The sequence below is a fragment of the Lepisma saccharinum genome, chromosome 15 (assembly GCF_977018435.1).
Source record: "Lepisma saccharinum chromosome 15, izLepSacc3.1, whole genome shotgun sequence".
In the NCBI taxonomy this organism is placed as follows: Eukaryota; Metazoa; Arthropoda; class Insecta; order Zygentoma; family Lepismatidae; genus Lepisma; species Lepisma saccharinum.
The window spans coordinates 67,662,859-67,734,947 of NC_139243.1; the positions used below are offsets into that span (position 1 = coordinate 67,662,859).

At 35.7% G+C, this 72,089-nt stretch overlaps 1 protein-coding gene across 1 annotated transcript; it reads right to left on the bottom strand.

The window, feature by feature from the left end:
* Nucleotides 1-31,000: 31,000 nt before the first annotated feature.
* LOC145999504 (uncharacterized) lies at nucleotides 31,001-40,538 on the bottom strand. The gene is made up of 5 exons (XM_083136466.1): nucleotides 40,475-40,538; nucleotides 38,164-38,228; nucleotides 33,381-33,540; nucleotides 32,014-32,152; nucleotides 31,001-31,243 (listed from the first exon to the last, which is right to left on the bottom strand). Exons 1-4 carry the CDS (start codon nucleotides 40,515-40,517, stop codon nucleotides 32,094-32,096), a joined length of 327 nt encoding a protein of 108 aa, XP_082992592.1. The 5' UTR covers nucleotides 40,518-40,538; the 3' UTR covers nucleotides 31,001-31,243; nucleotides 32,014-32,093.
* Nucleotides 40,539-72,089: the final 31,551 nt, after the last annotated feature.

Here is a 72,089-nt window from a genome sequence, read left to right on the forward strand (position 1 = left end):
CTCTCAAAAGTGGATATTTGAGCAGTACCAGATATTGGAGTGGTTTATTAAAACAGAAATAAGCTGCATAGATCAACTGAAAATCAAAGTTTTGAGTGATGATTTAGTTTTGCCAGAACTAAATTTCGTATATGCAGTCTGAGAATTTCATGGTATAAAAAAATACTTTTGTTTAAGCCTGCTGGGTTCGAAACACATTCAAACACTTAACTACCATAAAGAGACAGCCGAAAATTTTATGAATGTCGAGAATAGAAAGCAAGAAGATGTTGCATATGTAGACATTTTAGGTGGAAATTGCAGGCTCTACCAGGGCCCAAATCAGGGCTCTACCAACTGAGCCACCTAGCCATCCTTGATTTCAACCGATTTTTCGTTAAAATGTCTACATAGTACATGTCCTGTGTATATGAAATCGTAAGGTGTCGCCTGTATAGTGAACAAGCACAGAAAATATAGGAGAGAGAAGAAAACTGAGGAGCATTCCCACCGGTTGAGGATAATTTTTTCTGTGGTCAACAAGAGCTACTACTTCGAGGTTTCAATGACAGTGGCCTAATAAGGGAGATTTCACACTCTGTCGCCTGAAGATTAGGTTTGTGCGGCCTTTTGTGTCGCTACGGTGTGAAACGTTACTGTTGATTAGCCCATTCCAATCGACATGTATCGCGTGTCCCTTCGGTCTGTAACCTTCCTAAGTCTTGAAAATCCAAGTCACAAGGATGGAAAATTTGGGCCTTGTTAAGGTTAGGTGTGAAGGCAGGCAGACGACAGCACCCTGAAGGATCATATCCAAACCTGCAGTAAGAACGCATCTTACTTCAATCTCTAATACGGAATGATAAAAACTTCTGTCGAGTTGATTTTAAAAATGTGTCCGAGATAAAGAGAGGCGTGTCCAGGATTTTAGGAAGGGAGAGGGGTTACGCATACTATTTTTAGTGGTCAGTCCTGATTTTGCCATTTTTTCCCTGTCTTTGACGTTCCACTTTTTTTCTCTTTTTTAAAAAAAGGAATACTGGGTCAAATGGGGTTATGACCTCACCAACCCTCCCTTGGGCACGTCACTGGAGATAAATGAGTAAGCATTTGATCATACTGGGAAACGAAACATTAGATGTGTTGGGAACGGAAGGGTTATCACTGTGCATTAAGTGTTTCGTGATCCACTTGTATTCGAGAAGACTTCCTTTGTTTCGTGCCGATATATGACAAGACAGCGGAAGCTGTGACAGGCATTTTTGAACACTTGTGAGTGCTAAGGCCTGAATCTGAACAATTTGGTGGGTTTTGGCTTTTATACGAGCTGCAAACATGGGAGGACAAGACAAGTTAGTGGTGTTCAGGCTCGAAGCAGAGAGAAATACTCGAGAACTGTCTGCGTCCAGTTCGCAACCCACAGTTTGAATATCGCGTTGTCGAGTGGATTGTCCATCCCGTGCATGTGTAACAGCTTCGTAAAAACACTCAAAGACACCATAGATGTTTTTATGCCAGATGAGAAGAAATGGACAAACACACATACCGAGATGGTTCCGGCATACAATGTTAATGCATGGAAACAGGAGTCGAGTGGTAAAAAATGTTCAGATTTCACGTTCTGATTAAAATGACAGCCTTACAGTGGCGACGATTTAAGGGATAGTTACTCCCCATTTTTTATTTTCTTGCCTCAACATTATGGCCTCTTAATGATGTTAAGCCTTGTCTGCCAAGAGAAAGTAAACTTTCCTTGTACCGCCCTCCGCACCCCCCCCCCTTTTTGGAACCCAAATGCCACCACTGGTCTTGAACATACAATTGTGAGGTTCTTACTATACCCCTTAAAAAAATAGTGTTGAGCCCCCCCCCCCCCGAAAGGAATTCCTGGATACGTGCCTGCTGCACGTATCTGTTGGTTGCACAGTGTACTGCTTTTCCATGTTTATCCGGCACTTAACACGTTAGGCGGAGCCCCGACCACCACTTACGTTAGACGGGACTTTAAGTGCTAGGTAACGTTAGGCGGACATTGAACAACCGCAAAATGCTGTTAAGTGGGGGATAAGACGTTAAGCGGAGATGGTGCAACCGGCCCTAAGTTGTTAGGTTAGGGAGGCTAGCTATGTATGCACAAGGTAGCAACATTGTTGTGCTACAAGAAAGACCCGTGCTTTACTGTAGAAATTGAAACTTCTCAGTTCCTTGTTTCGTATCGTCTTGTAAGTTTGAGACTGGTGGAAGCTGGAAATGGAAACTAATATCTGAATACACAATGCATGATTTTGATCATGACATGATTTTTTTTCTTTTACGATACGTTTCATTGGTTTGTATAACTGAATGAAGCGCAGATGCTTACTATTGGTAACATTAATTTTGTACTTTGAAAGATAAATTGATCTGGAGAATCTATTATGACACTGCAGTTGTTTTCTGCTATATAAACTGTTCAGGCAGCAGGAAATACTTCACCCTGATTTTTCCAGGACGAGGATTGTAATTCTATAATATTTAGTTTCTTGAAATTTCGATGAACATAAATCCTAACCTACTTCAGTAGTGGCAGAAAAAAGGGGGGGGGGCTATTACCCACAACTTTTGTCCCTGCAGTAGAGGCATAAAACTATTCTAGAGGTGTCCGGGATCCCGAAAAGGCTGGACCGGTATCAGGAAAGAAAATTTCCGTCCCGATCCCGACTTCCGGAAATGACTTCCCGACTTTTCGGGATCCCAAGCAGTCTGGAAATTCCGAATGGTCATTTTAAAACGTCGTCAATTCTAGATGTTCTCTGCATTGTAAATGTCTGGAACTTAGCGGAAATTGTTAGGTTTTGTACCAGAAGTGCAGAAACAAGCACTTAAGATGGAAATTACGTGTAGAATTCGGGATTTCAAGAGCTTTGGGAAATTTCGAACATATCCCGTCCTGAAAATTTTCGGACTTTTTCTGGAAATTGAGAATTTTCCCCGTCCTGAATGTCTGGATTTAAAGAAAGAAGTGTCTGCTGCCACGTTCTTTTTCTGCTGGAACCTCAATAGAGATGCACGTGGCTGCAAACTCGGCCTTTGTTTTATCATGATTTCATCATGCTACGTATGCAATTACGTCTGTAACACTTACTGTGAAGTTGTAGCGATTACTTTCACAAAAATGTTTTAAGATTAGGTCCCTTAGCATTCTTCTAATAATAAACCTACATGCTCTCGTAGTTTGGTTAAGTTCTGTTAGCATTAAAATAATATCGTTAAATGCTTTCTAAAAAAAAATATTCTAAATTACCTGTACATTCATTCCAACTAATCATAAACTTGCATTTATCTCGTCTCAATCTGTTTGTAGCATCCTCTTAGCAGACGAATTACGTGGCAGGAGCAAATTCGAAGCTTATTCTTACTGCTGACACGTGCGTGGCAGCAGACTCGACCTTTAAAGAATATCCCGTCCCGACCCAAAAAAATCTGTCCCATAAACTGTCCTTGTCGCCACTGTACTCATAAAAATGAGTATTTTTTTCTTTAACGACTTTAACTATAATTTACTGGGAAAAGGTTGACTTTGTTTTGTTTAAAACATGTTTTTTTAACTCATGTTTAAAACTATGTTTAAAACAAAAAAAACATGTTTTAAACAAAAAAGTTTGTTTTGTTCTTTTAAAAAAAAAACACAAATTTTGCCAACCCTGCCTCCACATCTCTATTTTAGGAGTGGATATGTTTCCAACAAAATAGAGTAAACCGGTCCAGATCCCACCACTCACCAATGTCTTTCATCTCTTCCGCATCTTCCTGTCGTAAGATCGTAGAAGAGGGTGGAGGAGGCCCACCCTCTGGTCTGTCCCAGGGGGTGCTCGTTCGGCGGCGCAGATCGTATGCGCAGTTGTCCGTGGATGCATGACGTCGTCATCGAAACACTCGGCACGGAAAAGGCTGGTTCCTTATGCAAATATTGAGAAATTTGACAACGAATATCTTCTAAAATATAGTAGCAACTTTTACTGTTACGATTCATCCTTTCTAATCAATTTATCACAAAGTTGATTCAAATGTGTAAAATGGTTTTCAAGAAATCGTGTTACGAAGGAACCCCTGTTTTGTTCTCTCCAGGCTTCCAATGTAAGGGAGTTTTAACTTAAGCGCGTTGGATTTCTTTTTGCTGTGTTTTGAAATGAGATTATTTTGTTCTTGTCAACTGAAATCATGCCTAAATGCTATGGAAAGCTGTGAAAACTATTATCAGAAAACTAACGGAAGAAATCTAAAATATCACAGCTTGATTGATATAAAAAAATGCGACATTGCCCATTTTTGTGAAAAAGGCATTGTGCGAGATCTAAAAGCAGAACTTTATAATATTGTATGTAAATGTAAGGGTGTAATAAACGTGACTGCTTCCCAGGCACGTATCCAAGGGGGGCTTAGGAGGCTCGAGCCCCCCCCCCGAAAGTTTTCGGTTTACACTAGATAAAATGACCTTTTTTTGTTTCTTGTGGTGTCAAATAAAATAATGTGACGTTAATTTAAGGAGAGAAATAATTATCGAGGCAAGACGGAGAATATTCTATAACCCTGTTATTGGTAACAGCTCGTATCCAAGGTGGGAATCAGGGGGCTCAAGGCCCCCTTCAGAAAATTTTCAGTTTTCGCTAGATAAAATTAGGTTTTTGGCTTCTTGAATAATATGGTGATAATTTGAGAGAGATAATTATCTAGGCAAGACGGAGAATGTTCTATAAGCCTGTTATTGTTAATAGCGCGTATCCAAGGTAGGGATCAGGTGGTTCGAGACCCCCCCCCCCTACCGCTCCCCAAGGAAATTTTTCAGTTTACACTGATAAAATTAGATTTTTGACTTCTTGAATAATGTGACGATAATTTAAGGAGAGGAATAATTATCGAGACAAGACGGAGAATGTTCTATAACCCTGTTATTGTTAATAGTGCGTATCAAAGGTGGGCATCAGGTGTCTCGAGCCCCCTCCCCCAGGAAATTTTTCAGTTTACACGAGATAAAATTAGGTTTTTGTCTTCTTCAATAATGTGACGATAATTTAAGGAGATAAATAATTATCGCGGCAAGACGGAGAATGTTCTACGGACCCTGTTATTGTTTATAGCGCGTATCCAATGTGGGGATCGTAACTCGTGGACTCCCCCCACCAGGAAAGTTTTCATTTTACACTAGATAAAATTAGGTTTTTGTCTTCTTGAATAATGTGACTATAATTTTAGGAGAGAATACTTATCAAGGCAAGACGGAGAATGTTCTATAACCCTGTTGTTGATAATATTGCACGTAAACTTTTCTTACGCTTTCGGTGTTGTCGTAGCGAACTTGAACACTATGTAGAAGAGACTTGTCAGCATTTGGAAGCTGCACAACAAAGGTAGCGCCGCAGGTAGGGCGATTCGGATTCATTGTAATTTTTTAATCTCTGGAAAGCACGAGAGGGAACGTTCTTGAAAAAGAGAAGGAGTCAAACTACTGGCAATATTTACGAATCGTTTTATCTGCGAAACGTTCTAGAATATAATGAGGATATTAATACGCGGCTTCAATTTCCCGGTTGATCTGTACAACAGAATAGGTGCAGACTTCAGAGGTAAGTGTGACAATTCATACAGTCGATTAGTGATCAGTCAGTGTCCATTGGTTGCTTTGTAAGATCTAGTGATTCGAAAATGAAATGGACTAAATACCGTAAAGTAAAGAAGTCTACCACTAGTTCCAGTTTGGTCCCAAAGCTAAAGACATTGACGACAGCGGAACTTCGAGTAATGCTACGAGCAGTTCGGGTCGAAAGACGAAGAGATCGAAGGTCTCTCTCTAAAGTGAATATTTCGGCAGTATCGGGCTGGGCATTGGAGCGATTTATTAAAAAAGAAATAAGCTGCACAGATCAACTGAAAATCAAAGTTTTGAGTGATGATTTGGTGGTGCCAGGACCAAATTTTGTGGATGCAGTCCGAGAATTTCATGGCATAAAAAAATACTTTTGTTTAAGGCTACTGGGTTCGACACACACTCAACAGACAATTTTGGACACTTGCGAGTGCATAGGAATGAATATGAATAATTTGGTGGGTTTCGGCTTTTATAAGAGCTGCAAACATGGGAGGACAAGACACATTAGTGGTGTTCAGGCTCGAATGAGAGAGAAATATTCGTGAACTGTCTGATTCCAGTTCCCAGCACACAGTTTGAACCTTGTGTTGTCGAGTGGATTGTGCATTCCGTGCATGTGTAACACCTTCGTAAAAACACTTCTGGTACATAGATGTTTTGATGCCTGATGAGAAGAAATGAACAAACATACATACTGAGATAGTTCCGGCACACAATATTAATACATGGAAACAGAAGAGTTGAGTGGTAGAAAATGTCCCGATTTCACGTTCTGATTAAAATGACAGCCTTAAACAGTGGCGACGATTTAGGAGATAGTTGCTCCCCATCCTTTTGCCTCCACACTATCACACTATGGCCTCTTAATGCTTGTCTCCTTGTCCCCCCCCCATTTTGGAACGCAATTGCCACCACTGCCCTTAAACATACAATTGTGACACCCCTTTAAAAAATGGTGTTCAGCCGCCGCGCCGAAAGGAATTCCTCAATACGTGCCTGCTGCTTCCCGTAAAATATCACTGCACTCTCCACGTTCTGCTTCTTCTGTCTTTTCTTTGGTGCCGTCAATAGCTTCAACACGTTGTTCTTTTATATATATTTGTCACATATTTGTTTTAATTAGTATTCTGTTCGATCCGCCACCTGAACGCAGCAGCTAGGGCTCAAAGGGCAGTGTAGTTACACCGGAAGAAGGCTCGGAAATGGCAGGCTTCAGAAGTTAACTTATCCAAATTAAATTAAACAGGTATGTGCTCTCTCTAAATTTAAATCATAGTTCACAAATAATTTGATTAAATGTTTTAAAAGTATCTGTTTTATTTAATAGCGTGTTCATTGGTGCATTCTTCTCCAGCATAGCCATAGGCAGTGACCACACTACAGGGGGGGGGCAGGAACGCCCCCAATTTTCGTTCGACAATTTCTCTCTCTCTCTTATCTGCCCCCAGTAAAACGACAAAATAAATAAATGAATGAATGCTCTTTTAGCCAAAATATGCATTTTTGTGTCGTATGTAACGGAATAATAAACATGATTGCCCCGGGAAAATATGATTTACCCCTCCATCTTTACTATTGCGCTGTCACTAGCTACAACATATTTTGATTTCTATTGTTCCCACATATTTATTTTAATTTTAGTATTGTGAATCATATTCCACTGTGTTACCTCATGTAGCCACCCCCTCCCCCCACACACAAGTACGACTTCAGTTGTAAGTTTTAGACTAAGCTTATCAAATATCCACTTATATCTTTGTATTCTTGAGCCATTTAAAAAAAATCATTTCGCCCTTCTTCTGGACTATTTCATAGGAATGTTTTCCCACTGGAAGCCCCTTTGCAGATCGAGATCCGGGGCTATAGCCTTTCTAAGCCACCGTCCCCTCCAAATACTCTCTTGGCCTCATGAAAGAAAAATATATGTATTTCTACGAAATATTAATTTGACTTGGCAGTTTCTCTTTTCGAACAGGAATAAGTTTTAAATTTTAATAGCTTATAAATTTACACTAGCAATTTTGAGTAAAGGTTTTGCGTAACCCTAAAAGTACATTTAGAGACTGCAAGGTCAACTCTCGATATTTCAGATATATTAATAATTTTCATCACAATGTCTTGTAATAATTATTTGTTACTTCAATAACCTCCTCGTAAATGTTTCTCACATATTAAAACATAGATGCCAATTTCTGTTTATTTCCTTGTAATGCTGACCTCCGTGGCGAAGTGGTTAGCACAACGCTTTACGATGCCAAGGGCCCCCAGGTTCGAATCCCCGCCCGTCTACTTATCTTTCTTCAATTTCATCATATCATCACGCATCCTCATCTTTGCGATTAGCCATATGTGACAGATAAGCGAAGTAAAAGAAACTAAGTCTATTAATCAATTATTTTTTTAAACTATTTAATTCTTCTTTAGCATGCCACGTTTTTGTTAAAATTATATTACGATTTGTAAAATGACGAAATTCTAAAGGAGAACACATAACTTTCTTTGTAGTGCATCGGTCAGAAAGTTTCAGGAATATGGATTTTCAAAATAAATTTTTTCACGTGTGCTTTGCCCCCTTTTAAAAGTAGCGCGTTTTCAATTATGTTACTAATCATTAAAAGGATGCCTCAATACCATCTTGGAGGATGACAATTATTATTTTTTCCCTCCTAAAAGTAATAATATACTTTCGCTCTCTGAATCTCCCATATAAATGCTAAGGGCCGTCTGCTTCAGCCGAGCTCACTGCTTCTCCGGTGACGTCACGCGTTCGTGCAAGATCGGCAATCTTCGGATGGCTTTACCTAATCTCTATATTCCCTGGGTCTGTCCTTTCTCAGCACCGACGCAAGGTGTCAGCCATTTGTAGTGCCTTATTTTCCAGAGAAATATTTATGACAGGAAATCTTAGAAAATTGGATTCGTAAATAAAGCTAATGTGCCGCCTTTCCTTGTCGGCGAATTTTGTGACAATGTTTCAAGTCGAATGTTAGCAAATCAATTTGTCTTCTGCTGGTGTTCCGTTCGGTCCGCATCTTGCCATTTCGGAAACCGTTCTGTGTCGTTGCCCGTTGCAAAAAAAAGCGTGTAGCTAACATTGTTTGTGTGTATGTGATTTTAATTTTTCATGTGTATTTTTTTAGCTTGAGTTTAAGTGTATCTGTGCTTCTTTTTTTCTGATTCTTTTTATTTGTGTTTGTAAATATATTGGCCAAGTCTGCTGCCATGCACGTGTCAGCAGTAAGAATGGGCATCAAATTTGCTCCTGCCACGTCATTCGTCTGCTAAAAGGATGTTACAAATCTTAAGAACAGATGAAGACGAGAAAAATGCAAGTTTATGATTAGTGGGAATGAATGTACAGGTAATTTAGAACCTTTTTTATTTAGAAAGCATTTAGCGATACTATTTTAATGCTAACGAAACCTTACCTAACTACGAGAGCATGTAGGTTTATTATTAGAAGAATGCCAAGAAACCTAATCTTAAAACATTTATGTGAAAGTAATCGCTACAACTTCACAGTATGTGTTACAGACGTAATTGCATACATAGCATGATGAAATCACGATAAAACAAAGACCGAGTTTGCTGCCACGTGCATCTCTTTTGAGGTTCCAGCAGAAAAACAACGTGGCAGCAGACACTGCCAAATATATTTGGAAGAATTTCTATACATGATTAGGAACACTCTTTGGTACGCATCCCTGTACAAAGTACCACTTGCCTGGAAACGAAACAATTTTGAACCAGTGTGAACAAGTCAATATTTCGTGTACAGTGAGAGTGGCAGTTTTTTTATTTGCTCTGTAATAATAATAATAATAATAATAACACTAATAAATGTTCTAAGTAGTGTAATTTACGGTAGGACTGGGACAAAACTTTTTTTGTATTAAAATTAGGCTAAGATGCCTATAAAAGTTTATTGCTCAAGTGTCCCCCTCTATCAAATTTAAGATTTTTGTACAATATTACTGGGATGAAGAGGGAAGAGGTGTTTTGACTGAATAGAAATACTTAAAACTAAGGCAAAATGTCTATAAAATTTCATTGTTACTGTGTAAAACCTACGATTTTTGAGCTTCTGAGAAAGGATGACCCCCTCAAATTGATGTGGCTAAACTTGAATTTGCTAAAATTGCTGTTTATAAATTTGTTAAAAATATGGCTTTTCTCGATATTGTTTTAACTACACTTAAAACTAATCCAAGATGCTCTTATGAGCCACACCTACCCACACCCACCCACTCACACCCACACCCACCCACTCACACCCACACATATTTACTTCCGGTCCACTTCCAGTTGAAGTTCAGAGAATTAATATGTTGACTTGTAAAATTCTAAATATTTTAATTCAAGACTAGGTACAACTTGTTTATCTAATACTAAGACAATGTAATATGCAGAAGTCTTCTAGAATTGCTCTGTGACTCTCTCATTTCTTACATCATAAACATATGATTTTTCACCTATAAGAATAACACTACATATGGTATCATCAGGAAGTGTTTCATGGAATTCACAGATAATTTTAATATTTGTCCTGTCATTCACCACAACATGTTTTCTTTTTGAGGTGTTGATGACAAACATAGGTCTCTGTGTTTTGAATTCATCTGGTGAGTAATACATGTCAGTATTCCCAATTGTGACTCTTTTGAATGCTGTAAATGCCTCATATAATTTGAGGAAATCATCCTTGGACATGTTTAAATTATAATTTTCTCTGGGGAACACCTCATTTCTGCCATTTTTAAGATATATGTTCTTGATGTTGCAGCTATCAAACTTACTTGAATTTTTTCTTGATTATTGTGTCTTCCAGTCTGAAACAGTACCACCACAAAATCTGGCATGTCATATTGTATACTGGAGAATGAGTTTGTAGCATCAAATTCATAATAGCTACCAGTGGCGGGCTTCTGCACACATTGATATGTATAAAATTGTAAAGGCACCTGTGGATTTTTTAGTATATCTGCTTTGTATTTAAGAGCATAACTGGCCTCATATTCAACAACCGGAATTCTTAGCTCCATAGTCTGAATAAGGCATTTGCCTTCATCAGGTAGGGTATTAGGCAGAGCTTCCCCAGTAGAGTTTAATGAACTATACCTCATCAAAGCATTATTATCATTGGCAGATCTTCTAAATGTAATTCTTAAACCACCCTTCCACATAATTTCTTTGTAATCTGAGAAGAATCCTAGCAACAGGCGCATAGGAAACAATACTGTGTGGTTCTTAGATAATATCTTATCACCAGCCTCAAATCTACCTATTTTGTAGTATGAGGCCTCAGTTTTAGACAATTTTAGTGTGGCCAAAGCAGTAGATGTAATACCAGGATAGTCTACTCTGTTTATAACAACACCATGTTTTCTAATCTCGATTTCAGAGAAAAGATGTGGCACAAAATTGTCTAACAGTCTTATATTTGAGTTTTACAACATCAAATTTGATATATAGGTCTGCTCTGTGAGGGTGTATAAAGCCATCCCCTACATCAAGGTCAATCTCAATCTCTGTGTTGACTTGATTTAAATTTGCAAAGGTCCTCCGGTTTGGGGGGAATGATTGTAGCTCATAACTCTCAATATTTTCCATTTTATTTATTTATTTATTTATTTATTTTATTTTTTTATATTTGTATTTATTTTTATTTAAATATTAATTTCTATGATAGCAGTTGTTGTGGCTCCAGCAAAATCAACTAATTCTTCTTTTTCATTAGTGACCATTAACTCAATATAGTCTATTCTATTATGGCACACAGGAAAATATAATGTTGGTGATGGAGTATAGATGATCGGTTCCATAAATTCAGAGTTAGGTTTGAATGTTGCAATAATGCCAGTTTGTTTGTGAGTGCCTATGCCATTTGATTTGGTGATCATACCCTCGGCCACATTACAGTGAATATTTAGTCTCTATGGCTAGGAATTTAGGTATATTAATAGCAGTGTGTTTAATGGCTGGTTCAAGTTTTGTGTTGTTCTCGAATCCTAATAGCTCTCCTATAGTACCCAGATCTACTATTTCTGTAACTACTCTGTGAGTAATTTTGAGTTAACAATATACCTCTAGGTAACTGAGCATTTAGAGTAGACAAATTATATTGCCCTGGAGTGATGACAATTTTTTGGTCACCAACTGTGATTGTGTTGTTGTGGTGTGTAATATTAGGGATCAAGTACATGCCATAAAATGCTCTGAGAGCTATTGTTTTGGGATAAACTATATCATCATGTAATCTAAGTTTCAATATTGAATTTTGGCTGGTGAGATGGAATACTCCCATGATGTTTTAGATACCACAAAGCTTTTTGAAAATTTTCAATCGATGGTTTATTTATTTGAGACAGATATTTAAGAACAGATAAACATAGATGTCCACAATTAATATCTTTGAAGTTTTGAACACGGGTATTATTGTAATAAAGATTAGTTGATTTTAGATATTTTACTAAATTCTCAGGTGGAACACCTCCAAATGAATCAAACACAAATGCCTCATTGTTTAAATATTTAAGATAACAGATCCAGTGAGTGCCCTGATTTTTGTACTTATCCAAATTAACTATGCCACACTCTTTTTTGAGTGATTGTTCTGGTAAAGAATCGGACATGTATACTCCTCTAAAATATTTGATGCCTAGTGGTTTGATTAAAGCTTCAATATCTTGGTTGGTAAGCGGCTCTTGTTTTTTTTTAACTTATTCATAACTTTCTTAACACCTTTGCCTTGTTTTTCCATAGCCAAATTATGGCGCTTTTGTTCGTCTAATTCTGCCTTATTCTTCTTGGCATCTATTACTGTTTTTGCTATGGCAGCCGATCCCCCAGCCAAGCTCCCCACGGCCCCCAATGCTGCTAAAATAGCTGGGATACTAAATATGAAGCCACCTATATGTGATTTTTTTCTAGATTGCTGTAATTTTTTTAATTGTGGGGTACTAAGTAACAATTTCATACCATGTCCCTTGGCAAGACAAGAACTTTTTTTCTTGCGCTGCTTTTTGGTTAGAAGACTATCAATAGTTTTAAGAGATTTAAGACCTGCATAAGGTATTTGATACATAACACCCTTGGCCTTCATTTTTTTTGGTTTATTATATACATATTCTGGGATTAACTAGTTCAATTAAATTATAGCTAATTTACTTAATTTATTACAACCCCCACCCCAATTTTTGTTTGGTGTTCATAGCTATGGTGGTCCCCAATGCTGCTATTCTCTCACCCAAAGAAGCATCTTTGCTTACAAATCTACCAAAAGCAACTTCTTCTAATTTTTTGTCTGCCACATGTCGCTTGTCAAGGTCGGTATGTGTGTTGTATGCTATGTCATGGTCTCTGCAAGCAGCATCTAGGGGATTAACACCAGGGTCACCTCTGTTTAATCTATGGTCTAGTTTGGTACCTGGACCACAATACTGATAGCCTGGTATGTGTAGTTCAAATGGCAACTTGTTTATGATGTCATTAACTAGCCCCCGACCCTCAGAGATATTCCAAAATTTAGGTGGTAGAGTATTAATAATTTTTATAAGATATCCAATCCCCTTAGTATCATTCACTATAAAATTAGACAATTTGGTGTTTATCATATCCATAATTCCAACTTTTTCATTGTAAAAATTGTGGTTACCGGCATTTTCTTCCCCAGCTATTACTAGTAATCTATCTACAAGTTTCCTGACATCGTCAACCCAGACAAATTCTTTAGGCAGGGTGTTGTATTGTTTGATCCCACTACCTGTCTTGATCTGTGACCATATTGGTTTGATTAAGTTGTTATATTTTGCTCCACTGCTAGACTTGACTCTTTTTTGTGTGGGATCATTGTTTTGGTATAGAGCATCTGATTTTATTAATATTTCTTTGTAATGCTCATAATCTTGATCTGTATAGTTGCCAGGTCTCTTCCTAGTCATTAGTTCCCACTATCCAGGTGTTCCAGAATACTTAACAAAACCACCTCTTTCTCCAAGATGAGATTCTGAATATACAATCAAATCATCTCCCATAAATGTTACTCTAAAATTGCCAATTCTATGTATGATGCTACCATCAAGTTCTGTGTCAGCATATGAACCAAAAACCTCATCTTTGTTGTCTTTAGGTGTGCTTAAATATTTTTGAGCAAGAAGACCCAATTCAATAGGATCCTGAGTAGCTTCAATTCTTCGAGGAGCAACAGGACTAGGTGTATGAATACTAGAAAGTGGGGTGATTGGATAATCTAATATGTTCCGAGCAGCTACAGGCACAAGCTCTGTGATTAAATTTTGATTTTGCTCTGTAACAGTTTTGATATTTTTACCTAGTTCACTAATAGCATCAATAATAGGTTGTTCTGTGCGCTTGTGTTGTTCATAGATACCTCGGTTCTCTGATTTCCATCCCTTAAATCGTTTTACAAGATATTCTCTTAATTTAAGATCATCAATAATTGGTCTTTTCATGGTTATTTATATATGTTTCAATGTCTAGAAAATTGTTAATTTTATTTCTATATTTACCACTATTAGGGTTTCTTGTCATATCAATTGTGACAAACCCATAACTGTCCTGGTTCCAACACCTACTGCAAAACTTAGAAAAATTATTGTAACTCAAGTCGCCACCTACATATTCATCATGTATGTGTTTGAGGTTGGTATGATCTTGATGAAACACACATATAAAATTGCTGTTGTCTCTTATCAATTGTTTTGGTATTTTAGAAAAGGTCTGTGCCAGGTAGAAGCAATCTATGTTTTTGTGTCGCCCCTGTGTAAAAAAATTTCTAACCTTGTTTTGGTTTTCCAGTATAATATCATCACATACAACAACGGAGTTATTGAGACAGTCATCGAGTGGCTTAACATCTGATTCAAAACTGGCTATATCCAGTCCATCATATAGATTCATCGGTTGCTGATATTTTAATTGTTCTAAGCTCTTAGAGAATACATACAAGTGTCTGTTTTTCCAGTCTAACCAGTTGGGTGCCAATAAAAAATTATCAATCATTAGTGTAGTTTTACCACAAGCCGATGTCCCAACAATAAGACATCTAATATTATCAGGTAGCAGTTTACCATTTCTCTTAATTTGCTGTTCAGGATCTGGTAGTCTTTTTATAACATCCCAGGTGTTCATAGTATCACTTTGTCTGCCTCGATCCAGCTGTGTTCTGGGAGACCTAGCCATTTGACCAGTATTTTGTTGCCTTTTTTGCGAATGACTTTTTCTATAAGATATGTGTCCGGCTGTTTAGTTTTGTTAAGTTCTTCTTCATAAAACCTGCCTTTGAGAATTTCACCTTGGTGATCTTTTATTATATATGTATTACGAGTCCCAGGTTTAACTTGAACCACTGTAAATAATTCGGTACTCCAATTTTTTGTAAAACCTCTTTTGAATAAGTGCTTATATTTGCTAATTCTTACTTGATCACTAAATTTGTATTTAGCTTTTTTTGTTGTTGATTGGTATCTAGGATAATAAACAGTACTGATCAATTTTTGCTCATCAGATGAAGTTACCTCAGAGGGTCTCATGTTAATTGTAGTGTGGACCGAGTTGTTATATCGATCTAGAAGTTCTGGTAGGATAGTAAGCCATTTATAATTACCTTGAAGGGTAAATTGCTTATACATATGATTTTTTAGGGTTCTGTTGAATCTTTCTACAATAGATGCCTTGAGATCACTGTAACTCGAGTAATGTTTTATTGACTGGCTTTTAATAAATTGTTGAAACACCAAATAATAGAATTCTTTGCCATTATCTGTTTGTAGATAGCGTGGTGATCTTCCACTCTGATTAATAATTGTCCTGAAAGCTTCTGTAACACATTTTCCAGTTTTAGATTTTAGCGGCAATGCCCAGGCAAATTTTGAAAATGTATCTATGACAGTAAGTATATACTTGTATCCTTTGTTGACCTTGTCTAAGTCTTTCATCTGTCCCCCATGAGGTGCCATCTCGACCAAGTCACACTGCCATAAATCATCTATGCCTTTTGTAACCACTGGCAGTCGCTTATAGTTACGTCTAGCTGGTTTGTGTAGTTCATTAACAATAGTTTGTCTAGTCATGGTATGTAAATAAGAATATTGCAACTATAGGGTGTTCAGCAGCAGATACTACAGGATTTTCTAAATATAATTTGTCTCCTATTTGTATTTTAAATTCCAGAGAACCGTCATCTTCAGCATAGGATGTTTCTAATGTATTGGGATCTGTAAAATCCTCTAACTCTATTTTCGTGATTTTTGGTTTGTTGTCAGAATTAGTTATTGATAAGGTAGGGTAGTGATGTGCTTGTGGTTGTAGCCAATATTTAATTTTGATTGGTCTAAGTGTGCCCCCAACAAAAAACTGGTAATAAAATTGTGCAGGGGACAGCTTATACAGTTTACCACCTGGTGTAAATGGTGAATCATATTCTTTGTTGGGGATACTGTTTAATTCAAGGATTACTGTATGCTTAGGATTCTCGATTAGGCCAGTTATTTCTCTTTCTGCTGTAAGCAATCTACTTATTACAGATTCAAGGTGCTCATTGATAGTCCTAACAATCTCATCATGGCCTGGTTTTATTCTTATGTCCACAGTAAGTGTTTTGTATTGTTGCACAATTTCTTGAAGCTGCGTGGCAAAAACAGACAGAGCATTTGCTTGGTTGGATTCCATGGTCCCTAGCTGTTGCTTGATGTTGGCTACAATTTGCTGTAGATTTTCAACAATAGCTAATTTTGAATTTTGAGCAGTAAGATCATGAACTTGTCTTCTGATATCCTCAAACAAAGCATAAAGTTCATTAATATGTTGATTGGTTGGAAGAGTAGCTACTGTCTGAGTAAGCTGTTTGATTTCTGTCTGGATATTCTTGATATCTTCTGATTTCAATATGCGATTCACTGCTCTTTTAATATTTTTAAGTTCCTGAGATGTAGGCAAATTAGATACAGTATTCTGCAAAGATTCAAGTGCTAATTTCACAGTATTTAATTCACTAGTGTCAGCCACACTACGCATAGCATCTTAGAGCAGGGTTATGTCTGCTTGAGTAGGTGTCGATTGTTGTAAAATTTCAAGTTTTGTTTGGATATCATCGATCAAGTGATGAAAATGAGATAGCTCAGATTCGGTGTTAAGGTTTTCAAGTTTGGTTATTTGTTGCTGAACCCTGACAAGAGTGTCTACAATACCAGGCAAGCGAGATTCTAGAGTTTCTTGTACATTTGTCAGATCACTTTGTACTGCTGCTATGGTACCCTCAAGATGGGTTATGGTACTCTGAATTTTTCCAAAATCTTCATATGTCTCAAGTTGCAGCTTGATGTTAGCTAGACTGCGAGTTATAGCACTCAGAGCATCAGAAGATGGTAAGTTGTTCATAAAATTTTTAAGTGTCTCAATTTTTTCTTTAACCTCGGCTATGGCATTGTTCAAGGGGTCCAAATTAGTTATCTGTAGTGATTGAATTTGTTCTTTTAGAGTGGAAATTACTAGATCAAAATCTTCTTGTGATTTTATGCTTTTGACAATTGTTTGGAACTGTGCCTGAACACTACTAATCTGCTCTTCTAGTTGTTGTTTTAATTGCTCAGAGTTGGTAGTTTGAGTCTTTAATTTGGTTTGAAGAGTCGCTACAGCCTCCTCTAAACTTTGAAAATTATCCAATGTTGCCAAGTCAGTATATTTTTGAAGCAATAATTTAAGTTCTGAATCAATTTTAAGAAGAGGGTCCATGCATTGTGATTGTAAATTTGTAATTTCTAGTTGAAGACTAGCATTGAGTGTGCTTTGTAAAACTTGTAAATCACTTCTTAATTTTTTAACTCTGACATCAAGCATCAGAATCTCATCACTGTGATCTTCGCGCCTTGTATGGCCAAATATATCATTAGGCATTTTTAGTTTTTGTTTTAGGGGTTATTTATTATAAAATATCTAATTCTTAATTCTATAAAAAAAGGTATAAGTTTGTCATAATATCCCGGGACCTCAATATATAAGCAGTCACCTGCAGAAACTGTATATACAGTGCCAGAAATCATGTTTGAGTGCTTAATTCTATAAATATTTCTCCCTACTGAAATCTTGACATCACCCTCGGGAGTTGTAATAAATTGTAATTAACCACCTATAGGTAATTGGTAGTGATTTAAATTATTGTTAAATATGTATAATGTTTTACCTGTTTTATCATCAACATCTGTAAGTATGCTATTGAGATGAATAATTAGCAAACCAGTTAGTTTAGATATTATATCAGGAGAGGGTGCTGGTGTCGGCAGGTCCATAATAGTTTTTTTTAAATCCAAATAAATTCATTGGCATGTTTTATTTATTTTGAATCATGCTCTGTCATTGGGCATTGATTACCACTTCTCAAATCACAATGCCCCCACGGTAAAGTATGTATGCCACATGATAAAATACATCTCTTATCGTCATGTGGGTCTAGAGCTACTTTTCTTACAATATTGCTAGTTAACAAGTGATCTTTACTCTGGATTCTACATTCTGATGTTCTAATTAACCTATCTGATTTAAGACAATTTTTATAATCTTCAAATTCAAGCTCTTTATCTACAGTATCTCTACCAGTGCCCTTAGCTTTTTTGGCAACAGCACCACTACATGTTTTAAAACTATACATTTTAGCTCTTAACCCAGCAAATCCTACAATAACATCGCCAAGTGTCTCATCTTTTAACTTGCCAGGCATCTTTTTGTTGTGGGGTTGAATCTTTGAATGTTCACTGGTATCAAAATATTTAAATAATTCAGGATGTGATATATCTTTATAAACATCTTCTGTTTGAATATCAAGAATAAAACTATCTGTGTCCATATACATTAATTTTATATTATTACCATAAAAAGGTTTCAACACATTATAATAGAGGTTTAACATACGTAATTTTGCCAATTCTAATATCACAGCCCCTACATAAATAGGTTTATCAAACTTAATTTTTGTTTTTTTCATGTTGAAGAGTGCCATATTCTCATCATAAATTCTTCTATAATTGAAATTCGGCTTTGCCACTAATTTTTTGCTCCGGCTGGGGTCGGTAACTAATTTAACATCACTATGCTTTCTAACATTTTCTATAGTTTTGCCATATACTGAATTGACCATTAATTTAAACAATAATTTATCAAATTGGCTTACTGCAGATGTTCGAACCTCGGTGTTCGTATCAATATATGGTTTTAACCATCTTCAGTGCCTGAACCTCAAAACTTTCCCAACCTTAGTTACTTTAACACCATGACGCATCAGAAACTGTAAGTTTTTGTAATATATTACATAATCCTGTTTTGGATCCAGAGTCATCATCAATTTCTTTTGTTTAGAACCGGGTGAACACTTAACCTCAGAAATTGGGGGCAGATCAGAAATCTTATTGTGTAAATTATCTGGAATTGTCAAATCAACCTCTAAGAACAAGCCATAATAACTGTCATCAAAATTCTGAAGATCTCCAATACTAAAATTTTCAACCCACTCAAGCCCTGCATATGGCAATTTATCCATCATAGCATGACCATACAAGCTATTTGCGTCCACATAAAGTATATAATTTGATGGCAATTCTGAATCATAATTAGAAATATATTTGTTATTAGCTCTGGCATATCTCTGAGAACATTGCACCATGTCCCCTCTTATACATTGCTCCATAAACAAGTACATATCTTGATCTTGGATTAAATTTAACTCCATTTTAGTGTTTAAAAACATTGTAGACCATGCTAGCCCTGGAGCACTATAAAAATAAATTGGATCTAGCTTATAATTTTCTATTGAAGATTTTCTAAATGCCTGAAGTATATCGGCTAAAAGAGTTACATCTAGTTTTAAATATGCCTTATGATAATCACCAAGTGTCTGGCATTTTAAGTTGGTCCACATTAACTGAGCATGATGATAATCTTCATCAGTGATTTCAGATGCCCTGAGTTTACTATAGAATGCTTTTTGTGGTGGCAGAGCACACTCATCAAATTTAGAAAAATGAGTAACATAATCATATGGGTATACACCTTTTTGCCTAATTAATTTCAAGTCCTGATTTGGAAACATGTCACAAGTAATTTTAAATTGATCGTCAGATAATTAATTGACTGGCCAGAGTAGCCAAGCTAGCCGACAAAATTCTGTATGAATCAAGAAATCTTAAGTGAATAGGAACACCATTAACTTTAATTATCTTGCTAATAGATATATATTTCTCATCATTTTCTGCTAAAATATTTAAATTCTGCTTGTCAAACTCCTCGTACCTGATCAGATGATGAAAATCATAATTAGATGCACCATGGCAAAATATTGGGACAAATTTTGGTCTCTGGATCTTAATATTACAACTATTACACAGTGCCATTAAGAATTTACCATTTGTATGGGAATGGTGTTTCACCTTGATATTTGTATCTGAAAATTTAAAATCACATACCAGGCATTTTTGTGCATTATCGAAATTTTCAATTTGTTCTTCTGTTAAAGGTATCATAGGTCTTGATTTTAATAAGATATTAGATGCTATATCATGGCACTCATTTTCTATTCTATGTGCAAATTCTTTGATAGCATTTGGTCCCATGTATAATTGTGGTTCACTAGCTACACCATCCCGTATAACTATATAACAAAAACTAGAAGGTTCATGTAACTGGTATGATGTAATTGAAGATTCATCAGGATCCGGATTGCAGAATGCAAGGGGTTTGAGGTTTGATTCGAAATCACAAACTATATATGCTGGGTGTTCCAACAAAGCTTCAAATTTTTTAAATTCGGCATTTTCACTTGGCATAGGCATCACCATATGAACAGGTTTATGATTCCCACAATATTTTAAATGTTCAACTAACTTATTTTTAGCAATTTCTGCATTCTCTTTACTAATCCCATTTACCATTTTTTGACCATCAAATACAGTTAAACATCTTTGGCACAACTTAAATATTGTATTAGATTTATTTATTTGTTTTCTTACTAAAGCTTCAAGATGGTATGTGCCATCTCCTTCAATTAAAAGCAAATCAATTGGAACAGCAAAATTATCATCAACTGTACTAATTCTGAGAGGTTCTATCAAGCAATTCCCAGCACCAGTAGAACAAATAAATACATTAATAGATAATGGTTTACCATTAATATCTCTGGCCTTTTTTTCAAATTTATCAATATTCTGAACATACATTGGATATTCTAAGCCCTCCATTGTGTCATCAAAATCGTGTTCATGTTGTTTATAATAACTTATTCTTTCTGGATGATCTAAAACTGGATACAAAGCAGCTAAAATACACCACAAAAAGCATTTCTGATCATTATTTTTTATGTTAACCACGGCTTTTTTATTTTTAATATTAGCAGGTAATGGCACATATGTCGAACCTTGTAGTGGGTTAAATTTAGAAATATTAATATATAACTTGTGTGGACTTCCACATAAACTCCATCCGGATTCTTTTGCGGCAAATTCAGAGTGTTTAATATTCAATTGCTCTATCAAACTGCGTATTATTTTGTTTAAATTTCTATTTGAATAAACAGCTACAGTTTCTGTTATGTGGGGGTGTGTAAATTTTGTTCCATTTAATTTTTTATATTGTATAAATAATTTGAAAGACAATTTATAAGAGCTATTTTGCTTATCTAGAATATCCTGCACATTGGAATTTATATTGTTTAAAAAATTCTCAATATGACATTTTGGCTCTGATATAAAACGGTAATCTTTTAGTTGGTTATTAAAACTACTATGAATAGGTGTATAGCGTGGCTTCTTTGCAGATCTAGTATTATTAGATGTTTTAAGTTTTCTTTTTAGACCAGATGAAGATGTAGATAGTTGTATATAATAAGTATTTTTATGTTTATTACAATTTCTTTGGTGCCTAGCCCAATTAGAGCTAGATATATTGTTATTGCATTGATTACAATATTTTTGATTTGGCATTTTTATTATTAATTTATTATATAAGATTTTTTGGGGTTTAAATTAAAACTCTATATTTAATATAAAATTTCAATTAGGTTTAGCAATATGTTTTGTATACTTAGTGTATATATTTAGTGTGTATGTATTTTTTTATCCTAGGTTTATTATATACAATTTCTTGGGGTTCAAATCAAAATTCTATACTTAATAAATAACTAGTTGTAATACCAATAGCTTACGTGCACAAAGATAGAATAAATATTGATCCCCAGAAGCACCCGACCTCGAGAATCACTGACCTCGTGCAATTGCATGTCTCCACGGGTATAAAAGCAGTGACCATAATAGCGTGTGTTATGTTTCGATCTTGTATATTGCCGTATCTATCAAACAGCAAGACGTACCCACGCGAAACCAAGCAGCGAAACTCAACAAATTGAGAATAGCCACGCGAAGCTATGCAGCGAGACTCACCCACGCGAAGCTAAGCAGCGAGACTCAACAAATTAAGAATAGTCACGCGAAGCTATGCAGAGCAATTCTAGAAGAGTTTTGCATATTACATTGTCTTAGTATTAGATAAGCAAGTTGAGCCTAGTCCTAGTTCAGAATATTACAAGTCAACATATTAACATAATAGTACAAAAATATTTTAAACAAGTATTTAAGATTATATTACAGTATACTACAGTGTACTCAAAAAACTCTTATGAGCGTATTGGATTAGTTTTAAGTAAAGCTAAAATAGTGTTGAAAGAATCATATTTTTAACAATCTTATGAAAAACAATCTGACAGATACAGCTGTATCCAAATTAATCTAAAAAAAGAGGTCATCCTTTCTCAGAAGCTCAAAAATCGTAGGTTTTACACAGTAACAATGAAATTTTATAGACATTTTGCCTTAGTTTTAAGTATTTCTATTCAGTCAAAACACCTCTTCCCTCTTCATCCCAGTAATATTGTACAAAAATCTTAAATTTGATAGAGGGGGACACTTGAGCAATAAACTTTTATAGGCATCTTAGCCTAATTTTAATACAAAAAAGTTTTGTCCCAGTCCTACCGTAAATTACACTACTGTTCTAGCACCATTGAGTACCGTTTTGGCATAATTTCACTGTTCAATCAGAACTTTTCGCAGCTGAGAGGTTGGCAACGCTGAAGGCAACACTCCTCCCCCTCTTATCGTCTTCGAGTTCGAACAGCTAAGGGCCGGTTGCACCATCTCCACTTAACGTCTCATCCTCCACTTAATACCATTTTGCGGTTGTTCAATGTCCACCTAACGTTACCTACCACTTAAAGTCCCGTGTAACGTAAGTGGCGGTCGGGGCTCCGCCTAACGTAAAGTGCTACTTTAACACGAAATCGAAGAACACTGTGCTTGGGAATTTCGAATCAACTGTGTTTCGAAGGTGGTGTGATATTCTCTTCGTTTTGCATTGAGAGCACAATCTTGACTTGCTGTGTCATTGCGAATTCATTGTAATACGAAATTGGAGAGTGGTCCGGTATTGTAAACTCGTTCCGTAATACGTAAATCAGGAAATGTTGTCTTCAAGTGACGAGGGTGAATTGTTGGAGATACTTCAACATTTGGATGGAAGAATTCAACGACCTCGTCGTGTGAAAGTGAGGCCAAATTATTTTGAAGAATTAGATGAACTTGAATTCTTTTCTCGATTTCGTCTAAAAAAGAACACTGTTCTACAGATCCTTGGTGAAGTGGAAGATGGTTTAAAAACCGTAACAACCAGGTAAGTTCATATCATATATCTTCTGTAAATGTTCGAACATGTAAACAGAAACTTGGGACGAATGAAATTCGGAATACTGATATTGCACAAGTGTATTTCTAAATTCCTTACGATGTGTAAGTTTTGCGTGAGAATATGGAATGCATTTTTAACCTTTCGTCTGCACACATATATTTTTGTTACATGATTTGTACGCTGAGACCTATAACACCTTGTCATTGTATCCTATCTTTGGATTGTCATAAATGCAGAAAATGTGCTAGAATTGTTGAAATGACAACATGAAATGCCAGTGTTGACCATCATCAATAATTAAACATTAGAAATATAGATTAGTCCATACACATTCATGGCCGCGACTATTTTCACCAGGTGGTGAGAACAGCATTATGGCTATTTTCACTAGGTGGTGAAAATAGCATGTGGGGCTATTTTGGCCCAAACTTTTTTCGAGTCCAAACAGTGCTCGTTACTTTAAGCAAGGTTCAAATTTCGTGTGACAATGATTTCCAAAATTCTACGATAATTAGTCTTTGTGCTAGGAGAAATCATAAAACAATCGGAATCGTTACCGAACACTGTGCGGTATTTTCCCAACTCTATGGCATACAGAAAAAAAGTACTTGTCTCCTGCATGGAAAATAATTGCACACCGACATAAGCTTCGTACACATCAGCAACTAAAGAATACACACATCCATGTAGCAGGCCAGGATCATGTAGATCATGCACATGCAGTTTCAAATCTGGTGGAAATAGCTCAAAAGCTTGTCCACGTGGTGAAAATAGTCACTCTGCACATTCATTGGTAAAACTTCGATAAGCGTCCCAACACTCCTCACTCATTTATTTCGTCATTTTTAACATTCGTACTTACCTATTCTGCATTGCGAAAGATTCTTCAAAGTGCTATTTTGCTTTTTTCACGAAAAAAGTTCAATTTTTGACATAAAGATTAATTATTAAACCATTGACGTTAGTCCCAAAAACTATCCACGGGGACGAGGTATGCCTATGAGGTTATGTTAGGTTCCATGAGCACTCATTTCATTCAATTTAGCATATACGGACAACATCAGTTTTTCTCGATGAAAGAAAATACCAACAAGAACTTCTAAATGCTACAGAAACTCATTTCGGTAAGTAGTTTCTTGTGTAAAAATGAAGAAATCCGTTGGGATGCTATCAAAGTTTTACCCATTTATTTTTGTTACGTGGTTTAATTAATATAACAGATGCATGATACTGTTGAAATGACAATGGTTAGCACTCACATTTGATGTAGGTTCAATTCCCGGTACAAGCTCAAAGATTTTGATGTTCACCAATCATCATGAATACAATTGGAAGTAAAAGCAACAGATACCATTCTTTAAAGCCAGAAAACAGGGGCAGTAGGACTTTATGTGCTGACCATCAATCATCTGATAAAAACCTGTTTGTCATCAAAGGCAAAACACCAATTTTATTTACGTGTGTCATACTAGGTTCTTTCTAAAAAACAATGTTATTAAAATCTGCTTGGCAGGCCTTCCGCCCAAATGGGCTGCTGTGCGGAGTTTAGTTTATTTATATGGCTAGTATGGGAGCTTATTTTTGTATTGTACCTGCTTCATAAATTTAATTATTGCATTATTATTATTCATGTTTCAGAAATGATGCTGTCTTGCCACTACACCAGCTACTAATTACATTAAGATTTTATGCTACAGGATCAATGTATATTACAGTTGGAGATTTTGCTGGCATCGATAAATCAACTGTATGCCGTATAATACATCGTGTAACACGATGTATTGCCAATCTTGCTCCACGATATATAAAGTTTCCCAGTACAGATGTCAGAAAAAGAATGACACAGACAAGATTTTATCACATTGCAAGATTCCCAGGAGTAATTGGAGCTTTGGACTGTACACATGTACGGATCATGTCTCCAGGTAAGTTGCAGATTGTTCTCAATGGTGTTATGACAAAATTATAAACATTTTCCTTCTTACTAGCACCACAAAGGCTGTAGCCTGAATCACACGGGACTGGATTTCCAGTAGGAATGGCCTAGTTGGTGCTGGACTGCCTACCCATTTGCTTGTTTTTGCCTCTCACAATACTTGTTACTGAACTTGTCGATAGACTTTTGTTCCCATAAGACATTGCGCAGAGCAGACAATCTGTAAAGATGGATGAGCAATTTGAAGATTGTTGTAGGAGAATTACTGCTTTGTGCTTTTATTAACAAAATAAAAATTAAAAGATATGTTAGAAATTTGTTAAAAAAAATATGCTAATGAATGCATACCGAACAAGATTTTTGATGAACTCTGGTATGCATATTCATTCATACATCAGATTCGTAGTATTCATTCACACACACAAAAAGTCAAACATTTAATACACTTGTAATAATAAGGATTTTCATTTTCAGCTAATCATATTTGTCATGTACACATCTCATCGCTTATAAATACCTAATGAACACGAATGCACAGCATGCCATCTGTTTACTTTTTTTTATCGAGAGACTAACAATAACAGCCAGCACTCTAAAACCACAGACAAAAAACTCTCCTTTGCAAACTTGCAGATTATCTTCACAAGGCCAAACTTTGATCTGATTGGCTGTTCCACAGAATCCAGTCGAAGAAAGCCAGTAGCAATTACAACATATCCTATTCCTTCAAACCAGGCAGCCAGTTCAACGCCAACTAACTGGGTATCCAGTTCCATGTGATTGGGCCATAACTGTTATCGTTTTAACTTCAGCTAGAATATGCTAGATGCAGCATTGGGTTGTTTCTTATTATTTATATTGAAATAATGAGCATAACAGGCACTGATAAATGTAATTTTCTAGTATGTGCACGACGGATCAAGAAAGTTTGGGGCGTTACCCCCACACCCCCTATACGCCTTCATGGCATGCTGCTATGCACAGGAGAGCACTTTACTTTACTTTTTTTTAGTATGTGCATAAAGTTCAAAGACACTTGTGAAATTATTATTATTGTTGTTATTATTTATGTAAGGCATACTCTAGATTTTATGTCATAAACAATAAACTTTCTGAAAGGATGTAGAGCACTGTTGATATGCTATTTGTTCACACCATTTCATTAATTTGCAGGTGGAGACAATGCAGAGACTTTTAGAAATAGGAAAGGCTACTTTTCTTTGAATGTCCAAACAATCACTGATCCAGAATTAAAAATAATGGATATTGTTGCAAGATGGCCTGGATCAGCACACGATGCAACAATATTTAATAATAGTAGAATCCGTGCTCGTTTTGAGAGTGGGGAATTTGGAGACTCCTTCTTGGTTGCAGACAGCGGGTATGGTGTGAGAAATTACCTTCTCACACCATTAGATGCTACAGCAAACAGAGCAGAGGAATTGTACAATGAATCGCATATTAGGACAAGGAATGTTGTTGAAAGACAGTATGGAGTGTGGAAGAGAAGATTTCCTGTTCTCACAGTGGGAATGCGATGTAAGTTGGATTTGTGCAGCCAATAATCATTGCCACAGCAGTTTTACACAACTTGGCATGTGCCATGAATGAAGATTTACCTCCTCCAAATGATGCTGACCTTCAGGAAGCTCACGTATAGGAAGAAATGCCAGTATTGCCAGGAGATAACCATCAACCCGATGTGCGAAATAATCTCATTCATGATTACTTTGGAAGGTATGTATGTTTTTATAAAGATGGTGACAATTGACGAAGTACATCAATATTATTGGTCAATAGATTGGTTCCTTTGTCTAAGTTTAAGCAAGTGCTGTGTTATATCGCTTCCTACAAATGAAGGAAGCATTAAGTGATGATCATATTTTTATACAGGGTCCTACGTTCAGCCTCGAGCACCTTGATGGCGGCACAGTTAACACCTGCCCGGATGCCAACTCCCATCAAATTCCGTGCGATATCTCTGCTATGAAAGCCGGTAGCATCGAAATGATTTCAAGTTCTCAGAATTATAGTTACAATTACATTCGAAATAAGCACATTAATTGTCAGTGGGGATGTTGGAAATGTTGTCCTCGTGCATCCACTCATTTTTGGCACGGTTTTAGGAAATTTGTGGGCTGTTCCCGGATCTGTTTTAAATTTTATGCAATAATAGGCTAACGATTTGCCATAAAATGCCTTTTCTTTTCCCTTGGCCAGATAGTGTAGGCGTTGATGTTTAAAAATCATCTCATGAAATTTCTGAGTGGTATTGATTGAATTGGTGTTTTAAGTCCACTTTATGCACAGTAAGGCTAATCGGGACTGGACCTACAGTTTAAAGTGGGATCCGAACCACTGTGCCTCCACAGGGTATGGAACCCAGGACCCCTTGATCACAAGGCGACGATGTTACCACTACACCATCGAGGAGGAGTGTAGAGGTAACATCATCGCCTTGTAATCAAGGGGTCCTGGTGGAGGCACATGGCACAGTGGTTCGGATCCCACTTTAAAAACTGTAGGTCCAGTCCCGATTAGCCTTATTGTGCATAAAATGGACTTAAAACAACAATCAAAAACCATCGAGGAGGCACAAAAGTTGTAAAAGGAAGAATGCATTGGCGTACCATGAAATTATTTGCACATTATTAAATCAATATTGATTACAGCGTGCAAAAAAATTGGATCCAAAAATTGTCTTGCTCGCGTCATTGTTCTCTGTAATGCATTGCAAATTACCAGAACCACTATGTGCCTGAGTGAGTGGTATTCATGTTTCACAGGTATAGTGTTCTTTTGTGACTGTTTGTCACAAGTGCTTCTTTCGATGTTAAGCATGCCGCTGCCGTCAAGGCGCTCAATGCTGAACGAAGGACCCTGTAATATGTTCATATATTTAGCTTTGTGTTTAGTGTTTCAAAATGAAATGTACCTGCTTTTCCCGAAGTTTGCCCCCTCCTGCCAAAATTCCTGGCAGTGCTCATGCTGCAGAAAGCAGTAGGGTGGAAATCATAACACTGTATAGCCTTGATTTTTTTATAACAAGGATGCCTGATTGTTTTTTCTGCCGTTTTTTTACCTTAATTAATTTCAGTGGCCATTGCCACCATCCTCATTGTAACTTGTTGCATAACAGCCACTGAAATTAATTGAGCTGCAAGAAAATAGTTTTGCAGAAAAAGTGAGTACTAGTTTCTGTGTTAATTTACTACCATGTCTCTCATTTCCCAAATATGAGTAAAGTTGTTAAGCCACGAAGCGAGACATAAATGTAACAAATGATAAGCGCAACTTACAGCTAGTGTTGTGTGTGGAATTGATATGTCACTATATTATTTGCATAGTGTATATAGTTCCTGCTTCAGATAATACTATAAAAATCTTGCCTAAAAATCCACATATCACATGCAGATGTTAATGTTAAATTTGTTAGTTTTATTCTGACAACATTACTTTTCATTTTTCTCGCAACCGATTTCGCCACCCGTCTGGTGGCTTCGTCAGGCGTGTACAGTGAATGTATGTACATGCCTGACAAAGCCACCAGACGGGTGGTGAAATTGATCGCGAGAAAAATTTCCGTGGAAAAATGAAAAGTAAGCTTATCAGAGCAAATTACCTAATTCCGTGTAAATGTCAAACAGATATCTTTAGATACAATAGCTTTATGGCAATATGCCAATTGAATTTTTACTATATGTGTCAAAACTGGGGTCAAGGGGTTGACTTTTTCTTAGTAAGCAAGATTTATTCATTATGAGGTCTTAGAAAAGAAAATAGAGAATCAAATATCACATTACTAATTAATACAAGCCATCACAAATTGTTAAAATGTTAATGGAAATTATTTGAAAATGTGTAGTTTTATTTGTGAATAATACACAATGGCGTAAATATACTTCTAATAAACTTCACCCCTGATAAGCATAGAGTTTTGACACAACATTTTGAAAGACAATAAATATTGATTCCAACACCCAGGATAATTCTGATATTAAAATCTCAATTTAAATATATACAGAAGCTTACTTTTCATTTTTCCGTGCAAAATTTTATCTTGATAGATTTCGCCACCCATCTGGTAGCTTCCTTAGGCATGTGGTGCATAGTTTCAGCTGATATGACAGCAGGCTTCATCTAAGGTAGCTTCCAAACTAAGGACAGGTGGCATGTGACTCGGAAGTTTCACACGGAAGTCAACTCAAATCTCCTTAAAATATTTCACTGCACATGTGTGGCCAGTCTGAGGCAACATGATGCACGCTATTGAGCAAACTGTCCAGTACAAGGTACATGAGAAGCTTGTGTCACTTTGGTTTGAAATGTTGCATTTAATTCTGCGAGTTTATTTCCAAGTGACACTTGAAGAGTACCTTGTTTCTGCACAGTAGAGCTTTAATGATATCCTAACACGTAGAAATTAGTTATAATAAGAAATATAAGATATTGACAACTTGATGTAATATGATCATTGATTGAAAAAAGACAATATGTAACTCATGCATTATATATAGACTTTACGTTTCCAAATTATACATTCAACCTTAATGGTCCCAAAAACATAGTACAATGTTATAAAATTTTCCTTGATTTTACATTTTTCTGCATTTGAAGTTTTTCCAGCTTGGTCCGCTGGAAAACGTAAAGTCACTGTATATTCAAGGATCTTTATAGTTACTTAAAATGAAAAAAAAAAAATGTTTGTCATGGTTTTTGGTTTGAATGTACGTGGAGTTCAATTGGAAAGTGAAAAAAAAAACTTCCTTGTGGGGCCTTAAGCACATACCATTCAGATCATGAATCCATTAACACTAACCACTCACCTGCAACTCCTACTTCATGTAGTAGGGTTGATTTGGCCTTCAAATTCTTCATATTTGAAATTTCACTCAACGCAATCAACAGAGCATTGTTTTATTAGCAACACAATGTGACAGCATACCTTGCTGTAAGTAAGGCATGGATGTTTTTTTTTTTTTTGTTTATCTGTCGACATGGTTTCATTTATGCTACTATTGAATAAAACTTAAAGCAAATGGCAAATAACAAATCAGATTGTAAGAAATTGAATTCGGATTTCAGGATGATAAACTCTGTTTTAATATTATTTTCTAGATTGCTAATGGTAATAGGTGGAAAATAATTTTAAATTCCAAACACTTCGAAAGTTTACAGGCTATCAATTGCAATAGAACGAATTTCTTTGACATGACAGGGGAGTCCACTTTCATTACCTTTCTCAATTATTTGCCACATTTTATATCGATATGTAATAATGCTCCATTCTCTGCTGTCAAGTTGTACAGTGCATGGGAGAAAGTTCCACTTAACAAAAAATAATGGTGCAACGAGCCCTAAGGCACATGTTTAGGCATTAATCACATATTCTACTAATGATACCGAAGACAATCTTTAAAAAGTTACTTGCTAGCTGAACTTGTAAACAAACCAGTTTACAAAAAGTCAGAAGAAGAATTTGAAGGTCTTTACAAAACATGTAATTATTCTTGTAACATGTGCAACTTGCTCAGCAAGTAATGCATTTTATTGAAGGAATCTGGTGGTTTTCACAAGTTCTGTACGTGAGGGTTTAACATCATATTCGAACCTGGTCATTCCTTTGTAACAATCCTCAAAAAGAAAAAAAGTTTAAAATTCAATGCCCTTTATTATCTATTGAAAATTATATATATATATATATAGGTTTTTTAGGTTACATGGGTAGTATCAACCCTGAAGCTGCTGTTTCTTCAGCTCAATGTCCACAATCTTCTCTTCGATTTGCAGTTGTAGCAGTTCCATCCTTTTGGCATGTTCATTCTTTTCGCGATTGCTCTTCTCCTCCGCATTAGCCAGTTTTACTTTTATAAGATCTATGTACATCCTGTTTGCTTCTGCACTCGGTGTCTCAACTGCCCGCTGTTTCCTGGAGCTGATGCCAGTACATTTTGGTCGGTTTCCTACAAAAGAAGAAGAATAAATAATTCTGGACAAAAAGAAGGGCTGTATATAAAATTACATGTTGGAATAAAATCTACAGGGTGTCACTGTAGAACATTATTAAGCCTTGACTTGAGAACATCAAGGCCAACAAATTTCTCCTAGATTATCTGTGCAGTGAGTGCAAGTTTTTTGTTGTTTAAAACCCTATATGTAGTAACCAAATGACATATTTTCCTTGTATTTTCATTTTTTGATATAAATCAATAACCACATACATAAATGCCTGCATTATTTCAAGTGTATTCCAGTGATAACTATTTATAAGAAGTAATGAATTAGCGATAACCAACATTATTCAAATTCATGTCTTCCAATTCATATTGTTAATTAATGAATGTAACCAGGTGATACCTGGCAAATGCAGGTTTAGATATGTTAATTCCACCTTTCAAGTACAAAAATGACAAAATGGTAAGTTACAGGTCGTTGTTTGTGTGTTGGTAAGTTCACTGATATATCTATATTGCCCAGTACTGTTAGCATACATGCGGTGGAACCCCGATTTTACATTATACATTCATTCTTCATGGTCTCAATATAGCAAAGTGTAAAGTCAAGGTTTCACATATTTGTCCATTTCAAACAGAAAATGACTACCCCCCAAAATGGGGGGAGTCCAAACCTTGCAAGTAATTAATGTAATTGCCAAATAAGACACACTGCTAACTTATGCACGTGTTTCAAGCTCTGCTTATATGTACTACATATGGATGCTCCAGTTCAGTACCATTATTTGGTTGATAACATGGCTGCTGCACCTCAGGATAGTGTCCTTCCAGCCACAGATGTCCTGGGGTTCAATTTGCCTTAAAGTCCAGCATTGTGATTTGGTTCACTTGTGAACAAACTGAATTTCCATACCACCTCTGAAAATAAATATTTACTTAATTGGCATTGAATATAATACTAGTCATTCATAACTTCATTGATTTAAGAACTTAATTTTTCTCGTTCATTGGTAATAAGAAACTACAGTTTCAGCTGCTTACATCAAAAGGTGATGTAGTTTCATGAATATGGATTTGATTTCAGACATTTCGTGATGCAATATGTGTGCACACAAGGTGGCTACAGACAAGTAGAAATTAAATTCCTTGAATTTTCCACATTTTCCAGGACAAATTTTGCAATGTCCCTGCCAATACAGAATTGGCCAAAAAGACTAAATATGTTGTTAGAGTGAATTAGTTGTTCTTAATAAATGCCATTAATTTTGTAATTTCTCAATCTGACATTTTGATTGAGGTTTGGAGTTTTCCAAACTCCTGTTATTGGAAAGCTATGCTCCAAGAACTATCACTGCAGACTCATTTTTCTATGATTTAACACTTGCATAACTACGAACGTCACATAAGAGTGAAACAGTTCTCTTTTCAACATTATGAAAACAAGAGGAAACTCAACATTTGAAGTTTTCTCTATTTCATAGTGTTATCATTACATATCTATGAGATCAATAGAAGACCTACACATGGTGTGAATACTGCATGGAAAAGATCTGTTTCCCCACACTAAAGTGGAGGTCTACTGTGAATAACAACATTAATTTCAATTTATGCAGGGTGTTTCCGGGCTGATGATACAAATTTTCAGGGATGGTGGAAAAGGGCACATGTATCAATTTGAGATAAGGAACCCTGGTCCGGAAACGACTTAGTCGAAAGTTATAAGCGAAAATCGGTGTATGAAGATGTAATACTTTTAATAGAAGTTTCACAAGCTGCTACATTCACAATAGTTGTTCAAAGTTCAAAGCGAAGCTGCGGGATGCCACTTTGAACAACTGTTGTGAATGTAGCAGCTTGTAAAACTTGTGCAGGTAATAAAATCTTTACATTTTCATACACCAATTTTCACTTATAACTTTCGACTAAGTCGTTTCCGGACTAGGGTTCCTAATCTCAAATTGATACATGTGCCCTTCTCCATCATCCATGAAAGTTTGTATTATCAGCCCGGAAAACCCCTGTATAGCACACCAGTGTTCATAAAATCAACATGGATAATGTGTCTGTAACACACAAAATATTGGTACAGCTTAAATGGTATTTAAAAGTGATGTAAAAGTGCAAATACATCAGTGTTGGTACCTACCTGAAGAACTCTCTCCAGCACTGCCAGAGTTAGAAGACTGAGGTGAAACCGGTGTGGTTACCATGAGCTCTTTGCTCACAGGCAATTTTAAATTTGTCGGTGTCCAAGAAGACCAATCAGGTTGGCATACATCTACTGAAGTAATGTCATTTATTTCAGTCTGTAACCAAGAGACAAAGATTGATAAACACAATGTACCGTCAGAACTAGAACTAAATTATGCTTACATGCATATTCATATCGGACACTTCTAAATTGGTTTGTTACACGGTAGCAGTTGACTGACTGTAGTTCCTCAATTATATCAAATTCCTATTTAATTGAAAGAGTTTGATGGTTTACGTAATATAAAATGTGTTTCCGGGCACAAATAAGATATTTTATCACAAAGTATGACCGGAATAAATAAAAATCCTATTTTGGAGTACTTTTGCCAATTTCAGTCACAAAAGCAGAATGTATGTGCACTTAAATAGAAAAAAAAAGTTATGGTATTGTTACCAAATTTACCACTCCTACCCATTTTAAGCACCAATAAATCTAGTGCTCCTATGTTCTTAATGATTTGCACCACCACTTTTTGTGAATGTTAAATAATATAATGCAATTATTTTTAATGGTTTTTATCTTTCCTGCAATGTTTTGTTCTGGTTTACCAGAACATTTTGAAGTTCATGCCAAAATACACCCACACAAACTTACATGGGTAATGTAGAGTGACTAGCCATGTAAGGTTGTATTTTTATTCAGGTGTAAGCTTGAAAAAGTTTAACGATATGTCACAGGAAAAATAAAAATAACTAAAAATATTGCATTTACTTCATTCCTTATATGCCTTCACGGTGTGTTGCAAGGCACAGGGGAACACTATACATTTTACATTACTTTATATATTTCTGCATCCAACACTTAACAATAGATTCACTTTTACTTTGGTTTTGTAAATTTCAGTCCGTGTTTGATTTACTTTATTTTATAAAGTTTTTTAATGTAAAATACCAAATATTTATTGACTTCTGTTATTGTGCCACAGTAGCTAAGGAACCAAGAGTTACTTTACTTCACCTTACACATCTCTGTGTGGGGAAAACAGAAAAAGTTTACAAAAGTCATACAAAATTGTTCACTTTTTTTTGTGGGTACAGAGGGGCAAGGGTACCATGGGAAGCAATGAAAATCATGCAAAACAAAACCTGTGCTACATTTGTACTTAATACTGTTTTGTAAACAATGTGATCACTACCTGAATTTGTACAGTTTCTACATCTATTCTTGTTTATGAAACTACACATGATAGGTGGTAAATATTGGGGATTACTTGTTAGCACAATGGGTACCCTTGACCCTCTGTAACCCCTAGAGAAAGTGAAATATCTTGCATGTTTCTTTAAGATTTAGTTGTTCGTGAACATTTTCAGTGATTTTAGCTCATGGAAATTTGATATTTGAAGTGGAGTACATCTGTTGCCTTAACATGTTACTTTACTGTGAAGCAGAACAGCCCGAAGGCTTGACACAAGTGAATACAGAACCTGAAATGACATTCCACACCAGCAACTGTAATTTTGTGTGATTAGGTTAGGATTGTAAAACTAAAAATTATACTTTTTTCTATGGTGGTACTGAAAATCATAATTTTGGAACAGGCTTTTTTATAAATAATAGAATTATCTCGGCTTTTAAAACAGTAGAATTTATTAATGATAGGATATCATATGCAGTTTTACAGGGTAGGTGGTGTAAAATTATTTTAATAAACATACATGCACCAACGGAAGATAAAGATGATAATACTAAAGATGATTTTTATACAGAGTTAGAACAGGTCTTTGATAAATTTTCTCAGTATGATATGAAAATTCTGTTAGGTGACTGTAATGCACAGATTGGCAAAGAAGAGACATTTAAACCCACGATTGGTAAAGAAAGTCTTCATGAATTAAGTAATGATAATGGTATAAGATTAATTACTTTTGCAACCTCAAAGAATTTAATTGTGAAAAGTACCACTTTTAAACATAAAGATATCCATAAATATACCTGGTCTTCTCCAGATGGTAAAACTCATAATCAGATAGATCATATTCTCATTGATAAGAGAAGGCATACTAGTATAATTGACGTTCGTACAAATAGAGGTGCTGACTGTGCCAGTGACCATTATTTAGTAATTGCTAAATTAAGAGAAAGACTCTCAGTGATAAATCATAAGCAACAAAATCTAAAAGTTCTAAAATTTGATACAGGAAAGTTTACTGATGAAAGAATTAAGAAAGATTACCAAATTAAACTGTCAAATAGATTTGATGTTTTGCAGGATTTAAATGATGATGCAAATATAAATGAAACAGACGTAAATAAGAATTTGGAGCACATACGTAATGCAATAGAATCAGCAGCTAAAGAAAGTATAGGATACCATAAACCGAGAAAAAGTAAGCCATGGTTTGATAATGAATGTCATAATCTAATAGAAATAAGAAATCAGGCTAGACTTAGGTGGTTAAATAACTCTGATGACACAAATCTAAACAATTATAATAGAATAAAGCGAGAAGTTAACCACACATTTAGAAGTAAAAAAAGAGATTACTTGAAAAGCAAAATTAACGAAATTGAAACAAACAGCAAAAATAAAAATATCAGAGATTTATATAAAGGTGTAAATGAGTTTAGAAAGGGGTGGCAACCTAAAGTAAACTTGATAAAAGATAAAGACTGTGATTTTCTAGCTGACCCAAGCGATATTCTAAATAGATGGAAGAACTACTTTAATGACCTTTTAAATGTCCATGTAGGAGATAAATCAGAAGTGAATGAAGTACACACAGCAGAACCTTTAGTTCCAGAACCTAACTTGACTGAAGTTAAAGATGCTATTAAGAGGCTAAAGAATAACAGAGCACCTGGCATTGATTTAATACCAGCTGAGTTAATTAAATATGGTGGAAATTCATTAATATGTCAAATTCATAAATTAATTTGTTTAATATGGAATAAAGAAGAAATCCCTCAACAGTGGAAAGAATCCATAATTGTTCCTGTGTTTAAAAAAGGTGATAAAATGAACTGCAATAATTACCGTGGAATTTCTCTACTCTCAACAACATATAAAATATTATCTAACATTCTTTTAACAAGACTAACTCCATATGCTAATGAAATTATAGGTGATTATCAATGTGGATTTAAACGTAACAGATCAACTTCCGATCAAATTTTTCACATCAGACAGACACTTGAAAAAAAGTGGGAATATAATCAAAATGTCCATCAGCTATTCATTGATTTCAAAAAAGCATATGATTCGGTCAAAAGAGATAAACTATATAATATATTAGTAGAGTTTGGAATACCTAAGAAGCTTGTTAGTGTGATAAAAATATGCACCAGTGAAACAGAAAGTAAAATTCGTGTGGGTATTAATATGTCTGACAAATTTACTATTCATGATGGGTTAAAACAAGGAGATGCATTATCTCCATTGCTCTTTAATTTTGCCTTAGAATATGCTGTTAGGAAGGAAAAGGAAACTAAAGAAGGACTAAAATTAAATGGTGTGACTCAGTTGTTAGCATATGCAGATGATGTAGACTTACTGGGGGATGATGTGAATACAATTAAGAATAATGCTAAAATATTTTTCAAAACTGCTAAAGAGATAGGTTTGGAAGTTAACAAAGAGAAAACTAAATATATGCTTACAGGCCGAAACCAAGTGTTAGGTAATAATCAAAATCTAATTATTGATAATAACTCGTTTGAACCAGTTTCCAAATTCAAATACTTAGGAGTAATATTAACAAATGAAAAATATATTAAAGAGGAAATAAAAAGTAGGCTTAATTCAGGAAATGCATGTTACTTCTCTCTTCATAAACTTTTGTCTTCTCGTTTAATATCTAAGAAACTAAAAGTTAAAATATACAAAACAGTAATTTTGCCTGTAGTATTATATGGATGTGAAACTTGGTCCCTTACATTGAAAGAGGAACATAAATTGAGAGTATTTGAAAATAAGATCCTTAGGAAAATCTTTGGACCTAAAAGGGATGAGGAGACAGGTGAGTGGAGAAGGTTACATAATTTAGAACTACATAATTTGTATTCATGTCCAGATATTATTAGAATAATTAAATCAAGAAGACTTAGGTGGGCAGGCCATGTGGCACGAATGGGAGAGGAGAGAGGAGTTTACAGGATTCTTGTTGGGAAACCTGATGGTAAGAGACCTGTAGGAAGGCCAAGACGAAGATGGAGGGACAACGTTGAGATGGACCTAAGGGAAATCGGCAGGGATGGAAAAGAGTATATAGAACTTGCTCAAGATAGGGAAAGATGGAAGGCCTGTGTTGCTGCAGCCATGAACCTTCGGGTTTAAGAAGGCTAGAGAGTTAGTTAGTTAGTGGTTAGGATTGCTAGGTTTGGTATAGACAGTTATTTCTGACACGTTCTTTCGCTATTTTAGTGTGCATACAAACCGTTTTTACTAACAAAAAGTGGAGAACATACTCCGAAATTGCAGGTTTTTAGGTATGCGGGATATGCTTTGAGATCAAATATCTCAGTTATTTGATTTTTCCTAATGCTGGAATTAATTTTATATTAAGCAAAACATCGAAATCTGTAGATTGAAAAGACATTCAATATAATTCTCAAAGCGGTACAGTGAGTAAACTGTCCCGCACAATGCTTGTTGCCTTGTAAACAGATAGATCAATCTCTCTAGAATAGTGGTATCGCACAGCTAATACAATTACTAAAGGATACAAAAAGTACTTACTTCACATACAATGTAGCTTTCATCTCCACTATCATTCTCTGTGTTTGCATTAATGATTATTTGGCCTAGAATAAAGAAAGAAAGAATGCTATTTTCACTTCCACAATTAACTTTGATATTCTAGTTTTAGAGTGATACATTATTCAATTGTAATATAAATAGTTTAATTTTTAGACATGCATACCATCACTTATGAGGATGTGAGAAATACAAATGCTCACCCATCATGAAATTTTTATATGATTAGATTAGATTTATTTCATCCATGAATCACATTTGCATTTTCATGCTGTGATATTGGACATGTCAGTCAAACATTACAATATACTAATAATACAATGAAATATAATAATGTAATATACAATAAAATTATACCTTAGCCTATTACAGTTTTAAGCTTGGAGGTGTGTACTCTTATTAGTTATACTGTCTCCAGTAAGACATGTTAAAGTTACAATATAAGTATACTATTCAGTAATGGATTAAAATATTAAATATTCAGAGATAATATGTCTCTCATGTAATATGATATAACAGGTAGAACATGTGAGATTGGATCCAGCACTCTTGTATGGATCCATGAACCTCCAATACATCAACCCATAAGTGATTTGATGGCTTAGACGTTCAGAAATTCACTCACTGAGTAAAAGCAATGGTACAACAGATGATTTCTTAATTTCTTTTTGAATTTGGCTATTGGTTCAATAGTTTCTATGTGATCTGGTAACTTGTTGTATGTGGATTTTGGACCTTTTTCAAATAGTGTTGTGTTGTGTATTGGAACTGCAAGATTGGAGTTATTCCTCGTGTTGTAATGATGCACTTCCTTGTTGCATTTGAGGAACTTTGTCAGATCCATTTTTACATGCCATAATAAGCCCCACGAACCATTGACGTGTGATTAGGTTAGTTTCAGTTAGGTTACGCAAACATTGTTAAAATTTGGTGTCATGGTAGTATCAGGATCTAGAAATTGCAAAATAATTGCGAACCATTGACGTATGGTTAGGTTAGTTTCGGATAGGCAAAAATAGTTTAAATTTGGTGTCGTGGTAGTATCAGGAATATATATATTTGCTTGTGAAACAAAAAAGTTGGTAAATGTTTACTATCCTTCGGACACCTGTGGGGCTATGCGAGAATGGTGTGTGGGGCTACGAATATTTTTTCGAAACCAATTTTTAACTATTGTAACCTATGTGTGGCCCTACCTAACCTAACCTTACCGGAAATGGTTCGTGGGGCTATGTACGAAATCTGTCCGAAGGATTGTAAACAAGTACCAAAAAGTTTGCGAAAATGAACGGTTTCCATTCCGACACCCGTACCGGTTCTGTTTGTTTTATGATTTCTTCTAGTACAAAATACTAATTATCGTATAATTTTGGAAATCATTGTAACACGAAATTTGAACCTTCCTTAAAGTAATAAGCACTGTTTGGACCCGAAAAAAAGTTGTTTATGTTGAAAAAAAAAAATTCAAAATAACCTTACACACTTCTCATGGACAAGATATTCTCAGCAACAAGTGACAGTAAATATTGTAGAAGCATGGGAATGAATATAGAAGTAAACTGAAACCTTAGTAGAAAGCATTAAGGACCTTATTTGGCCCAAGTTCCTTTTGTTTTATTGTGATTTCATCAAGCTATGAATGTAATTTTTACATGGTTAGATTTTGATGTACGTCTGTTAACACATACTGCGAAGTTTTAGCGATTGCGTAAAGTTTTGTTCAATATATGCTTTCGTGGTTAGGTTAGGCAGATTACGTTTGGTTCCATTAGCATTAAAATAAAGTCCCTAAATGAATTCTACTAAGGTTCAGATTTGCTTCTACATTCATTCCCACGCTTCTACGATATTTACTGTCGCTTGTCGACAGACAATATCTTGTCCATGAGAAGTGCGTAAGGTAATTTTCAAGTTGTTTTTTTCAACATAAATAACTTTTTTCGAGTACAAACAGTACTCATTACTTTAAGAAAGGTTCAAATTTTGTGACAATGATTTCCAAAATTCTACGATAATTATTCTTTGTGCTGGAGAAATCATGAAACTATCGGAACCGTTACCCTTTATTTTAATGCTAAGGGAACCAAAACTAACCTGCCTAACTTAACCACAAAAGCATATTTTGAACAAAACCATAAGTAATCGCTAAAACTCCGCAGTATGTGTCATAAGACGTACATCGAAATCGAACCATGTAAAAATTGCATTCGTAGCATTATGAAATCGCAATTAAACAAGAGGAACTTGGGCCAATGATGAATTTCTATGTTAGACGAATGTAAATAGTACCTACCTGAACTGGGTGTGCTGCTGTCACTGTCGAAAATACTTGTCATTCCATCGACTGACAATGCAACGAGTTGATACACTCGCTGTAATGCCGGAGATAACTTTTATCTCCTTTCCTTTCCCACCTCCGGTCTTCATCACTTCCGCCCGTTGTTCTGCCACTATCTTTCGCACGTCTTTCTTCATATTTTCATATTTCTTTCTGAGAAGTTTGGCTTCTCGAGGATAATTCCCGCTCCTGCTATTAAACTCATCTGCTATTACTTTCCACGCATCTTCTTTGTCTCTCCACGATACGGCGTCCGTTTTTTTTATTTTCCAGTATAGACTTCCTCTCTTGGACCAAACTGACCAATAACTCAGTTTCCTGTGTTGTATAATTTGTGGACCTCCTTTTCTTTTCAGTCATGGTCAATATGAAATAATAATCTTATAAAGCCTGTACACCAATCGTAAGATTCCTTTTTTCCTCGCAGACGGAGACAAAACACAATCGAAACTGCTACCTACTACGACTTTCTCCGGTTTCTGTTGCCAGATCGTGAGGCAAGCAGGAGAAAGTTCCACCTTACAAGGCCGAGGATAAAAATGCTTGGTGCAACCCACAGCCGCCTAAATCTCCCGCCTGTCGTTATCCACCACTTTGTTAACTAGCGGTTTAAGTGGAGATGGTGCAACCGGCCCTAAGAAGTCAAAATCCCTTGAAAATCCCATTCTCTTAGAAAAAAAGAAGTGTTCTCTCTTCGTCCAGTTCGAGTACCTTGGTTATTCATCTATACTGCAAGATATTAGAATTAGTGCAGCAATAAGTACCCTGTCTGCGAAAATTGTATGTGCGACGAAAAATATAGTAACATTGTACGATCCAAATAGCGACGTAATTTAACGAGCGGAATATTTTGCCTCGGAACCAGTCGTTGTAGCAGGCGATTCGGAAACTTGGTTGACCCAGTGATCCCCAGTCCGTGCACGTTGCTACCACAAGTACGAAAGAAGAAAATTGCATCGTGATCCATCGGGCCCAATATTTCTTCGAACAGGAGAAAAGAAGACTTTTACCAAGGACCTAAGTGACAAAATGGATTAGAACTAAAATTCTACCTTGTTGCATGAAATTCCGCTGTTTGAACATTATGGAACTAATCGAATGAACGTACGTAGTAAATGAACCAAGTAATTCAGTTCTTCATAATTTTGGTGTCTTTATTTTTGCGTGCTTGGCCAGAATATTAAGTATTCGAATGAACAGAAGTACTAGTCACGAGAATATAAAGAACAATTGTAGATAGCTTTACTGAGAGAGGAGTACCCGTAGCATAAGCATGCCAATAATGATGGTAATAATTATATTTACTCCATTATTATTGGTATTTTTGAAAGACAAAAACAATTCTTTTTGTACATATGTGTAACTTGCATGTAGAACATGTTTTACACATATGCGACATGGAGCGACGTAAAATAAGATAGGCTTCATGTGCAAAATGTTAACACTAAATTGTGCACGTACTGTTTCTTTAATACATAATCAACTCATCTGACTTATAACAATCCAAGAACAAAAGTGATATAAATTGTTTCTCACGTGTATGTGCTCCGGAACTATCTGATATCGCCCGAACAGATTTCTTCAAATTTACAGGAGAAACTACTTACTGAAATCACTTTCTGTATTATTGTCGAGTTCTTCGAGGTAACAATAAATAATCAGTTGTTACGTAAGGAACTTGCATCTTGTGTAACATTAGGCTGTTGTTTCCATTATGTACATGCAGATGGTGCGAGTGTCGAAAGTCACGCAGTCCCGGCAGTTTCCAACTGTTTTTTTTTTAAAGATTTTTTTTAAAATTTTTATCATTTTTAACTGTGCTAACCTAACCTAACCTTGCCGGAAATGGTCCGTGGGGCTATCGTGAATAGCTTTTGGAGCTATTAGTCAATGGTTCATGGGGTTATCGTGAATGGCTATCCGTCAATGGTTTATGATGACATAATGAACATGAAAGTAGGTATTTTTCAGTTAGGAAGGTTGAAACACTGCATACACACTCCAAATCAACAAAACACAAGCACGACGTGCGATGATCCATGACTAGTGCACGCCATATTGTCTGTTACCCAAGCATAACAAGGAAAACAAATAATGACTCGTAATATGAAAAGTTGACTCTATTTTATAGAAAAAAGCATAACTTCACCTTAAATAATCTTCCGCAATGCAGACTGGGTAAGTACTAATGCTAAAATTAAGGAAATAAAAGAGTGAGAGGTGTTCGGACCTTATTGGATAAGTACCTATGCTCCTTTTCCTCAAAACAATAATTCATACTTCGGTGACAGTTCGTTATATCGGAGACACATTAAAATCTGATATTTTGTGTTTTCTATGGTTCGTACTTACGAATCGTGTAGTGCAGAACATAGTTCAAGGTGCCATAATGCTTTTTACATGAAAACACAAAACGTTTTTACATAGAGTAGTTTATATTCCTTTTTTCACTTCCCTAACACACAATATAGCGTGAACACGTTGACTACCGTTGTTGGTATGCAGGGTTTCCAACCTTATTCACCAAAAAAATACCTACTATCGTTTTTGTCACATGTGCAAATTGCACATTATGCTCGGGTAGCTGACTGAAAGCCCCACGAACCATTTCCAATAAGGTTAGTTTAGGAAAGCATAGTTTAAAAATTGTGGTTGGAAACACTGACAGGGGGTTATGCCTTCAGATGTATGGAGCATCCGGTTCATGTGGGAAAGCAGTGGCAATTGTGCGTCGGTGAGATATTTCACCTGCAAAATACATGATTTCCTGGTAAAATGAGATTCCACGATGAAAGAAAATACCATGATGAACGTTACGAACCTTAATAGAAACTCATTTCTGTAAGTAGTTTCTTGTGTAAAAATGAAGAAATAATTAATTAATTAATAAAAATTAAGAATTAATTAATGTCTATAATCATAAAGGTAACCAGAAAAAGAAAGTAGACATGCTAATGTTGCGGTTTCATTCAGTAAGTCATTTTTCAGTGAAATAGCCCTGATGAAATTGTTAATTCTATTATTGTTATAAATAAACCAGCTTGCCTCTTTGGGCGAAGAACTGCAACTGTGTGTTTATTTTTATCTCGTGCCCAAGCTTTGCAAATACAGGTGAATGAATTGCTTTATTTTCAAATCATTTCAGAGCCCCCTAGTTACAATCTGAGATGCAGATGAAACAGCATACGAGGGTCACTATTTATATTTTGAGCTTTGGCAACACTGAAGTTAGAAAAAACTAAATATGCTGACCAAGGCAGTAATTTATTTTATTAAAAACATAAACTAAAATGTAACGTTTCAACCTTCTAGCAAGGTCTTCTTCAGACTCTGTATCAAGTACAAAAGTAACAAGATACAAAAACAGGGCATTATATATACACAAATATTACTCCCTCCAGACTATGTAGAAAGTTGTTTCTAGCAGGTGACTTTCATTTGCCAACTTTACTTTCACCAAAAGGCCGAACACAATTACTTCAATAAGGGTTGTGGAATATGTAATGTTCAATTTGCGTGGTGAACTAAAGAAAAGGGAAGCTGCTACAAATTACAATGAGAGGTCTGGATGTACATAATTCACGAAAAAACTCAGAACATATAAAATTGCTAAGCTGTGAGGCTATTGCCGTGTTGTTCACAGTGCCTCATGAGCTCTTTTAAGAACTTCAATAATTTTTGTACAAGGGCCCATAACCAATGCACGTCAATATTACTATACAGTATCTATAGACAAATTTCAACATTTTGCGGGTAGGAGGAGCAATAATAAGTCAGTGTCACTAGTGTATCTTCTTAGTAATACATAATCAGGCTGTAAGAAAAGATGCAATGCCAAAAATCTTCCAATTTGTGTATACACACAACAGTAAGAATATACACTACTTATTCTACCTCAACCACTAACTACAAGTAGTCACAGGAATTCCACATTCAATTGTTATTTTGTACTAAGGTCAAATGATTGTACGACTATATTCAATTTCAACAACAGTAGTTTTATTCAAGATTCAATTAACAAGCTTTCTTAGTATTCGTAGAACAGTTGCATAAGCAAATTTCAAATCATCAATACTATGCGATAAACGTTTTTTGCAATATTTGTTCCTTCAAATTTTCACTTGTAACAAAGCTTTGAGTTTTCTTTACTGTAACTTACAAGAAAATATCGAAAGGTATATAAACATATAGCACTGATGTAACTACATTCGTTACTTATTGCAAACTACAAAAATATCAAAGTGCTTTCTTTGGATGCACACAATTTAGCAATTATAGAACTAACCGTACAAATCTATTAAATGTACTAAAATCGTAATTTTTGCACAGCAAAAATTCCAAATTCAATTTATCTTACAAGCGTTCAATACTTGATTCATTTAAACATCATGATTGTATCATGAAATTTCCTAACAAATGCATTAACGTTAGTATAAAACAGATATGCTTTCTATTTCTTAACAAATTAAGAATATCCTTGAAACATGCGTGGCATTAGGTGCTCAAGGAAGGTTCTTTATCTAAAGGGGTCGTTATAATGCGATCAAATAACTTTTTTGTGTTCAATCAAAAGTCAGTCGTTGCGATTATTCAAGGTAACTATTTGCGAAGATTTCAATCTTTCACATTTATCACAGTAAGAATCAATGTAATGACAACGTGCTCTCACGGTTTCATTATTCTTGTTTGTAGACTGAAATTATGCAATGAAGAAAATAACATTTATATATGAGCATAATTTTGACAGATTTTCAGGGCCAATCAAAAATGTTGATTCTAACGTTACAATTTTTTTATGAGTTAAACTTGGTGATCACAGCTACAATATTGAATGAGAACTGTTCTGCTCCTTTTACAAGCACACTTTATCTCAACATGCAAAATCTTGGGAGAGAGGAAACAGCACTTTTCAAAATTTTTTGGGCATACAAATACAAGAATATAGTTTCGTACCTGTGTTATTTAACACTGAAATTCACTGGATTCATTGTAGATACTTCCATTGAAAAATCTGCAGTCCGTTTAAATCGTTCGAGAAGAATCCATTTGCCGAATTCCCAAATTTTGCCTTTGTAAAATTGTGCTTTTTACAAGGCACGTACCCTAGTCAAAAATTCATATCTGTTTGTCCTTTGACTTTGCTTACGAGTACATAATACATATTCACTGGTAATCGTGTATGCTGAGGCAAGAACACCATGATACCACACAATATTGCCCCGAAGGCAATTTGAACTCGCCGCTGCTAGATTTCAACTGGCAGTGAATTCAAATTGTACTGCCTTGGTTACCTTCTTATGTAACAGAGTTGCATCATACTCCAGGTGGCGTGATTACGAAGACGGCAAGATAAGCACAGAGCAGCTGTCCTCTGTTGTGTGTTGCAGGATCTAGTTTCCCATCCAGATTCCTTAAGTAGGATATATTTTTCCTATTTGCGGCCAGTGTTATTTGCTTCTGCTTCAGTGTTAGTGCCATTGTTGTTCAACCGTCACACCAGAAAAGTTCCATTGCACCCAGCGGTTGAAGACTAATTTAAATTAATTTCATAAACTGAACTATGATATGCAATAGTTGATATACTTGCTGTCAAATATAAAATTAGATTTGATTGTGTTCTAAGTCCACTTTATGCACAATAAGGCTAATCAGGACTGTACCTACAGTTTAAAGTTGGATTTGAACCACTTGTGCCTCTACTGGGTATCAAACAAAGGACCCCTTGATTACAAGGTGACGACGATACCACTGCACCTTTGGGAAGGCCCATAACATTAGATTTCAATTATTTAACCCCACGGTGCATATTAATATTAATTAAGGGTGCACATTAATTTCAATATAAACTTTAAAGACCAGAAATGTAATTGAGTGAAATTGTTGGGATCGGGATACTGACTTGTTAAAAATAAAATTACTGGGCTGTGGTCTGACAAAGGTTGAGATTTTCGCAACAAGCAGACAAAATACATCACTAGTTGCCATTTAACCAAAGTATACATTATGTACTGGAAAGCCAGAACACAAATATACATATTTTACTGAACAGAAAATTTAATGTAAAGAGATTTCATACTAGATTTTCAAAAGGAAAACTTTTTTTGCTTCATGTATATATCCGTATAACAAATTCAAATATAAAAAATCGTAACATAGTAAATCATAGTATTAGGTTCTATTAAAAACGCTTACAAAACTACTCTACTTATGTGAATATGTTTATACTACATAGAATCAATAAGCGTACCTAAATATGAAGATAACACTGAAAGAACCTCCCATTCAAAAAAGCCAGCTTTTCTGAAAACACTATCTATAGCTACGAATTTCATATTTTAATTTGTATTTTATATTTTGAAATGAGTGTATTTTCCAGTATTTTCATTGCTTTTAGAAACTTTGTGAAAAAAGTAAAAAAAAAAAAGCCCAAGCAAAAAGAGCGAAAAAAGTTTTTCTTCAAAAAGCCTTTTTTTTTCCAGACCACTTCCAACTCTACTGCTGATATGTTGTACAGACTTTTCAGAAATCCCACAAGCCTCCGCAGTCAGTTTTTGTACTTGTGCAAAGTTGCTGTTCTGCCTTGCTTCTTCATTAGATGCAAGATTTCTGAAAAAACTATTAAAAGTTTCCAATATTTACCTTACTTTGTTTTTATTGTCTGTTTGCCAGTCACCTACACCACCATCACTTCCACCTGCTATTGTACCGCACATAGGATGCTGCTCCTCAATGTCAATCATACTGAATGCAAAACTAAATAATCCGTACATAATACACCAACGAAGGTGCAGTCAACTGCATACGAACATTGCATGAAGTGTAGACTGAGGAGTTTAGAAGAAGGGTTAGAGCTCAAGATTACTTATAAATGCATGTACTGTTGTTGGGAAAATGGCCAGATTTTTGATTGAATGTTATACATTAAATTAAAACGTTAACATAATTTATTGGTCTATTCATAATGCTTAGATTACTTAATACTGTATTATTATTATGTGAATAGGTAAAAAGAAGGTGTATACAACTGTACTATATGTCCAATAACTAAATGCTCAGTGGCTGTAGCCAGATCTGGAACTAACAATGGTATAGGGCCTGTCTATATATTCCGGAGGGACAATTCTTCACTGTAATTTTTAAAACCACAATATTATTTCTTTTTTATAATTACAATTTAAGATATGAATTGGTATGAACTTCTCAGATAAAGACTACACAGGGTGAATTCCGGGAATTATACATGGATTTTTGACTCTGGGAATTATGCATGAATTCTACTCGATTTTTCTCCGTAGAATTGAAAAAATGCAACTTTTATTAATACAAATCAAATTGAGTTTATATTAATTTATAAATTCCCTGAGGCAAGTATTTCACAGTTTACCTTCTATTTTTATGAAGGAAGGAATGAAAAGATAGCTGTGTGGAAAATAAAAACTGAATTCTCTCAATCGGTTTACTTTGTTGGTGCCCTTTATAAAACAATCAGACAGAAGGACGTTTATTGAGATTGTGAATTTTAATTGGGTAAATTAGAGTTTGAAATTCTTGTATAAATAACAATTTTTTGTAGATTTGTATATTCCGCAACATTTGTGACTTTTTGTAGATGTATTTCGAGTGAGTATATGAAATGGCAAATGTAAACTCTAGGCCTTAGATTAAATACTTATATATATATTCCATTTTATGGAATTGAATCAGAATTTTTGGATACATTGGAATCACCAAGACACTTTATATTATTAATATACTGTATTTGTGTGTGTGGTGGGGGGAGCAGGGTGTGGTGAGAGCCAGTAATACGCAAGGTTGAAACAGTGATAACATTTTCTTGTAACTTTGAATTTTGGAAATTTCACCTTGAAAACTGGGAATTAAACTTGAATTTTATAATGGTCCTACAGTGGCCAGTTGGCTACTTTATGCAGAACAATTAACCTTTCATTTAAGGAAAAATAAGAAAGGCAGTGTTGTAGAACAGAGTTGGTTCTTTTTCTATTTATAGAGTATCATTTAGTTATTATTTTTTTTTCAAAAAGTAATATATTTGTCATTGAAAGAGTGGAAGATAATTTGTACTGTAAAATATACATGCGAGAGTTAGTATGGTGATTCTAATATCTTGTATTTTTCTTTTCAGATGTTTTCAGAAACTGTCTATTGATATGGCAAGAAAAACCTGATGCAGGGAAATTCTTAATGTGCTAAGGTGAAATGAAACCTCCCGTCAGCACTCACATCATCTTCTTGTTGCTGAGCACCATCTTTCCGAAAAGGCATTTAGTTTACTCTTGAATGTTTAGAACTTGCATGAATATTTTCATTAGTCGCTTTGTGCTTACGTTATACTTTCCTCAGGCTTTCTCACTTCCACATCTTCACCCTTACTGCTTTCTGTAGTTTGGCATTTTCACATTTTCCTGCAATCTGGCACCTGACAAAAAATTATTTGTTTGAGAACAGAAACATAGTGTAATGGAGATGAACAAGATGTTTGCTCTGGATAATAAAGAGGCAGAGAAAGGGTGAGTCCCTTATTGAAAATTGGAGAGGAATTTGGGAAAATGCCAGACTTCAGAAAGCACCGAGGGTGCTTGTGGAAGTGAAAAAGCATGAGGAAGGTAAAGGATCAAATAAGCATGAGGCAACAAATGAAAATGTTCATGCAAGATCTAAAAATAAAAGAATAAACAGCATGACATCTCGGAAAGATGATGCTTGGGACAAGAAGATGTGAGTGCTGATGATATTTCCATTTCACAGAAAAGCCATAAAAAGAATGAAGACAAATCACTAAATGAGCCATTAATCAAGCATATGCTTCTTGAAGCTCAATTAGAAAGAAACACTTAGTGAAGAGATATAAAAAGGAATCTCAAATTTGGTCCACACTATGAGGGTGAAATCTCATCACAGTGTGACTATGCATAAGAGAAAGAAACATAAATTGTATAATCAGGATGACTGCCAAGGAATTTATGTAAAAAGTACATTCACCTGAAGAAAGGGAAGAGGAAGAGGGGGGCATGTTTTGGTTAGATGATAATTTCCAGCCTGTTGGCACAAACAAAAAGTTGACACCTACGGCAAACAGAAGAAGAAACTGTATAAACTCTCATTAATGCAGATGACACTACTGGTATTGAAACTAGTGCTTCAGCTAATTTTGTGAATTCTGCACATTCTGTAAACATAGTTCGATAAGAGGATCACCTCATTCTGTAAGAAATTGTGTTGGTTCGGATACAGAGGAAAATCTAAAGAACTGAGTCCTGTTGTTCCAACAGATTACAGATCATATAGCAGACATTATGAAGCTTGGAGTTGGTCATATCTGCGAACTTCAGGTGAGTGGATAAACTTTGATTAGTGGAAGTAATATTGCAATCCAAAGTAATGTGCATGAGAATATTGGTATTCTAGTGAAAAGTTTGCATAACCAGTGTTGCATTACATAATAATGGTACATATTTTATTTGGGTAGTGATTTTTTATTGCTTTACGGTGGCATATGACTTCACTTTTTCCGGAGTTTCTAACACCAAAAGTGCACAGAGCCTTACATTGCTAGGTACTATACATTATTATTGTTGCCATGAGGAGCAAGAACCAATATCAAAATAATAATTACAATATGATTTCAGAATTTAGATCAAAAGTATCAGTTCAAAGGCTCTACTTTGCCTTCTGTGTAGGTCTTTGGATCTTGGTATAGATGCAGGGTGGCTACTCACCCATAGTTCGTAATTCCGGGAATGATTCGTGAATTCTGTGTGAATTTGTTTCCATAGACTTGAAAATTTTCAACTTTTATCAATCCAAATCCAATTGCATTTTGTCACTAAGTTTTTACTTTTATCGAGGAAGATTTAAATTCTGTTAGTAATGAACAAGATGATTTCATATGTTAGTCTTACATTCGTGTTTTATTTTGTATGTTGCAATATGGCCTGTACCTAATTTTTTAAGGTGCTAGATCAAAGAACAGACATCTGAAATGCTTTGAGGTTGATTAAATTATGTTATTTTGTGTTGCTCTTTTCCAAGTTTTTTTTATCACTTCGATGACATGATGTAATTAATGGAGGATCACACTCGCAGAAAACACCAATGCCCAGATGGATTCAAACCCAGATGCCTTGGCATCGTAACGTGCAGTGCCACAATTGTCAGAAATGGTCTTGGAGTATTAGATGTGACCACCAATGATGTGATAATACTGTGCCCATTTCCTTGCAAGGCTGAGAGTTCTGGATAAGTGTGGCTGGCGGTGCAAGTGGAGATGCAGACATTTTCGACCAGTAACATCCCGCTTATTTTTATGGACATATCTTTAGCATGCAGATATGCATATTAATATTGCAAAACTAGCTGTTCAAAGTGATGTCCATCTACATTCACAAATTCCTGGCAGCGTGTGATGAAATTTTGATTCACATGCAAAAGTCAGCAGCTTTTGCTTAGGGGTTCTAAAATTTAACGATTAAATTTCTTGTAATTTATGGACAAGATGTCTTAACAGTCTCTCTACCTGGAGGTGAACTGCCCGTCAATTTGTCAAATTGCCTACACACGTCTGTTTTCACGTAAATGTCATACATAAAAATTTTCTTGTAACGTGAATTTTGTGGCTGGCATTTCAATCACCACACTTACACACAACACACACACACACTGCACAAAGAGCAAATATCCAAGAAACACTCTTGCAGTATGAAATCAACACACTCATGGTTCAAGGTCTGTTTCTCACTCCATTTGCAGCTCTGTCCAGGGCACCTGTAGTTGTGAAGGAAAGAACAAATCAAGCTCTGAGCTTTCATATTGCCAGCAATGCTCACGAAAACCATAGACTTTTAACAGTTTAGTTTGCAAAGTAATCTTGATACAGTGTTGCACATTTGAAACCTCCAAACGATTCAGAGCGAAGCAAATGGCTTTTGAGAGTAAACTTAAGTGTGACGTTACTGGTCGAAAATGTCTGCATCACTAGTGCCCCCCTCTCGGCCTCGCATTGAAATGGATGCTCAGTATTACAGCTAAAGATAAACATACAATTGTAGAGTTGCAATAATTATGGTGCAAAGTAACAGGAAAAAATTCAACTCACCGATAACACTCCACCCAAGGCACAGCAATGAGCAACAGTCTCTTACAAACAAATGTGTTGCACGTAATGTAATCTTATTGATTACATTCAATTATGAGGTATTCGAATAGTTCTGCATTGCACAAATTAACAAGGTTTTAAATTTTCTTTTACGGGTACAATTTAACATTCATAATAATTCTGTGTTTGAAAAAAATATATATTTATAAATTAAATGATGCATATTAGTTATTATTATAATAAAGAACATGGCTAAATGTGAGTTAACAAAAAAAAGGGGGGCATTTTCTCATTACAACTGTAGTTCGAAAAGAGTCAGGACTAAATCTGTGAATCAGTACGTCTTGTAGCCCTGTATCAAAGGTTATAAAACTAACGGTGATACTCTAATTGTAAAATTTAGAACAGAACCTGCTTGTGATTGTTACATATGCGCATGCAACTGCACATTGTCCTCTGGGGAGCCCATTGGTCATTGTCGGTGATTTCAATATCCTTGAAATTAAAAATTCCAACACTGTCGCGAACTGAAACACTTCTTGAATTCAATGACCTGAATAGCAAAAATTCCATCCAGAACTCCAATAGTAGAATGCTTGACCTAGTTTTAACAAATATCGAAAATACTAAAATATTTTATCAAAAGTCACTAGCAAATGAAGGTAAAAATCATCCTGCTCAAGGAATAACTTTAATGCAAACTGTGCCTAAACTAAAACCTTTAAATGCAAACATGAAACTAATATAAATTCAAGAGAGCAGATTTTCTTAATGTGTATCAGAAACTTGATTTAGCTGACTTAGATCAGCTAAAAGAATGCGAAAATTTAGATATTGCTGTTGATAAATTCTATGAAATAATTAAAACTGTCTTTAATGAATGCATTCCATGCACACGCTCTTGTGTAAAAAAAAAAATCTTACCCATGTTGGTTCTTGCGGGAAATTATTAGAAACCTGAAAACACACAAAACATCACAAAAAAGTAGAAGCAAAGAATGGGGAATGTAATATATCATGAAATTAAGTACAAAACTTTAAGAACTTAATTAAAATGGGATATCAGTAAAGCTTACGAAAACTACCTTGAAATTTCCAAAATTAATCTTGCTCACGACACTATTAGAACTTGGAGATTTCCAGCAATGTGGAAAACTCAACTGAAATCTGTCAGATTCCCAAAGCTGTTGCTGATAAGGCCTACATATGTAACTACAGGCCTATTGCAAAATTGTCAGTACCAGCAAAACTCTTATAGTAGATGATAATATACAACCATATACCGCGCGTTCGTTTCGATCTTCAGCCGAGAAATCGGGAGAAGCGTGGCGGGCAGCGCTGATAGAGATGCCGACATTTGAGGCCTGTAATGCCCGCTTATTTTTATGGACATATGCAGACATTTATATAAATATTGCAAAACGAGCACTAACCTGTGTTATAAGAGTAGGTTTTAATTTTAGTAGCTTAGTGGCTGTATGTGCTAATGATTTTGACACGCCCATCTCCTGTGAAACACGGCATAGAGGTTTGTTTGGAGAACGTTCTAACGTTGCACCAATTTCATCGAGTTTTGCTTCGGTTAGAATCCGTCGTATTTGCTTAGGTGTTTTAAAATTTAACGATCCAGTTTCTCGTAATTTAAGGACAAGATGTCGAACCGTATCTCTATGTGGAGGTGAAACGCCTGGGAATTTCAGTACAAATTGCCTACACACGTCTCGACACGAGTCTGTTTTCATGTAAGTGTCATACATAAGAATTCTTTGTTCTAACGTGAACCTTGCATCTGGCATTCCAATCGTCTCACTGACACAACACACATACACACTGCAATAACACCAACAAGTAACGGTAAGTAACCAAGAATATCACTCTTGCACACAGTATAAAATTAACATGCTCTTTGTTTACATCTGCTCGCCACTATATTCACAGCTCTGTCTTCATCTAGTCGCCAAGGAACAAAAAACTTGAGCTCGGAGATTTCTAATTGCAAGGAACCTCACGAAAACCATTGACTTCTAACGGTTTCGTCTGCAGCGTAATCTTGATACAGTGTTTCACATTCGAAACCTACAAACGATTCCCATCGACGCAAAACTCTTTCAAGAATATAAACTTAAGCAGGACGTTACTGGTCAAAACTATAATTAAAATGTTTTATTATCTGTGGCTCTTAACATCGTTTCTAAAGTGTATTTATTTGTGTATATAAGAGCAGAACTTGGATGAATTACAGAATAACTTTTGCATGTTATAACACAGGTTAGTGCTCATTTTTTGCAATATTTATATAAATGTCTGCATATGTCCATAAAAATAAGCGGGCATTACAGGCTGCAAATGTTGGCATCTCCGTCAGCGCCGCCCGCCACGCTTCTCCCGATCTCTCGGCTGAAGATGGAAATGAACACACGGTATATTCCCATATTAAACCCATTTTATCCTCTAATCAGCATGGATTTGTCAATAGCACTCAACCATAACTAATCTTGTCAGACAAGCTATATTGCATCCAGTATAAATAATAAAGGGCAAGTTGACGTTTTATATACAGACTTTTCAAAGGCATTAGACACTGTTCATCACCATATATTAATACAGAAATTAGCAAACAGCCTATGTCCTCCACTTATAACCATTCTCTCTTCGTACCTGTAGAACCGTCAGCAATGTCATGTATCATGGCTGCAGATCAACTTAATACATGTTCAGTTCAGGAGTCCCACAGGGGTCGAAATTTGGTCCCTTGCTATATTTAATTTTTATAAATAATTTGCCAGAGCTACTCACAAAATTTGAAACATGAATCTTTGCTGACAATGTTAAAATATATAATAATATTTTAAATTATGACTGTACAATGTTTAAAAAAAAAGCTGGATAACTTGCTTCAGTGGTGTGAAATCAATAAAGTCAGCCTGAACTTAAAGAAATGTAAACATGTATCATTCACCCAGAACAAACACGCTACTAAATATTCATATACTATTTCTAATGTGTTAGTACAAAGTGAGAATATAGTTAGTGACTTAGGGGTCACTTTTGACTAAAAGTTCCAACCACACTTTGCCTGCATTCTAAGTGAAGCTCACAAATTTGGGATTTATGAGAATGGGTAATCAATTTAGATGAAAGGAAACATTATAAGGTTGTCAGATCTAAACTTGAATATGCCTCTTGTTTGGAACCCACAATTCAAAGATATCGAAAAATTAAGAGAAACTTGAAAATAATTCAGATATTTACTATATAAACTTGATGGTACATATCCAAAACTCACTCCGTAACATATTATGAGAAATCTTTTAATCTTTAACATCTCATCACTTGTAGAAAGAAGGCAAATAAGTCAATCAATTTTCTTTTCCAAACTTATTAATGGTAAAATAGATTCTTCTCATCTGCTAAGGACCAGAACTGACCTCTTCCAAATCCCCCTCGGAAGGATCAAAATGACCGAAGCTGAACCCATGAGAAACTTATTTAACTCATTTTTTAAGAATAACACAAGCGTATACTTATTCAAATGTAATTTTAACTTTAGATCTAATCTTTGAATTTTTATATATTTTGTTCTATTCAGAGAATTTGTTTTCAATTAGCTTGTAAGGTTTTATCCGACAATTTAGTTTCATTAATATTGTATTACCTGTGTTTTTTGTGTCTATAATCTAATAATTAAATTCTTTGTGCAATTGTTATTTAATGCAAATTGTATATTACATCATTCATATGGTGAACTCTCTATTATGATATTGGTAATGTAATGGTGGCATCCAATATTGAACACTGTAATTGGGCATGCACCTAATGTGTTTCAATTAAATAAATAAATAAAACTACTAAATATGGCAGACCGCAGATTTCTGGAACCTACCTCTTTACACAACAAACACATTTATTAAATTTGTTGATGTTATTTTCATAGCTCTTTTTAGGTTCATATTATATTGGTAATGTAATGGTGACATCCAATATTGAACACGAATTGGGCATGCGCCTGATGTGTTTCAATTAAATAAATAAATAAAACTACTAAATATGGCAGACTGCAGATTTCTGGAGCCTACCTCTACACAACAAACACATTTATTAAATTTGAAAATTCGTTGATGTTATTTTCGTAGCTCTATAGGTTGACATTTAAATATTCCATAGTTCGATGGGCCTGACCTCCAGTGCCCCTCCCCTGGGTAATGGCCTATGTGCTATCAAAAAAATTGTACTCTTTTTATCAAACCTTCCTCTCATAAGAAGATGTATTTTATGCAAAACACTTTCTCCAAATGGGTTTTTCAAATAAAATTAACCACAGTACTTGAACTTGGGAATTTTAAAATTAGTTGCTAGTGATCTACCTGGCCAGGATGCTGTTAACAGTTCAATGTCAATAAAATACAGAGATTTCACAACACATTGTAAACACTTTAATTTTGTTCTTTTTGCAAAAATTAAAAAATATATTGCTACTGTAGTCTGTGATTTTCCGTAACTTCATGCACTTTTTTTTAATATTTTCAGAAATAGATGTTTCCATTGATATTACTTGGAAGTGTGCAGCAGAGAGACAGTTTTTGGATAACCATGTCAAGAGTATCCAAAGAGGTTTTTCCAGTCAAAGATGAAGTGATTATGAGGAACTGCAGGAAGTTTTGTGAAGTAAGTGCCATGGGCAGACTACATACTCATGAAGACAAGGGCTTGCAGGACAAAGCCATATTTTGAGAACTGTGTTTGTAACTTACAAAATGTAAAAATTGAATTTCTTGTTTGATGCCATGTGTCTATAACATGAATCAGAATCAGTTGATCACTTTTCCTTGGCTTTAGTTAGGGCTGTAGGTTTATTTATTTTCCAGCTTCAGGTATACTTCATTGTTGCTGATGTTGTAAAGAAGTAAGTGCTATCCATTGTATTGTCATTTCATTTTTAACAAACCAGCAGTAGTGGTAAAACTGACCATCTTATTATGATCAGACACACATTATGTAAATATATCATAAAAAAAATAAAATGCTAATTATGAAATTTAAAAACAAAACTAAATATGTTCAAGAATTTGTTCTGATTTAAAATGTTCAATTAGTTATAAATCGAAAAATTACCCTTAACTAGAAGCCCAAGATATGTTATAATGGTGGGGCAGTTAATTTTGGCAGTCATTTTGATTATACAATTTGTTTCTTTCTCTTGTGCATGCTTGCCATGTCTTGTCATATACCGGATTATCAGTCTCACTGTGATGAGATTTCATCCTCATAGGGTGGACCCAATTTGAGTTTTTTTCATTTTCTTCACTAAGTGTTTCTTTGTAAATGAGCTTCAAGAAGCGTATCCTTGGTTAATGGCTCATTTAGTGATTTGTCTTCATTCTTTTTATGGCTTTTCTGCGAAATGGAAATGTCATCAGCACTCGCTTCTTCTTGTCCCAAGCATCATCTTTCCGAGATGTCATGTTGTTTATTCTTTTATTTTTAGATCTTGCATGAACATTTTCATTTGTTGCCTCATGCTTATTTGATCCCTTACCTTCCTCATGCTTTTTCACTTCCACAAGCACCCTTGGTGCTTTCTGAAGTCTGGCATTTTCGCAAAATTCCTCCCAAATTTTCAATAAGGGACCCGCCCTTTCTCTGCCTCTTTATTTCTTATCCATAGCAAACATCTTGTTCATCTCCATTGCACTATGTTTCTGTTCTCAATAAACAAAGAATTTCTTTACATCATGACATCAGATTTATCTTGCCATATCAATGGACAGTTTGTGAAAATATCTGAAAAGAAAAATACAGGATATTAGAATCAATATACTAACACTCAGATGTACATTACACAGTACAAAGTTTGTTGGTTCATTGATTTTGTTTATTTTACTTCGCTTTTTGTGCCACTTTTGGCTACTTTGCGAAGATGAGGATGAGTGATGATATGATGAAATTAATGGACACCCACAAATATCCATGCCCAGGCCGGGTTTTGAACCTGGCCCCCTGGTGTCGTAGCATGATGTGCTCACCACACTGCCATGGGGGCTGGCATTACAAATGTTGTACCACTCTTATTTTTACTTTTAAATAATACTACATAAATAGATAAACTGAATCAACTCAGTTCTACAACACTATTTCTTATTTTTCCTTAAAGGTTAATTGTTCTATGTAATTTGACCAAATGTAGATGGTCTGGGATTTGCAATCAAGGAGAATTATGAGAAACAGGGAAATTTGTTTCTGAAGTCTCTTCTAATGTTTTTCAGTTTTTGTATTGCTTGTAATAGTAATTAATCATGTTGCATTGATCTAATTTTATCAGATCTGATTTGCATGCACACTAATGAGCTTGTAACGTGTTATGTAAACCATGTTTGTAAAATGTACATTGTGGGCAAAAAACACTTTCTCTGTTTTATTTTAACACTTCGTAGGTAAGGTGAATTCTCAGAACATAAACGGTAAGGTTGGGTCGCATCTGACCCATCTGAAATTTTGTCAATTTCATGTTCAAAAATAGGAAGGTAAAGCATGATAACTTGTTTAGATTTAAAATTACTTTAGTCATAAGACCTTTAATACTATTTGATTACAAAATTTTCTAAAAAACAAAAGTATTTGCCTTCCCGCGTCCACTGATTCCCACTGATTTCCAAAACTAGCAACTTTTCTTTATCTCATTTACAGAATGATCGGATTCAAAACAACTGTAAAGTGAAACGAGATTGTCTAAAAAAATAAATAACAAATGCATATAAAAATCTTGAAAAACTAAATGCAAAATTAGTAAAACTACATCCATATAAAAAGAACACGAAATTGTAGTTTCAGCATTTGAACAGGTAAAGTGTAGTGTAGTCTAGATTTCTTTCTTTTCAAACTACAAACAGTTATCACTACGAATGAATACATTAGTGGTGGAAAAGTAGTCATTAACACAGTTTGTAAAACAAACTTAACACATTTTGGTTTCTTCATCACTACAGTCATTAGCACAAGAAGGGCACAATACTACTTTATGCTCACCACACAAGCAACGATGGCACATCCTACAGAACTCGTTCCCTATTCTGTCTTTTGAAGAATTGCAGAATTGACACCTTCTTCTTTTCTTTGGGAATTGGGCTTCTGGTACTGTTGATTTTCTTGCTTCCTTGTCGCTTTCATGCTCTTTTCCCATCAACTGAACGATTGTGCTGCGAAGCTCCTTCGGAAGATGTTGGTTTTCTTTTCTTTTCTTCATCAGAGGTGTAGTCAAGGCAAATGCAAGTCGCTTTAGGAAGGTGGAGCGTGCATCATTAGGGTGAGAATCCTTGTTTACATTGCATTTGTAAAGCACAAAACTGTTTACTGCTGCAATATCTAGAATTCCATAAAAGTACCTCATTGGCCATCTTCTGCTTTTTCTCTTAGTGCTTTTGTCATGGCACAGCTTGTCTAAGACGTCAACGCCCCCCTTAGTCATGTTGTAGAATTCCGTTACTTCGGATTTTTTCGATTCATCATTTATGGTTCCAGCGAAGTGCATTGAAGAAATTAGTAGCACACTTTTGTTCTTCTTTGGAGTGTAAGAAACCAACATTTTGTTATCTTGATACATGAATCCAGAAGACCCAACTGGAGCTGGAGATAACATTGAAGGAGGAATTTGTACTTTATTTTTACGCAAAGTGCCCACAAAGGTTAGTTGCCTTTCAAGAAGTGCTTCAGTCAGCTCATATGAGGAAAACTAGTTGTCAGTAGTCACATTTCTGTTGCTCCCTTTCAGTGATTCTGTTAGTCGTAGAACATACTGTGCTGGCAGAGGAAAATCCATATTCTTCTTTGCTCTTGCTCTTTACCGATGTATGGAATGCCTCCAAGAAAATAAAAGGTTCTCGCATCAGAGAGGGAGATGATTTTCAGGCCATATTTATCAGGCTTCGATGGAATATACATCCTGAAAGGACATCTGCCCCAGAAACTTAGCAAAGTCTCATCCACTGTGACGTACTCAGAAGGACTGTAATGCTTTCCACAATTATTTTCAATAGCATTCCACACTTCTCTGAACGCAGCAAATTTGTCCGTAGATTTTCGTGTATTCCTGGAGGCCTTGTCATCAAATCTTAAATTTTGCAGAAGGAAGGCAAATCTCTTTTGGGACATTGTGCAGCGGAATACTGAAGGGCCATATATGGGAGAAAACATGTCACTAAGTCTCAAACCAGAATTTTTTAGTAGAGCACTCATGTACAACAGTCAGATCAGAGCTCTGATTTCCATCGGATCAGTAGGAGATATAAACCACTGACTTGAATTGTACTTGAGTTTGGACATTTCTATTTCTTCATTAGTATGGCATACAATTGTTTCGATGATTTCATCATTAATAAATAAGGAAAATAATTTTAATTCATCAGTAATTCCACGTGCATTTCCTTTGGGTCCAGGCAAATGAGTGATGATATTCGAAGGTGGTGTCTTTGAAAATTTTGAACGCAGCGGCTTGTTGGTCCAAACTGTTTCGCCATCTTTACCTAGCCAAATAGTCTATCACCATTTCCTACCACTGCAACTTGAGAATCACGATCCTCCCAGTCTGAAACGTCCCCACCAACACAATCAAACACATCTTCACAATCGTCACTGTTCGCTAATGTTTCATCTTCTGACTCGGAGATGTCTTCACTTATTTCATCATCCCAGTCTCCTTCGGAGTCCTCTTCTTGTCTTTGCAACTCAGCTCTAATCTCATCCACAGTGCAGATAAACTTCCTGAACGCCATGGTGCACAACAATTGGGACAAACTGAAAGAAAAGAAGTGAAATTACAGAGAGAATGTCTACCGTGAATGGTAAGGTGGGGTCGGATCCGACCCAGACAGCGACAAGGGCTAATAAAAGGCATATAAATAAGAATAAAACCGGACAGTGACGTACCTAGGACGTGCAGTCGCTCAGACGCTTTCCTTATGAGTAAGGTGAAGGTTACCTGAAGCTATGTCACCAGCAAATACGGGAGGGGGAAACAGTGACCAAGCAACTTCCGCTTGGGTCGGATCCGACCCGCACCTTACCGTTTGAAGGTTAAATAAATGAAAATGAGATATTATGCACAATATTATTTACTTCCTCATTGAGGTTGAAAATTTACATTGTACAGTATTCCTATGTGCTAAAAATAGATGAGATTTAAGAAATTTTTTACATCTGGAATGATCATATACTTAAGGCGGTGAGAAAGTTACTGATGGATGCACATCTGGAAATAAAGGACCCTTATTGCCATAATGTGACACATTGCACTACCTTTGTGTGTAGGAGTTGTAGGAGGAGCAATTATGGGCAAATTCGTGTGTACACACACACATATATAAGGTCACGTGGGGCTCAATTTTTTTATTGCACATGCCCTTTCACACTGGACCAATCATGACTATGAGGATGAATGATTGCTAAACAGTGGTCTGATTCATGAAAATCAGTACCAGGTATTCTAAAATATTGGAACCTTGATTAATTACTGATAAGGCTAGTTATAAGCTTGAGATGGAAATTTCATGTTTAATCTATTGATTGAGTTTGTGTTTTAAATCCACTTTATGCACAGTAAGGCTAATTGGGACTGGACAGTTCAAAGTGGAATCCAAACCACTATGTGATTTGTCTTCATTTTGGATAGATGCAAGACAGATATGTGTGTCGATGGTCTCAAAAGGTATTTATCGAATTGATAAAGAACAATACATTTTTATGCATTCTTATTTTAAAAAAAAAAGGTAAAGTTCCCCATGCAAAGAGCACCATGCCATGAAGGCACATTAGCGGATGGAGTAATTCTATGCATTACAAATGATTTATGGGTTTAATATTTACATAGAGGTGAGGAAATAAAGGGGGAACCACCAAAGGAAGCCTGCCTACTTTCAGGGGCAGGTGTTTATGTCCTGGTGCCTTTAAAATAAACCAAGATGTCATTTCCATTGAAAGACTTTTCCCCTGTATATTTTATTTTTGTAAACTTTGTTTCAAAATAATTTAATTACAATAGTAATACAATAATAGTAGAACATAATTTTTGACCAAGTTTGTAGTAGTTTACAGGACAGAGTTTGGTTTTCATAGTAATTTGTATATTTTTATTATTAATTGGGTGGTACAAGAATAATATGGAAAAGAAAAGATAAATAGATTGGTGAGGAAGCATTAATTACAATGAAATGAATTTGAATTTGGAAGCTGAATCTGTTTAGTCAGATTTAATTATGCTGTGACTATTTGTCTACAAATTGCATGATAAGATGAGTAATTAGGATACTCTGCATTTATTGTTATCTTTATTTTCGAGGTTCAAGATGGAATGTTTGATGTAGTGTGAGAGAAGGAATAAATGAAAAAAAAAATGATGCAATATATTAAAAGCATATAAATATTTATATAATTAGGAGATAAGTAAGTAAATGTTAAAGCAAACTATACTAAATGGTAAATATTATATTATTGATTTGTCTCTTACACTATGTTGAAGAAAGTCATTGGATTCCCCGGTTTCAACTCTGAAACGAACTAATCATGGAAAAGAGAGTACAGACTGGTATATATACGGCATCAGGGGGCTGCTCGGATCATTCGCTGACTGTAGCCTTTGTCATGAAGAAGTGGAAGGAAAGGTGACACTGCAGCAATGCATCACGCAGTGGAAGACCCAAGAGATTGGACGACTGGGACAGGAGAGTGCTGAAGAGGGAGATTCGAAAAAACAGGACCTGTCTGATGCATTAGATTGCAGAAGAGTTTCAAAGTGAGACCAATTTGACTGTTTCGACCAAGACACTTTGCAAGGAGGCCTATGTGCTCTGTTATCATGGTCCAGCCGCTGCCCACAAACCCCAGATAACAAAAAACAATAAACGGCAGACTACACTGGTGTAAAGAGGAGAAACAGGATGGTGGAGCAATTAATTACGCTTCACACTGTTTCGATCAGAGGAGAGCGTGAGTATGGCGATTACCTGGAGAACGTCTGTTACCAGATTGTGTAGTGCCCACAGTGAAATATGGTGGTGGCGGCATCATGTTCTGGGGTTGTTTCAGCTGGCATGGCATGGGTCCACTGGTACCGGTGTATGACCAAATGATGTCTACGTCCTACTGAGAGATTCTCGACAACTCCATGCTCCCAATGTTGTGGCGTTTCTATGGAAACTAAGAATGTGTGTTCCAGGATGATAATGATACTTATGTTTCCAGGGCTACCATGGAGTGATATGCAGAAAATGTTGCCAGACTGGATTGGCCTGCTCAGAGCCCTAACCTCAACCCTATCGAACATCTATGGGATGAACTGGAGCGCAGATTGAGGTCTCACCCTTCTAAACTTCCAGGGTTGGTGACTGTACTGCAGGAGGAATGGCAGAATATCTTGCTCGGTGTACTACACGACCTTGTGGCCAGTTAACCACGATGAGAAGCTGCTGTTATCACTGCCAAAGGCGGACCGACCTCACATTGATTGCAAGAAAACTGATGGTATCTGCTGAAACGTGGTGTCAAATGACTTTCTTCCACATGGTGTATAATGAGAATATATTTTATGTAGAAGAAAAGAAAAAAACAAATTAAAAGTTATATTATTGTAATCATTGATGGAGTCTTGTTTGTTAATTTCCATCTTATTTTCTGTTTAAAACATTTTAGTAGGAGGAGTGTTTGTGAAGGAAGTTCAGTTGAGGGGTCAAGGTAGAGAGTGTTTGCTGGGAACACTCAGCATGAAGAGTATTCTACCAGAATGATCTTTGGTAGAAGTTTTTTCCTGGGATGCCTGAGGAGGTTTGATAACACCCCCTGGTAACATCAGGAAGGAAAAGGGAAGTTAGATATGATGAAGGTTTAAGGATAGGTTTTCCTGTTGCTCTGTGTGCTGCCTCACTCTCTCCAATAACTTGTGCTGCACTCCTGTTGCCACCCTGATATTATTCGTAGTCTTGCTGTGATCTCTTCATGTCCCTCCAAAGCGATGTAGTTTTTTCTTTCTGCTCATTCTTTTTGGAGTCTCCCAAGTGTTCCGGTCTACGAGTGGTTGTAATCATTTGCTCTGGCAGCAATGCGCTTAATCTTCTCAATCTTCTTGGTTCTTGCATGGCTTCAGGTTGTGGCGGTCTGTGCTTCTGGTAGTTGTTGGGCAGGTTCCTCGCTGATTATTTTCAGATCAACTGTTGATTCTTCATCTGCTAGTGTTTTCAGTGTTTCCCAGTGTTTAGATTTTATTTGGTAGGTGGTATTGTATTTTTTCCCCTTTTAATTTGATTTGAGGTGTTTTGTTTTCAATCAATTTTCCCTTTAGGATTACGATGTCTTATTTGCTGTGATTTGTAATTTTGCAGACTCACACCATTCAGCGAAAGAGTTTAAAGTGGTCGTTGCTTTTTCTTCAATTTGCCTTCTAGAATTTGCTACAACCAATATAATTACATCGTCTACGTATGAAACTGTTTTTTTCACTTCTGCCCGACGCCGCATTGTAATCAAGGGATCCCAGGTTTGATATCCTATGGAGGCACATAGTGGTTCGGATCCCACTTTAAACTGTAATTCCAGTCCCGATTAGCCTTCCTGTGCATAAACTGGACTTAAAACACCAACTCTATCAACTTCTGGGATGATTATCATTTTCCACGGCTGATTCTAGATTTGTTCCAAAGTTCTGGCACTAACATTCAACCCTGTGTGCACCCTGTAGTTAAGGTCTTGGTTGTTACAATTAAGTTGTTACTCCTTAAGTTTACTTTCCTATTTATGCAGTATCGAGTGTCAGTTTGAGGCTTGTTCCTAATTTCGTCTCCAGTCATGTTCCTAACTTTGTCCACAGGATCCACTGCACAAATGTTCCATATGGTTCCACAAAACCTGCTCCAGTGCCAAAAACTGTGCAATTGTTTGTGATGCTTCAAAGGCTAAAAGTTCTTGCAAACAAGAAATAACTTACATTTATTGTTTTATTTTAGCATTTTTGGTTTTATTTTTTCAAGTAAACATAATATTGTTTCTAAGTAGTTCTAAATTTGTTTTGAGTTTGCCACGTTCAACTAATTATGTTCACTTGTGCAATGACATTTTGTAAGTAACATGAATATCTTGGCAAATCATTATTACTATCTTTTTCCGAACTTGTTTTGGGGACTAAATTAGGCATGCTTTCTTTGGTTTTGCAATATGTGAGTACTTTTGAAATTTTTTGTTGGTACTAACAATTGATTATACAGGTGCTTTGACTTTGTTTTTAGGTAGAGAGATAGTTGACGAAGGTAATATAAAATTTTGGAGCTCTTACGTTATTTAATATGGTCTCCAGGTAAGCAAAAGTGACTAGGGGACGATATTTGGGTCCCCTACTTTACTAATCATTTATTTTTCCAATATCCTGAATTCAAGCAACAGCAATCACTACTATACAATGTGCTAAGAAAGTGCCATGTCCAATTCCCAACTTCTATCATCACATTATTATCAGAACTGCCATTAGATATAATGTGGATACTATATGGATATGCCAGGATATGCAAAATAATCATTTAAATATATGCTTTTAAAAATACGTAAAGCAATCAAACCACAGTTGGGGAAAACCATGTGGAGTGTGACACAAAAAGTGAAAACAATCTAGTGATTCAGTACATGTGACCAAAGTTGACATAACTCGACAGGTCAAGAAGAGAAGGAGGTGAATTTTGCAGCAAGTTTTCACATATATAGACCCTAACGTGCACACAGAATGTAGTTGAGCTGCAAGACAGGCATGGGAGATGCTGAGCACTGTTCTAGACTGGATTAATACATAAAACCTGCTCCAAACCTTACCTGTGATGGGGCTAAAGACAGATCGAAAATTCCCTCCACATATCACATATTCTGATAAACAGGTATCCTACATAACAGTTAGACATCCTACTGAGTGGACCATCATGGTTCTTTTCTCTTAAAAATGATGTAGAAAATCTACAATTAAGGTGAGGGTGATACACGCAACCTTCCAGGCATGTGATTTGCACAAAATTAAATACAAAATTGAGAGATGGAAGACTTTTGTTGCTAAACCTTCAGGTTTAAGAAGGCAAGAGAGGTTAATACGGAGCTAATTAGAAACTGCCATCCTCGAGGCTTCATGATGCAAGCTTTGCCTTCTACAAGTTTATTTTTGACATGATTCTTGCTCTTGTTATGCTTTTCACAGATAACATCAAAAGCTGTGACATGCGATTTTCTGGCTCTTCTACTTACAACACCGACACTCATGTTTCTTTTTACATTGCAAAGATGAGGATAGTTAGTATTATATGGGTTTTGGTGAGTCTCAGACCTCTAGGAAAAATAAACTCCTGTAGGATTTTTTGTGTAAAGTGAACCTCATGATATTTTCAGTATTTTTCAACTACATTCTTTGGTTAAAGAAATTCTGACTTCATTTAATACACCACCATAGTCGATCTTCCTTGGAAGATACTGAATTCCTGTCATCATCATTCTTTGCTGTTTCCTGCATCTGGCTGGGTCAGCATAGAAGTCAAGCCTTTCCATTTTTTCCTGGTCTTCCACCACTCCTTTCTTTCCACAGTGTTCCAATTTCATCCTCTTCTCCTAACACTCTCCACTATCTCCTCTTTCCACCATCATCTTGGTCTCCCTCTTGGTCTTATTCCCACTTCTTCTACATTGTAAGCTCTTACTGGTAGTCTTTCTGCATCCACCCTCTCCATATGTCTGAACCATCTCATATGTGCCTGATCTATGCTGTCCTGAAGTTTCACCACACCCACTGTCTGTTGGATCTCCTCATTCCTTGTTCTATCCCTTCTAGTCTTCCCAAATATAGTCCTTAAAAATTTCATCTCCACTGCCGGCATCTTTCTTTTGTCTCTCTATGTCATTGTTCAAGTCTCTGCTCCATACGTAAATATTGGCACATAGTATGTGTTATAAATTATCTTCTTGGATTCCATAGGTATATCTCTGTTCCATATCAACCTTAGAATGCTTTAATATAGTCCACCATCCATTTGTCCTCCTCTGTTTACCTCCTCATCTATTCTTCCACTTCTCTCAATTACGATTCCACTACCCTCAACTCTTCTGTGTCCATCTTTATTCTTGGTACATTTCTGGCTCTGTTTCTTGTTATTAGCACCTCACTCTTTTCTGCACTGAATTTCATTCCTGCTCATCTAATTTCCTCATTCCAAATATCAAGCTGTCTCTGTACTACTTCTTCCCTGTCTACCCATATTACTAAGTCATCAGCAAACAACAGGGCCTTCATCCCATCTCCACCTCTTCATTAATTGCATCCATTGTAATTATAAAGATCAGTGGGAAAAGAGCACTTCTCTGTTTTAGTCCATTAGTTATACTGAACCACTACGTTCTTCCCACTGGTGTCTTCACACAGCTCTGGTTGGCCTTGTGTGAGTTCTGCACTCTACACTCCCTCTCTTCCTTGACTCCCCTCTCTTAGAAATTGTTGATCTGCCTCTTCTAAATCCATACTGTTCCTCTCTCATGTTCAGCTCTGTTACTTCCCTTATTCTTTCCTCTAATATTTTTGTCATACACCTTTGCAGAGTGGCTGATTAATGTTATTTCTATGTAGTTTTGACATTCCTTGCTGTCAACCATCTTGAATATGGGAGCTATTAGTCCCTTTGTCCAATCACTTGGCACTTCTCTCTGTTGCCACACTGTTTTCAACACTTTGTACAGCTACTGCACACCAATCACTCCTGCTCCCTAGTATCATTTCCACTGGCACTTCTACTTCAGGTGCTCTACCTTTCTTCATTCTCTTCAGAGTTTTCTTCACTTCTTTCCATGTGAGATTCACTTTTTCCACCACCCAATTGTCTCCTTCCGTTTACCTCCTCATCTATATAGTAAGGAAAAAAGTAATCTTCTCATATGGGACTCACCCCTTCACAATATAAGCAGATAAAAACTACTATTCATTAATACGAGGGTTGCTGCTATTTATGTATCCGGAAGGGGCAACACTAATGTTGCTAGGTAACATCTAATATATCCATTGTAAAGTTGGACATTTCTATGGTATATGTACCCAGAACGTTGTGCTTATGAATGCTAGTTTTGTTTGTTCCAGGGACTTGAAAATTTCATCGGAGGCCAACAGTGGAATTAACTCAAACATTTTTTAGCAATGATTTTATACGACTTTCGACGTGGATTATCTCAACAACAGTGCATCGATCAACTCACTTTGACTTTTGGCGATGAAGCACCATTTAAAAGCACTGTATATCACTGGTTTAGTGAATTCAATCGTTGCCGTCGTTTGCTCACGGATGAATCTAAAGAAGGCCGCCCAAAAGAGGTTGCTGTGCCAGAAAACATTGATGCTGTGCGAGAACTGATAATCCAAGATCGTCATGTGACATATCGTGAGATTGAGGCATCCCTGGGCATTAGTATGACTAGCATACATAAGATATTGCATGAACATTTAGCCGTGAAGCAGATTTGTTTGCTTTGGATCCCGCATAATTTGACAATCGCTCAAAAAAAGGCTCGTGTCGATTGGTGCAAACAAATACTCACAAAATACAATCGTGGTGCTTCAAAAGCCATGTATAACATCTACACAGGTGACGAATCTTGGATCTATGCATATGGGCCTGTAAGCAAACAGCAGTCGACGGTGTGGGTGTTCCAAGATGTGCCAAACCCAACAAAAGTTGTTACTGCAAGAAGCACTCCGAAGCAAATGGTCGCGTTTTTTTTTTTTTTTGTAGGGGATGGGCATGTGGCTGCAGTGCCACTAGAGAATCGTAGAACCGTCAATTCTGAATGGTATACAACAGTACATATATTTTGCCGATTCTAAGCCATACTTGGTATGAGGTCTATTGTTTATTAATTTAACCACAATGGTAAACCTATTTTTGAAGATGTTTTCTGTATACTATTGCAAATCTGTGATTTTTCACCTCATACTTGGTAGGAGGCCTATTGTTTGTATTAATTTAACCACAGTGGTAAACCTATTTTGACGATGTTTTTGTTGATTTTATACTATTGCAAATCTGTGATTTTTTTATCTCTTACTTGGTACGAGTGGGGGTTCTAAGCCATACTTGGTACGAGGCCTATTGTTTTATTAATTTAACTACAATGGTAAACCTATTTTTGATGATGTTTTTGTTGATTTTAAACTATTGCAAATCTGTGTTTTTTCACCTCATACTTGGTACGAGGCCTATTGTTTTTATTAATTTAACCACAGTGAAAACCTATTTTGATGATGTTTTTGTCGATTTTATACTATTGCAAATCTGTGATTTTTCATCTCGTACTTGGTGTGAGTGTCATAATTTCTTTCGAGTTAAAGTACGTAACATTACATAATATTGTGATGCCCTCATATAAAGCTTCCTTTATTGTATTTTTATAAGGGTAAACTATTGCATCATGCTTAGGCAACAGGCTATTACATAACATTATGCAACATTACAATGGCACAGAAGTTAACTTGTTGCATCATGTTTATGCAAACAGGTTATTACGTAATATTATAATGACTTGTATTTGACGTGGTGTCTTCTGTTTTTCAACATGGTTTTGCGCTTAGGCTACTTAAAGAGTTTTCGCATTACAGATTAGTCAGTATTGTGAGAGTAGTTGAAGAGTACGGAAGTGTTGTTGCAGTGCTCCTTATTTTTTGATAAAAGCTAAGTTATTTAACTTATTTTAAAGCTACATACTATTTATTATTTCAAGTTTAAAGGTGTTTCAAGTGATTTTTTCATAGTAATTTCGATCAGATTGAGTTTTGATGTGATCAGATGTTACTTGTTGTCTTCGGAAATTCTGTATAAATAACATAGCTGAAAATTTTATTGTAATAGCTACAATTATTTTATTTTGAAGGTGGTTCAAGTCGTTTTTTCACACAGATTGAATTTGTATAAATTTGTATTTGTATTGAATTTTGTATTTTTTCCCGAGAAAATTTATATATAAATACCAGAGCTGAAAAAATATTATAATTATAACTATTGTCTTTTAAGTTACATTCTATCAATTATCGTAAGTTTAAAAGTGTTTTTATCTAGTATATAGAATCTTATTGAATTTTGACTTGATTGTGCGTTTTGTATTTTTCCCTGAGAAAATTTATATATATATACAACGAGAAACTTCTATTTAAATAATACCTCGTGAAAATGACACTTTGTATAACCGACTTACCACTTGAACTGCTGCACAAGATTTTTGCGTACACATTTGACGGAGGTGAGGATGTCGCGAGGCTCGTTGAGTTAAGCAAAATAGCGCCTGAATTTCGTCCACCGTGCGAGATGATTTTTATGGACAATCTTCGCAAAATAAGTGTATTAAGAACTTGCAGAATCCCGATTCTCTTTTTCGGGCTGCACGCAAAAAGTTGGCCGATAGGATGGACGAGCTTCATGAGTCGAGGGAAGGAAGGAGACGATATACGTACGATTGGTATGAGTCAAACGTGGAAACAGACAGCATTATCACACAACACATCGCATTGGTTGAGGCACGAACTTTCTTCCTAACCTCGCATGATATATAGAAATAAAATACTATCACTATGAAACCCAAAGGTGTCGTCTATCAGGTACCATAGGCGGACCTCAAATCTCTCTGAGATTCGAATTCTGTTAGGTTAAACAGCATAAAAATTTCACAGCAAGAATTCTCATATGGACTGACGATTTTTTTTAACAGACTTAATAATGAGTTATAACCTGTGTTGTGATACCACTATAAACTGTATACAAAATATGCAGTCCCTGGAATGAGATGGACGAGGCTTATGAACCTCTACCTATACAGTTGTACAATCTGGCAATGAATGAATGTTTCTTTTTATTAAGCATAGCAGTGTGTTTTCGCTTATTTTAATATCAGGTAACAATGTTAGAAAGTGTGTGCATGGCCCGAAGAATACAATTTAAAATCACTAATGTAATATGAATTTTTTTCACTTGTGTGTATTTGAATATGAAAGTGAGGTATTTTGAATAATTAAGGAGAACAATCACAAAGAGGTTTGTGAACCTCGACCTATACAGGTGTACAATCTGGCAATGAATGAATGTTTTTTTATTAAGCATAGCAGTGTGTTTTCGTTTATTTTAATATCAGGCAACAATGTTAGAAAGTGTGTGCATGGCCCCAAGAATACAATTTAAAATCACTAATGTGATATGAACCCCCTTCACTTGTGTGTATTTGAATATGAAAGTGAGGTATTTTGAATAATTGAGGAGAACAATCACAAATAAGCTTGCAACGGTATTGGGAGGGGCCACGAGTTGAAACTTCAGATGATTTCTGTTAATCTGCTAAGGCCCAGGGTGTATGGATATCAGTACGAAAATTTGTAAAAAAGAAGAGGCAATTTTGGCTAATGGCAACGATGAGAATGAATAATGATAATTATGATGAAATTGATGTGTGGCACTTAGAAAACAAAACTTCAAAGTGTATTGCACCAACAGCTACAATTGTCCCCCCTACCCCCAACACAAGGCAGTTAACAGAGGTGTACTTTTGTTGGTTTACGACTATGAGGGCTTAAGTTACTTTGTTCACCTATAGTTGTACATAGTAAAAAAAGAAATGACCTGAGCAATAAAATATAACAATACTGATCCTGATCTTTGTCGGATTACGTAGTGCTAACGTTGTTGGAATCACACTTCTGATGGTGTATAAACTTAAATGTTTTGCATAACATGAAATACTGTTAATGGAAATGTGTTGTTTTTAATATTCTATATAGAAAGCAGATAACAAGAAAAAGAAGAAAATAAATGTTGCAGGCAGATACGAAGCTTCAACCCAAACACATATATAATCAGACAGGATGTTAACGATGCGTTTATAACTAACATGTGATTATAATTCAAAATTCAAATAGTGCAGTGGGAAACTACTAACTAACTAACTCTCTAGACTTCTTAATCCCGAAGAGAGCAAATACAAGCACAAGCGTAAATAATTAAATAAATTACAAGGGGCTGAGACATGGTTCGAATTTTTTGATCTAGGTATGGATGCAAACGGGTACTAAATTTTGTGTGTGGACACACTTGATAATGGAAAAATCCCCTTCAACATAATAACATAGTGGTAATGTTGGTCTTGTCTTGTTCCCATCGATAACATAGTGGTTACACGAAAGAAAGAAAGAAAAAAAATTAAAACACCATCCTCTATTAAGAAATACTTCTAGAAATTATTCAACAACTTTTTTTCTCTTCCTAGTTTAGTTATCTTCGTAACTAAAAAAATGTTTTGTCAAATGTTTGGATGACTATGGATGTAATAATAAAACGTTGTTGCATTGTAATCAAATTAATTTGTTGAATATGTAGAATATGGTAGGATATATCTTAAAATTTTAGAAGCTATTTGTTATGGTATTATCTCTCTCTC

What these genes read in the sequence shown, in the direction of transcription:
- LOC145999504 (XM_083136466.1), bottom strand. Translation starts at nt 40,517, where the DNA reads ATGACAAGTATTTTCGACAGTGACAGCAGCACACCCAGTTCAG. An exon ending in CAGCAGCACACCCAGTTCAG is followed by an intron (nt 38,229 to 40,474) that starts GTAGGTACTATT and finishes TCTTTATTCTAG; the next exon opens with GCCAAATAATCATTAATGCA. An exon ending in AAAGCTACATTGTATGTGAA is followed by an intron (nt 33,541 to 38,163) that starts GTAAGTACTTTT and finishes TCTTGGTTACAG; the next exon opens with ACTGAAATAAATGACATTAC.